General features: G+C 35.9%; 1 protein-coding gene across 1 annotated transcript; it reads right to left on the bottom strand.

The window, feature by feature from the left end:
* Window positions 1-37396: 37396 nt before the first annotated feature.
* On the bottom strand, window positions 37397-67159 carry LOC149821029 (26S proteasome non-ATPase regulatory subunit 14 homolog). Its single transcript, XM_089983766.1, has 6 exons — window positions 66990-67159; window positions 66678-66855; window positions 39704-39785; window positions 38850-39026; window positions 38591-38758; window positions 37397-37789 (listed from the first exon to the last, which is right to left on the bottom strand). Exons 1-6 carry the CDS (start codon window positions 67117-67119, stop codon window positions 37598-37600), a joined length of 927 nt encoding a protein of 308 aa, XP_089839892.1. The 5' UTR covers window positions 67120-67159; the 3' UTR covers window positions 37397-37597.
* Between the last annotated feature and the right edge of the window lie 4930 nt (window positions 67160-72089).

The following is a 72089-nucleotide window of genomic DNA, read 5'->3' as shown; positions in this document are numbered from 1 at the left end:
GAATTAGAATCTGGATCCTAATTTGGATATGTAATCTGAGATCCAAGATGGAATATGGATCTGAGGTCTGAGATCCGAAAGTGAAGATTAATACTTGGAAATCTGGATCCAAGTTGAGATTAGGATCTAATGTTGGATTTTTGGAATTTCAAAATTGATTTGAGGATGAATTTCAAAGTCAAATTGGACTTTGAATTTGAAAGTTGAATTCGGAGTTTAGAAAATGAATCAAGTTGAATTAATCTTTGATTTCAAAGTCAAAGTTTGGATTTTGAAAATGAGATAGAATTGATAAACTGAAATAGAAATTGAAGAAGAGATATTTACAATCACTTGGAGTTTTGAAAAAAGGAATTTTTTTGAAAATATGATGCAATTCTACCCTAAATGATGAAATGAATTTAAAGATTTTGAATTTGAAATTTTGAAAAAGTTATTCCATTCTTTAAATGAATTAAGAATGAGGTTGAAGACATAATATATCCCTGACTATGGTCATTGAATATATTATATAATAACCACATTTAAATTCAAGTGAAGAATAAAATACATTTTTTTTGTGCTTTTATAGAATTTAAAATGAAATTAACTCTCAATATACCCTGACTATGGCCATTGGTATATATATTGAATTAATTTTAGATTAAATTCTAATAAAAGAGAAAAAAGTATTTAAAGAAAATATGATGATTTTGAAAAGAGGAATCCAGTGTGGATCCAGTGTTATTTCATAAAAAATAAAAATACTAAGTCTTGTTTACATCCCGACTATGGCCGTTGATGTAAATCATCAACTTAGGATTAATTTACCTTTTACGAAATGGTGCACGTGCCATTCGTGTTTCACCATTGTGAGAATTTGAGAAATAAGGGCCAAAAATGCATGAGAACAAGCAATTCATGATATTTGCAATGCTCATCCATTCTACCTAAAACTGGAAAGATAAAGTTTTCATTAGCCTCTAGTTATTACAATACTCGACTCCGAATTTTACAAGAGTTCCTAATTCTAGGAAAGGAAATAGCAATTCTCATGATTTTCCTGCAAAAAGCAAAAGTGAGTTAGTATGGAATGATGGAAATACAAAATGTAGTGAGACCTAAAAAAAAATGCTTATGATTGTGCCTATTTTAAATGCATAAATGGTCGTGCTTACCTTAACAGTAAAGTGCACATATACATACCTTGTGAGAACACATGAGCACGTATGTATATATATATATATATATGATATCTGAGTTTAGTGACAACTCACATATGAGAAGGCACTCAAAAATGCCTTGGTTCAGTGAAGGTATGCATAATGGATGATGAGATGCGCATTTACACAGCGATTGGCTATGTAATGAACACAGTGAAGATTGCTGCTATATGAATGGTCATGGTATGTCAGCAATGATGATGTAAGTGCATTGTGATTCTGTGTATAGGAGGTAAGTGAGAATGGAGATGTGGAAACAATTGATATAGCAGTGTGTGAGATAGTAGTGGACCTAATGCTATAGGTTACAATCAGGTAAGTGCAAAGTGCAGAGTATAGCCTAGATAGAACATAGAAATGGCTATATGCTGTGACAGAATTACAGAGATGTGACACCAAGGCAAGCATATGTGACACAGTGAAAACCGAAAAAATAGGAAGATAGACATATCAACGGTGCTTAGGTGGGTAGGTGCAGATGACAGGAGGAGTACAACGTTACATTGAGCTGCACTAAAAGAAAATGAACAGTGTCCTACACGGCTATGGATACAAGAGGGACACAACAATGTTGTGTGTTATAGAAGGCACAAAGAGTATATAATAGTATTTCCGAGCTGTTGCACTGGGGGAATAAGGTTACCAAAGGGATTTTGCAGAAGTTGTATAAGATACAGATGACACTAGACGATATATGCTGTCCTGAAACTAATGCCGCAGAGAATGTGGATGAAAATACATTCGTGAAGATAATGAACAAAATCCAATGTCATCCAACAATATGGTAACATGTAATAATGAGATATTGCAACAAGATGAATCACTATCTTGCAACCCACTAATTGCGAATTGGAATAATAAATAATAATAATAATAAAAAAAATTACACAGAAAGTTTTACGATGTAGCTATGATTGGAAAGGAGCTATAACACAGAAAATGAAACAGGGCGAAACAGAATACAGAACCCACAGAAGAGCCATCGGCATGATAACGAATCCCAAAGTGCAGAAATACCGAAGCCCAATAATAAAGGAACTTTCTCGAGCTCTTCAGTCAATGTCTTTGCCCAAGTTATCCTTGCATTTCAAACAGGTATATGCTTTAGGTACCAAAGCCACATCACCGGTGAACTTATAACGTCGTGTACACAGCAAGACCTTCAGATTCAGTCCTTAAGTAGTTCCCCAAAATGAAATATGATGTCAATTAACTACCAACAATGTAATGAATGATACCAAGCAGGAAATGGAGTTTGAACCAAGGACCTGGAATAAAACTCCAGACATTAATGGGACCGATGGGAATTTTATATGCCATGTATAACTAGGCTAATGTTGTCATGACATGCTGGGATGCAGATCAATGTTAATGAACACCATGGAATGCAGCTAAAAAAAAATCATGTGAATAAATTGAAAGAGGATATACACGAAAATGTATGAGGTCAATGATGGAACTACAGATGATGTAAAGTCTGCTCAAAGTTAGAAAATGCATCATAAACTTTGACAGAAAGCAGCTGGAGCTATATCTGTTTCATTATATCAGCAAAAAGAGAGAAAAAAAAAAGAGAATGTCATCCTGTATCACCTCTCTTCAACTTACCTCATTCATCCCTGAGATGGATGATAGCATCAGCCATGCGATTTATACGCCTTGATAAGCCCAACCTCCCTAAGGATCGTGACCACATTAGGTAAAAAAAATTATTACCTCTCTGATAACCCATCTCCATAGACTTTTAGCCTTGTTTTCTGAAACTACAATTGTAAACTAACGATATTGATCTTCTGGTTAATCAATATGGAGAACAGATACAAAAAAATGCATTGATCAGAATTTGTGTATATCAATACCATTAAAAGTCCTTTCATATGTCATTAATGGGGCTCATTCTCAGATAAACTCGGTTCCATGGTTTTAGAATGTGTTCCTTATCTATGTCCCAATGCCATCTGTAAACGAGGGATCCAATCCCCTATGCTCCAGAATATACCGGGCACACTGAACGAACCAGGCATCAGGAGCTCGTGCCATCGACGGAACATAATTTTTTTAAACAAGTGATCATTGATGAAACATTATAGATATTGTAATCCATTAAGAAGATGCACAAATATTAACGATGGGATGATGATCAAGACGCATAGCACTTTATATTTAAGTCTTTTCAAAACATGAAGTTAACGAGATGAATGAAGTCATAAAATGAGAAATCATGAAAGCAATTGGAACCCTCCGTGTAACGGATTCGATCGGACGCTGGATCAGATCGAATGTCGTTGTGGGAGTCATTTTCACACATAAAACATTAAATGAAACTCAAGGAGGATAGGCATATAAAACTTCATCAGATAAATAAAAGAAGCAGAGCGAAAATACCCACATACAGAAATCCAAAAAATGACACTATGAATCGTAAAGGATTTTAGATTTAATGGGGTGAACCAAGACTAGAATCAAAGAAGGTGGGCAAAAATAGACAGACCAAAATAATATCAGAATCATTCATTCTATTTGTTGTTCGCACGAGAGAAGGATCGATATTGCTATTAACAACCTGATTCCTTCAAGAGTGCACTAACGAGAACCCCAGAACGGAGGAGAAAGAAAGAAATTTTTGACAAAGAGCTTGAAGTGAATGAGAAGGGAAAGGGATACTTACCGAGATGCTGCAAGGGCTCCGAAGGAGTAAATTCTTCTTTCTCTGCTTCCTAGAACTCCTTTTTCTTGATCGAGAAGGAAAAAGACAGTGGCTTCTTATAGAGGAGAATGTTTTGGGGAAGATCGTTCTTGATGAAGACTCCTTGAGAGATGTGATGCAAAATGTGCGTCGGTCCTCAATGCTTCAGTCCGGATGGGGGGGGGGTGCTGTGTGAAGACGGATTACTGTGTGAAATGTTAGGAGAAGAAGATGATCGGCTAAAAAAAGATGGATGATCTGCAAAAGGGAATGGATTCTGCCTCTCGATGACCGACAATATGAAGAAGAAGAAGAATGGATTGTAAATGAGTTTTGCTGAGAAGACTCGGTGATTGATCGGTATTCACCAAAAAAAATGGATGCCAGAAGGGGGGAAGAGTGAAGATGGATCGTGAAGGAAAAGAAGGTGGAGAGGCAGAAGATGGATCAGATGTATGAAGAAGGGGATGTGGGGGTGATAACGGATGGAGGTGAAGGAGGCGATGTGTGCTCCTTTAAAGAGGGAGAAAGAAAGATTTGGAATAGGGTTTGTTAGAGATGAGTGGAGGAGAGTCGCCTGGGTGGTTGGCAATGGAGGAGAGAAAGAGGTTCGGAGATGGAGGGTTCAGCAGGCTGAGATGGAGAGAGGGAAAGGGTGAGGCTCGATGGCGATCGGGCGGCTGAGCAAGAGGGGAAGGTTCTGGAGGGTTCCAGCGAGAGAGGGTTCGAGAGAGGGGTGGAGAGAGGTGGCGAAGAGAGTCGGCCAGCCGACCCTTTACCAAAGTTTCTCGAAAAACCTAAAAAAAAATAAATATTCGTAACGGGGGGGGCTCTTTCAAAATTTTCATAAAAGGGTTCTTTAAAAATTGATTTTAAACTCATTTTTTTATCTCGTAATTTTTCCAATTTTTTTGGTTTTTGTGTTATTTTTCCATTTTTTGTATTTTTAAGTAAAAATCCTAAGATTTACGAGAAAACAAAGACTAAAACTAATTTTTTTTGTGTTTTTGCAAAAATATTTACAAAAAAGGAATTTTTCTAAGAACTAAAAGCTATTTTGAGAAAATTTCTTCAAAAATGGGTTTGGATCCGGATTTTGAGGAAATACGGATTTAAAACACTGAATTCGGATCTGGAATTAATTTTGAATATATTAATATGAAATTTAATTCAGAAAATCTGAAGAATGACTGAAATTTGTCTTTGAAATCGCTTTGATTTTCTTAGAAGATGGAGTTAGGGACAAAAGGGTCATTTTGCAAATCTTTGAAAAATTTGGGGTGTTCACACATCCCTGTTGGAGATTCACCATGTTTGCTGCATTTTTCAGGTGTAGCAGAGGTTGAAGACACTTTCTCTTGCGTGGAAGTGTGAGACACTCCAACAAGAGGGATCGGCTCTACCTCCATCCGATCTTCTAAGCCACCCGATCGAGAATCGGTTCCTTCTCCGCCCTCGATGGACTTTAAACGTGTTGCAGCTGCAAAGTAAAGTTTCATGGCGATATTCCAGCATCAACAAGGTCCCTCGTGGTGCGAAAACTTGGCAAAGTCCGCTCTTTCTATCCCCCCAGTCGTTGGATCGCCCTTGAGGTAAGATCTTCTTATCCCTTGCTTCTAGATACAACCCAAGTGTTGTGCATGTGTTGTGTGTTTTATTATTTTTGTAAGACTTAGTGTAGATGTTTCGTGCATAAACCAGCACGTAGATGTGTCTAGGTGTTTTCTTTTAGTTAATCGTTATTTTCAATCCAACGTTGGCTTTTTGAGTGTATGCGTGTGAATCTAAATTTTGTTGGTGTGTTGCCTGCGGTTTTTCCATTGTTTCTCAGTCATAGTTAGGTCTGGATTTGTTAGTGTCAGCACAATAGATTAATTATATGTTTTAAGCTTTGAATATTGTATTAGGTTTTAGTTTCTTGTTGGTATGATGGCTCATTGTGAACAGCGTTTTCTACATTTTCTGTCTAATACTAGTCGACTGTAGCATGTGATGTTAGAACGTTAGTTAGATAATTTAGTTAAGTTATTTGAGTGGTTGTGTAAGATTTAGATAGTTTAACATTATAGTTGATTTAGGGTTGATAAATTTCTGTTGTGTGTTAAGTTATCCGAGTGTAGTGAATGTGTTTTCTATTTTTTATTTATGTTCAGCATAGTAGTAAGATTTACAATTGTGTGACATAGGTTAAAAGTCTAGATTTTCGTACAGTAGTGTAGTGTAATTCAGATTTTCGATTAGAGTTATGGTGATAGTTAAATTTAGTTTAATTAGGTGCTGCCTTGTAAAAATCATGTTTTGTTTGGTTTAATTCTTGTTTTGTTCAAAAATCTGTATAGATAGCTTGTTAGTTTAATGTTTGATATATGTTAGAATAGGTTTAATAATAGGTTAATATTAGTAATGATGTAGTGTTTAGATTCCTTATAATTAGATTAGTTATTTTCATGTTAATTTAGTATTGTCGATTTTTGTGTGATATCTTAATTAGTTGTTCATTCAATTCGTGATTTAGGTATTTCATATTCTTTGCATTAGTTGTATATACATTAATTTAGTTAAGGATAAGATAGTTTAGTCAAGTAATTAGAATTGCTTTGTAGATAAAGGGCAATGTGGTCATTCTTATTGGAAAAACGATTTTGGCAAATTGAAGATCTTACCCAAATTCATGGAATTCAAGTAGCGAATTTGTAACTCCTTTGTATCCAACATTTATAGAAATCTAGCTCATTTTAATTTTGGAAACAAAGGTCAGTTTCAAATCCATTACAAAATTCGAGTTGTGAAAGTATTTCAAAAAGGATTTAGGGTCTTTAATGAGAAATCCAAATTCGTGGAATCCCTTTCAGAAAAGATTTGACTTTTGGTACTCCAGCACAATAGAAGGTTTTTTATCTTGTATACGTTTGGAAACATATTTGAATTTTAAAGCCTTTGCTAAAATCGTGTACAATGCTTTGGGAAAGAATTTCTAAATTAGTTCCATTGCTTTTAATGAAAATCCAAAGTCGTGTGGGACCCCTAGCTGGACGTTTTCCATTCTCAAGCTTTCCTATTTGGAGTTTTAATGAAAATTATGGAGGATCCTTCTTTTCCAATTTCGTTGTCTTTCATTGAGAAGCCCTTTATTGACTTTCCTATATTGACATAGTTTAGGTAGGGGGTGCTTAATTTAGCATTTATTGATTTTGATTAGGTTTGTAGAAATCGTGTATTAGCATTTAATTAGTCTTTCATTTAATGTAATTTGAATTCTCTTAAGTTGTCTAATTTAGATAGAGTAAGTGTTAGCTTTATTTCCTCACTTGTCAATTTTAGTGAATGGTCTTCCTTTATTAGGTTGTTATTTTAAGTAATTTGTAATCTCATCCTTATTTCCTAGGTAGATATTAGTCCAACTTAGGGTGGCATGGACATCATTCAAAGCCCTATCCTAAACCGCCACTCTAGCCACCTTAACTAACCTTAGCTAACCCTAGTTAGTGTCTAACCTTAGTCGACTCAACCCTAGGTAGTTAATTGACCTTACATAACTCTAGTTAAACTCTAACCATATTCAACTAATCCTAGTTAGTTACTAACTATAATTGAATTAACCTTAGATTGTTGTTTATGTTTCAATTAGGTTTTAGAATTATTCATTGATTAACTAGTTAATTAGTGAGTTATATTAGATAGAATACATTAGGTTTAATTAGTTTCATTCGTGTAAATAGTCTAATTAGAATTAGAATTACAACTTATTTAGGATAAATTAGTAGTAGTGGTTTGTTTAGATTAGGTTTAGTTTTAGTTTGTTTAAGTCGTTTACATTTTTTTATAATTAGTTTAATTGTTGCCCTTTTATGTAGTTTAACAGTAGATTAGGTTCAGTTGGGACTGCTTTTCCATGTGATTTAATGATAAGATGTGATTAGTGGATCTGCAATCATGAATAGTGCATTGATTCTTAAATCTGATTTTAACCCTATCGTGCACTCGTCATTTTATGTAGATATTTTTAGAGTTTTCTAAAACTTCTTTTTTCATTCTTCGCATCCATGTGTTCACTGTCTGCAGACCAAAAATCAGCTCATTTTGAGTTGATTTGGTCTGATTTTTAAGCGTTTTTCAAAAACAGCTTTTTCAGAATTTTCAATTTCGGGTCCTGCAATTTCCAGAATTATCCTGATTTTGAAACGCTTATATCTGGAGTTTCAGAACGTATTTTTCAAATCTGTAAAAACTATCAGATTTTTGGATCTGTCAGAAACAGAATAGAAGTGACTTCGTGAAATTTGGAATTTGTTTGACTATTCAAATCAACTGTTTGTAAAAAACTGTCAGAATCCACTTTTGCACTATTTCGGGACAAACAGTCATTTGGTTATTTGTTTGATTTAACGTAGGTTTGAGTATTTTCGAGCTTGTAGTTAGTGAATTAACTGTAGTTAGATGAATTAGGATTGAGTTATTTAGTTAGTTTAGTTAGATAATGTATTTTTAATTTTCTGTGTTAGTTTAGTGTAGTTTAATTTCAGAAGTAGCTTAGAACTAATTGTAGTTTGTAATTTAGATTTAATTATTGCATTGTTACTAACTTTTTCTTTTCATTGTGTAGGTTGATAAGTTAAGCAAAGATTTACATGTGTATTTCAAATATGAAGTGCAACTGCACATGTGGTGAAAAGACAGATTTACCCCTAGCGATCTGGAGAAGACTTAGATACCTGTTCTAGTTTATTTTCATGTTTTTAGATTGTTATTTGATTCAAATTGTAATATTAACATAGTTGTAAAACTTTGTGATATTAATAAAGTGTTATTTTAGATTTAATTCAGAATGTATCTCGTTCCCTGTGGATTCGACTCGTACTCGCCACTTCTGTGGAAAGTCGGTTTTTATTATCTTTGGTTGACGATTTTTCAAGTATTTTTTATTGAAAATTATCTTTTAAAAATTACCACTCCAAAAGTCAAACCAATATGAATGCTTTGAACCTCACTGAGGACATGGCATTGGATAGAAATGATTAGAGGAGAAGGATTCATGTGGAAGACCTAGAATGATTTTCTTTTTTGGTTCATATCACCGACCCCAATTGTTTTGGGATGAAGGCGTAGTTGTTGTTGTTGCACTGAAATTAATTGAATATTCAGTAAACGAACTGTAGCATTGTATTCAGTAAACGAACTGTAAACGACATAAAAAATATGAAGCGGGTTAAAGGAATCGAAGGTACCCTTTTTTATGGATGTTCGACTGAATCACAACAATCTTCTTCAACATCGATACAGCTTTTGCGACGAAGGAGGTTAAAGGAAACGTCAATTTTTTTGTTCGTTCCTTATGAAGTGAAGTAGGTTATAGGAAAGGCTCTGGTTCTTCTTTAAATGAAACATCGCATGTTTCATGCTCTTAAAGGAAACATCTTGTGTTCCTTGCGGAACACACTACTAAAGTTATGTGACGCTTCATTCATTTATATGTCTTCACGTCGTTTCACATCCCGCCTGTTTTCAAAAATTATGCCCAAAAAATATAATAAATAAATAAATTACATTGCACATTAATTAAAAGATGTCGTTTCATTTGTTAGTATCATCGAAACGACGTTAGTACGTGTAAATGAATAACACGTCACATAACATCAGTAGTGTGTCAGATGACGTTTCCCTAAACTCTAGACCCTAAACCCTAAACTAATGTTATGCAATGTTCCTTGCTCTTAAAGAAAATGCTATAAATAATAAAACCTAAACTAGTAATCACTTAACGATTGAGCAAACCTAAGTACAAATCATGGTAACTTCATAACCGTTATACCTAGCAATTGCTATACTGAGTAATCGCTATACATAATAAACTCAAAACTAGTAATCGCTATAGGATTTAGCAAACGTAAGTATAAATCGTGGTAACTTCATAATCGCTATATCTATTAATCACTATACTAAGTATTCTCTATCACAGAAATCGCTATAATCAATAAACCCTAAGCTAGTAATCGTTATACGATTTAACAAACGTAAGTACAAATCATGGTAACTTCATAATCACTATACATAGTAATCGCTATACAGAGTAATCACTATCACAGGAATCACGATACATAATAAACCCTCCAGTAATTGCTATACGATTTAGCAAATGTAAGTACAAATCATGGTAACTTCATAAATCATTGTTGTTTCAAACGAACAAATTGCTGCTTTGAACGTTCAAATCATTGTAGAAATTGTACCCTACATAATACATATTGTTGTAATGTTTGGAATACATAAGGAAACTTGTACGATTTTTCAAAATTAAGTTTATGTAATCTTGTCAATTTTTTAGTGGCACTTTTATGTTACACTTATTAATGAAAGAATTATATAATTATAACAAAGAATGATAGAATTACAACCTAGAATTATCAGGATACACAAATCACATAATATGTTTATTCACTCGCACTTGACGACTCAGATGGACCTACAAATCGTCTCTTTCTTTGCCTTGGTAGAGTCTCTTTATTCGGTGACCTCTTTGTTCCCTTGATCTCATTAAACCCACTGGTAATCATCTCTTCTAGTGTATCATATTGTGACCGCATTTGTCTTCTCAAATTCTTGGTCAGCTTCTGTAACTCCTTATTCTCCCTCTCCAGCATCGCAAACATTTTGCTGGACACTACCTTCTCTTTTGTGAGCTGTGTTTGCTCCTTATCGGGTATTGCAACAGAGAGAATCGTAGTATCCGCCAAAGGGACACGATGGACGTTACGTCTATGTTAGAAGACGACGTGCTTGGGGACAAGAGTGACCTTACTTTCATGTTGCTTCTCCTCAATCTATTGATTTCAACGCATGGGTTGCCAATATTGTTTTAAATAGTTGGGGTCATATTGTTGTTCTTTATAATCATATGGTATGGCACGAACATCTCATTTGTTCCAACTATCCAATTTTTTCTTGAAGCGTTCGTGCCAGTTCACATTCCTGGCCCCATCACTATTCATCTTCCTTCTCAATACCATAAACACTTTTGGTATCAACTGTCCCAAGCCAACTTGTAGGAGTACTCGACTACCATGTTGCAACTCAGCTTCACATTTGCTAAAGAGCCAAATATTGCAGACAGACAGTCTCACAACCACATCAACAACCTCTTCATTCTCATCTTTCCCATCTCCATACAGTCTCCACACAACCTGTAAAATCGAGATTGTGGTTTAGATATAGACATAATTATCCATGCAAAATGTTGAATGCGATAATGATTTATACTAAGGAAGGCAAAATTCTAAAGCGATGATTACTTAAGAATGCTAAACATTACAATGATTTACGCTAATGAAAGTTTGATGCAAATGCGATAACGATTTATACTAAGGAAGACAAAGTCTAAAGCGATAATTACTTAAGAATGTTAAACATTATAACGATTTACCCTAATGAAAGTTAGATGCAAATGTGATAACGATTTGTACTAAGGAAGACAAAATCCTAAAGCGATGATTACTTAAGAATGTTAAACATTACAGTGATTTACGATAATGAAAGTTAGATGCTAAGCAGATAACGATTTGTACTAAGGAAGACAAAATCCTAAAGCGATGATTACTTAAGAATGCTAAATATTACAACGATTTACGCTAATGAAAGTTAGTTGCTATGGAGATAACGATTTGTACTAAGGAAGACAAAATCCTAAAGTGATGATTACTTAAGAATACTAAATATTACAATGATTTATGCTAATGAAAGTTAGATGCTAAGGAGATAATGATTTGTACTAAGAAAGACAAAATCCTAAAGTGATGATTACTTAAGAATGCTAAACATTAAAACGATTTTAAATAATTTACCTCATTTAATTGCAGACCATCTAAAATGAACTGAGCATTTTCCTCCTTGACATTTATTGTAGCCCACTGGCCAATCTTAAAAAAACCACAAACTGCAGGGCCATACTGAGGACGCAAGGCGACAATGAGTTGATGTCCAGGCCTACAAAAATAATATATTAGTAAGACTACAACCTTCAACGAGCTTAGTCTATAAGTACTAAATATATAATAAACAAATACCTGAACAAATGGCCAAAACCCCCCGATGGTTTTTGTACCCTTACTCGCACGATAAAGTTGACTATATAAGTGTACAAGTATAGCAGCACCCCATGCCCAGTTGTTGACTTAATCTAAGTCTTCCAGGAACTGCAGTCATAAGTAACTTATTCTCGAACCAGAACAATAAAAAAATAAAGTAAGTTCAAAAAAATAAAGAAGGAAGCCGCGTAACTCTTTGTCAGCTGCTTCAGATGCACATGCAACAGACCGGCCTTCTCATTTATTACAGAAAAAATAAACTTTCATCGATGAGGAATTGCTTCCACCAGAAATACACTCACGTCATTCCTCCATCGACATTTCTAGAAGGGTTGTGCACTTGTCCCTTGGGTTATAGTTTGAATCCCGTGTTAGGACAACACTTTCATGGCACTTAAGACCCGTAATTTGTGCCATATCTTCTAGAGTCATGGTGATCTCAAAATCCCCAAATTTGAACGTGTTTGCCTTAGGGTTCCACTTATTGACCAGGTGGGTCATGGTGTTCCAGCAATTTTCAAAATAATGCTGGTCCAGAAGGCCACTGAAATACATCTTTCGTAATCGGTCCTTCTGATAATCACTCAGCTTTTTGTACCACGACAAAACTACAAGCCACTGACACCGCTGTGAACACCTCAAATTTTTCAAAAAAATATAAAATTTCTCTTTTTGCCCTTGGCCCACATTTTCTCAATAATTAAGTCAGTTTTAATCAAAATTCCATTTATTTCTTGGATTCACTGGAATCCAAATCTATTTTCTATATCTGACCCAATTTCAGATCTGGATCTGATATCAAAATCCAATTTTGAGCCTCGTTATCCAATTTTCAAATCAAAATTATAAAAATACAAAAATAGTTTCTGAATGGCTCAAGCAGTTCATCCAATATCCACTTGGATTCATTATTCTGTATTCCTCGATTCGAGATCCAAAACTCAAATATTTTCTCAAAACTCTGGATCCAGACCCATTTTCTGAAGAAATTCTCGAAGATTAACCCGGTATTCTCAGAAAACCTCTCTTTTGTAAAAATTTCAAGTTTTAAAAAATATTCCAAAAACACTTATTTCTCCCATAGTTTTATAAAGTTTTATTTCAAAAACATAAAAAAATATAAAACACAAAGAAAAGAACAAAAAGAAAAGAAAAAGAAAAGGAAATTCAGAAAAATATAGCTTATCCGCTTACCCCCCCCCCCCCCCCTTTGAAAAGAACTTGTAAAGGAGCCCCCCTTTTTGAAAATTTCAAAAATATAGAGAGCAACTCTTTTGAAAATTTTCAAAAAAACTTTTGGACCCAATTTGTAAAATTCCCAACGGTTTTCTCTTATAAAAGAAAAGTGCAGGGAGGCTTATGATCATCCCTTTTTCACCTATCCCTTTCACGCTTCCTCAGGATCGCCTTCACCCCTCCATCTTCTCGCAAGTCTTCTTCCTCACAGCCTTTTCTTCCCTTCTTTTTACCCATTTCTCTCCCTCTGCATCTTCCCTGATCCTTCTTCCCCAGTCGTCTGAAGAAGATTAATCCTACACCTGAGGCCACGTTGTCTTCAACCTCCAGAGCTCCAGCACCAACGTGCAGAGGAGTCGCCTCTTCTACCTTCATCTTTGTCGATTCTAGGTAAGAATTATTCCCCTCTGACTTCTTTTTTTTGTAAAATTGCTTTTAAGTCTTCTTCTTCTCAAGTTTTGTATAAATCATCAATCGATATCTCCTCATAATCCCTTAGAAGCAACATTATACAGTCTCGATAAGCCTATAGCAATACCAATCTGTAAATTTGCAAAAGCATGTAGATGATTCCTTCTAACCCTTTCTTTTTCTTTTTAGATTATTTACATTTCAGTATCTTTCCTGATAAATGTTTACGTGTGTTGGGTATATGCTTCAGACTACTGCATTTTATACAGTATCGATATGATTATGACATTACCGATCTGTAATGTTGCAACATTTTCTCTCATCATGGTTTTATTTTAATTCCTTTGATTTTTGTACATTCAGATTGAATTAAAGCTCTCGCCATTGACATCCGTTCGTTGGGTATTAAATCTTCATTTGCCTCTCGACTTACAGCTTGTCTCATTATAATTTCCCTTTTCTAGTTTAACTCCCTTGTTGATCCTCGATTTACTGTCTGTATTTTAATTCCTCTTCTAAGTTTCGATTTTCTGTTGGCAATTTGATCTTTCTTTCAGTGATAGATCCTCTGTTTTTGTTTCATTGCCTTTGATTTTTCTTTATCTCCAATTTGCATTATTATTTCCTGTTTTGCGTCATTCTCTGCATCTTCAATCATGTTCCTCAATCCTGATATGTGTTCACGCTACAACATCTATTAGCACCAATGTCCAATAATGATGGCAGAAAAGATAATAAAGTTTTTGCTGGGTACTACCTTGATGAGTACCTCTGATGATAATATATTGATTTTTGGCATTTCTTATGAATCAGCTGCTTTTGTGTTCAGTTTTTTTTTGCAACAAGTGCCTCTGTGTATGCTATTACCTGCAATTTGAAGATTCAAGCCTGCTGGGCCATGCTGAAATTCCAGATCTTCTCAAGGTCAAGTTGTCAACGGCTTCAAGTGATAATGTTGTTGTGTTGCTGCGGTTCATCCTGTTCTGGCTCTATCAGATGGATTCATGTTATAGGGTTTCACCATCTAGTTATTTAGAGAAATATATTAGTTTATGTTTTCTTCTCATTGAACGTGTACTCATTCATACACAGTAGCAAACCCTTGCTACCCACCTGATGCACATTCTCCATTGTTGCATTTACTTCATTTTATATATAGCATTTATGCATTATACAACATATCATCATCCCTTGAAACTCCACTCACGTTCTCCCTTTCACAGCAACATTGCATTACCTACATGCATGCTATCATTTTAATTCATTGGTTATCAAATAGCATACCATTTTCATGTTGCATTCAATGGAAACATTCAATTTCTGTTGAATCCTCTGCAGATGCTCATTTCTCTGTTGTTATAAGTTTTCTTTGGGTTCACATGAGTCATTCGGGTCATTAGTCTCTTCTGCACTGCATTATTTCCCTGTATCATCAAATTTTATTTCTCCATGACTATTTTGATTCACCTTGAATCTTTGTTCACATAGCTTCCACTCCCAGCCATTTCCCTACACCTTCACTCACATCCGCATCGTTTACAGTAGCAATACTGTGTCTACTTGCTGGTTGCACAACATCCTACTTACCCTGTTGGCAAGGCCACCATAATGTCCCTCCCATCTGTTTGACTGTCGATACCTTGTCCTTGGGTGTACATCAATTTCGAGTTCATAGGTGGGAATTCAGCTGTCAAACGATACCCTGGGGCTCAACAAGCAAAGGGTTTGTATAGTCGCATGTTGAAATTGGATTATGGAAGCTGACCTGCATGCTTGCTTGCCAACCAGTCACTAGCCAATCGTGAATCGCCACCAATCTACAAATCATTTTGGGTATACAGGTGAGTGTTCTTAGTACATGCGGATCCACCTCCCTACCATAGCATATTCTCATTGCCTCTGTGGCTTCTAGCACCAGCATGTTCACCATCACCTCCAGTTTCGTAGATCCATTGATGGTACCATGGCCAATACTTTTGCTAATTGACTTTATTATCCATTAATATTTGTATGTTGTTAAGATTTTTATATTGATGTGGTAGATGTTTAACATTCAGTGATTGTTTATCAAGTGATAACTACAATGGTTGAAAAAATGCAATGAATGTTACTTAAATAGCGTCACGAATGTTGAGAATAATTCATTCCTCAAGTTCTCTTTGGTATTGGAATGGATTGACATGGGATTCAGAGGGTCTCTTAGTTATATTTTTATTTAAATAGTGTTGAATGGATCAATATTTTTTAATATCTGATTTGAACTTCACTGGCATCTCTTGAAAAAATCTCAATCTTTTTATAAATGCTCAGGACTAAATGTTTATCAACTTGGATTGTTCTCAGTTGATCACTTACCTCATCCTACACTTCACTTACACTGTAGCACACCATGTTCTCTACTCTACTACATTTGCATATACCACCACTACTAACATCACTTCCTTCCCCGCATCCACTGTGCACCACATGATGCACACCTCCACCTAGACCTGCACCCATCTGCTGCACTTGCAGCAGACACTGCATAACAGCCGCATTTCCTCTTACCCAATCCCCTTTTGTCATAGGCTAATTCCCCAACAACATAAGCACCATCTGTGTAATGTTCTACTCCACTCTGCTGCAACCCTGCACACACTGCAGCAGCTACACCTTAGCACCTTCATGACACCTCTGTGGCGTTTCCCCTTTTATTCACTACTTGTAACACAGTATTCACAGCAACGGTGTCTGCTTATGCCCTTGTACCATCACCTGTAGCATCATTTGCATCACCAGCTACACCATACCATCATCCTCACAACACCGCATGGCATCTTTTCTGAGCTCTCCACAGCACCCATCATGTCATTTCACTGCAATTGCCATGATATATTTCCCACTTCACTACACTTCTTCACAGCCATGCCCTCTTTCATTGTCATCACTGTGAACTCATTTGGGCACAGTTCACTTCATCATATAACACTCACCTTACAGTATCACCTGCCGCATCTCTTTCCACCTACATTTACCTTGTCAAACCTTGCATTATACCTGTATGCACACAGCACCATCACATTACTGTCATGACTTGTTGTATCCCAACACTTACCTACAGCAATACCTACCCTTTCCATGCTTACATTTCATTTGTTGTTTTCATAGCAATACACCTATCACCCTTCGCATGCATTTCTATTGATGCATATCATGCACAGTTTTTTCATTTGGTCTAGATATAGGTCCTACACACGTATTCTTCACCTAGCCTAGGGATCATCTCTAGTTAAATGTATATACACTTCTCAATGTACATCTTCTCAGTAGGTATAAACCTTTCCTATCATGATTTACATATGCATTGTAATATGCATCTTCCCATTAGAATAGTGCATTCCACATAAGTTCTAACATCCATTTCCTCATCTCATGCATTCCAATATATATCTTTTCTCATCAATATGATACATTGAATTTTGTTTTCATTTTAATACAAAACATGTGTATGAACCTTTTATCATTTGCATTTTAGATTCCAACAGAACATTTTATAAATTTCCTTCTATATGCATCTTTTACCTTGTGATGACTTGATTTTTGCAGGAATTATGTAGAAAAGGCTATTTTCCTTCTTAGTTTAGGAATTGTAATTTTAATTTCAATTTCAGAGTTGTAATATTTAGATATTAATGAGAGTTTCTATCTTTCCAGCATTAGAATAGAATATATGAGCATGCATTTTTCATAGATTTACATGCTTCATCTCATTTTCTCTTTTATTTCAAAAATTCATGAATGGTGAAACACGAATGGCACGTGCACCTTTCTAATAAGAGGTAATTAATCCTAAGTAAATGATTCGCATTTATGGCCATAGTGAAAATGTGACCAATACTTAGGATTCTTATCTTTTATGGAATAACGTTTGATCCATACTTGGGTCTCTTTTAAAAATCATCATATTTTCTGAAATTTTCTTCCTTTATCAGAATTTGACTTGTAAATTAACTTAAAATATATTCATGGTCATAGTCAGGATATATGGAGGGTTGATTTCATTTCAAATCCTATAAAGACACCAAAAATATATTTTATTATTTATCAGAATTACAATACAGATTATATTATAATACATTTGTGACCATAGTCATGAATGTATTATAATATTAATCTTATTTCAATTCTCCTAAAGGATGAAATATGCTTTTCAAATCCAATTTTCAAATTCTTTTCAAATCATGCATCATTTAGGATAGAATTGCATTTTCTTTTTCAAGTTATTTCAAGTTATTTCAAGTTATCTTCAAAACCAAGTGATTTTGAGATAAATTTCTAAATGTTTTCCTCATTTCTCAAATCATTTTTCAATTCTTATTTATAAATTCAAATTCATCTTTTCATTTTCAATTCTATCTTATTTCAAAATTCAAACTTTAATATTCCAATTTCAAAGTTCAATTCAACTTTGGAATTTTAAGTTCATCTCCATGTTCAAGATTCAATTTCCAAAACCAAATCAAATTTTAAAGTTCAATTCAACTTTGGAAATTCCAAATTCATTTCAATATTCAAGATTCAATTTCCAAAACCAAATCAAATTTCAAAGTTTAATTCAACTTTGAAATTCCAAATTCTATTTCCAATGAAAATTCCAATTTCTAAATTCTTTTTCTATTTCAAGTTTAATTTAAATTTTAGATCATAAATTCAATATTGAATTCAAAATTTATTTCAAATTCAATTCCAAATTCCAGATTCTGAATTCAATCTCAAAAAACTAAAATCCATTTCCAAATCCAATTCCATCTTTAAATTTCATCTTGATTTCTCAAAATCAATTCTATTTTCAAAATCCATCATGATTCTTCAAATCCAATTCCCATTTCAAATTCTAGTTCCAATTCCAGAATTCAATTCCATTTTTTATATCTCATTTTGATTTTCAACTCCAAATCAAATTCCCAAATCCATTTCCCATTTCTAAATAAAAATTCAATTTTGAAACCAATCGTAAGTTTCAAAATGAATTTCCAATTCAATTTCTAAAAATCCAAAGTCTCAGTTCAAACATCAAATTCAAAGATCTAATCTCTATTTTAAAATCAAAAGTCAATTTTTTTTCAAATTTCATTCAGACTCCAAGTCTGAAATTTTGAAATCAATATTCTCTCTCAATTTATCAATTCCAAGACTCTAAACCTAGTCTTTCTCCTTCAATTCAAATCCTAACCCATTTTCCAATCTCTGATTATTCCAAAACTTAGAACTTTAAAGTCTCTTCCCTCTATTTCAAGTCTTAAGCTTAGATTTAAAGTTTGACTTTTCCAAATCGATTTCAACTTTGTAAAAACCATTTCTTCGAAATGTTTTTAAACTCATTTCAAAATCACTTGGAAAATCCCAAAAATTCTGAATTATTCTTCTCAAAAGCATACATCTTTGCATTTTCATTGCACAAGCATGATTCTTTGTGCATTTTCAGATTTAGAATAATTTCTTAGACATTATTTAGGCAAAACAAAAGGCATAAGTTCGATCCTTGGTTCAATTACCCCTGGTAAAGGTGCCTGGAACGGTTGAACCTCGTATCGATGAGTGAATCTCGTCTCTCCATTTTTCCCACAAATTTTCAAAAATGAATGTGAGTAATTTCAAAATATTTTTAAAGGTCAAGTGAAACCTTACAAAAGAGTTCCTCTCTTCTTTTTTTCTTTCTCTTCTCTCTTCTTTCTATCTTTTATCCCCTTCAAAAAGGGAAAGAGGTTAGAAAGGAAAGAGAAGGAAGAGGAAAAAAAAAAGGGAAAAGAGGGAAAATTTTGCAATGATCACAGTTTTGGCGACCGAGATGGGACCCGTCTTCGTCTGATCGAATTGAATGCCTTTGATTTGCTTTGATATTGTCTAAATATTTATTCTTCAAATGTTAACTTCATTTCCATACAAATCTTAGGAGCCTAGACAATGTCCCAGCTGACATAATGCATATAGGATTTAAGTATGGTTTGGTAGGACCATTTTGAGGAGATCTATTCATGCTCACTTAGACTTAGGTTTGAAATACAACTCTCATCAATTTTAGGGATTGAATGCAAACAATGTATGCAAGTGTATGCTTCTTCTGATCTTCAAAATTCTATCTCTTTAGGATTTTGCATTAGAAACATCTGATTTATTGCATGTTGAGCATATTTTTTAAAACATCCCTACTTATATTATCTTGGTCTTCACATTGTTGGGTTGTCTCATTGAACCATAGTTTGGGAGAGAGCCTCACAACTAGACCACTTATTTGGGTTAACACCCCCTTACCACGTACTAAGGGTCATAGTCCGAAGTATATCAGTAGGCACTCAAGGATGTTGGGAAACCATTACCTTAGAACCAGAGAAATTTCTATGCCATGTACTTCGAGCTTCGACTTGAGTATATCAGTGTATCTTGATTGGAATCAGATGATCTAAACCCTAGAGTTAGGATTAAGGTCCTACAAGCCTCTTCAAAGATTGCATTTAGAGTCAGCTCTTAAGGAATGTTGTTCTGTGCATCACTGTTTGTATAGTTTTGCTTCTTTTGTGGATACTATCTTGTAAATCCTCATTTACTTCACATTTTTAAAACCCTAGATATTTATTTCAAAATTTCCTCTATTTCTCAAATCCAGGTTGTATATTTTACTTTCTTTATTTCTCCAGAATAAATTTTTTTTAAACCCTGGATATCTTTTCAAGATTTCTATATATTTCTCAAAATCTAGGTATATGCTTCCCTTCTTTATTTCTTTAGAATAACTTTTTAAAAAACCCTAGATATTCTTTTTAAAGTTTTCCCTGTCTAGGTATATATTTCCATATTTCTTCAGAATTATTTTCTAAAAGCCCTAGATATCTGTTTTGAAGTCTTCTTCTATTTCTCAAAAAGTTCAAGTGTATTTTTCTTTTCTTCTTCTGATTTCTTCAATTCTTTTGATCCTGCCTGCAATTTTTCAAATTTCAAATCTTGCCATCTATTTTCAAACTTTTTCTTCCTATCTTTCAGTATATCTTCTCATTCTATTCTTTGCCTTTTCGCAGTAAAATCTCTTTTGTCAAGAGATGTCCTTTTTAAAATAACATTTGTTCATATTCTAATTGTTCATTCTTTCTCACAGAGAAACAATGCGATTGTCGCAATTTTCTGTGATGACCCAATCCATGGTAATCGGATATCATTTTCAAACTATCAACCTAATTTCTTCTTTTGTCAATTTTTTTTTCTTTCAAAAGTCTTTTTTCTAAACATCCCATTTTTGAGTCATCATGTTTTCCTCAAATAACCTTCTTCAAATTTTATTCTTCCTTCTTAGTTATATTGGGTCATTCTTTTTATTATTATTATTATTATTATTTTACAAAAAATCAATTTTCAAAAAACTTGTTTGCAGCAGGATCAAACAAACTCCCTTTTTCCTCACTTTTTATCAATTTTCATTAATCTTTTGTCAATCTTTTTCATTTTTATCAATTTTTATCAACTTTATCAATTTTTTTAATCTTTATTCATTTCCCTTTCAGGTTAAGGGATAAACCTGAACCTCGGCCTTCGAGGTATCTCCCTCCTTCTTCCCTCTCAAGTTAAGGGATAAACCTGAACCTCGTTCGTCGAGGTATTTCTTATTTTTTATTCAGGATAAGGGATAATCCTAAAATCTTTCATCATCTTTCGAGCGTCATCAATTTTTTGCCAATTTTACCAATTTTCACCAAACTTTCATCAATCTTTTATCATTTTTTATTCTTTGTTAATTTTTATCAATTTTATTGATTCTTTATCAATTTTTTATCAAATTCTTTATCAATTTTTTGTCAATTTTTATCAATTTTATTGATTCTTTATAAATTTCTTATCAATTTTTATTTTTTGTCAATTTTTATCAATTTTATTGACTCTTCATCAACTTTTTATCAATTTTGGTCAATTTTTATTAATTCCCCTTTCAGGTTACGGGATAAACCTGAACCTCGTTCTCTGGGGTATTTTCCTTTCAGGTTAAGGAGTAAACCTAAATCATTTTCCATAATTTCCTCAATTCTCAGCAATTGTATTCAATTCCCTTTCAGGATAAGGGATAATCCTGAAACCATCATAAACAATTCAAATCTTAGACCATCTTGGGTCAAGAATTTTGAATGAAACTCTCATCTTCTTCGTGATTGTCGGAGTCAATTCATAACTTTTTGTCGATCCCTCCAAAATCTGATTTCCAGATTGGAACTATTTTTTCTTCCCATCTGAGTTTCAACTCAGGTTTTTGTTTTTCAATTTTTTTTCTTTTAAAAGATTCGGGTTTCGACTTGGGTTTGCCTTTAATTTATTTTAGAAATCCGAGTTCCGACTCGGGTTGTCCTTTTTTTTATCTTCTATTTTTTAAGCTCCGAGTTCTGACTCAGACTTCCTTTTGAATCCAATGTCTGTATTGGACCAATCGTTGCTTTGGAAATTTGAGTTCCAAAACTCGGGTTTTTCTTATATCTTTTCTTTTAAAGATCTGACTTTCGACTCGGGTCTCCTTTTATCTTCTATTTTTGAAGCTTCGAGTTTCGACTCAGACTTCCTTTTGGATCCAATGTCCGTATTGGACCAATTGTTGCTTTAGAAATTCGAGTTCCAAAACTCGGGTTTTCCTTGTATCTTTTCGTTTAAAGATCTGAGTTCTGACTCGGGTCTCCCTTTTATCTTCTATTTTTGAAGCTTCGAGTTTCGACTCGGACTTCCTTTTGGATCCAATGCCCGTATTGGACCAATCATTGCTTTGGAAATTCGAGTTTCAAAACTCGGGTTTTCCTTGTATCTTTTCTTTTAAAGATCCGACTTTCGACTCGGGTCGCCTTTTTATCTTCCATTTTTGAAGCTCTTAGTTTCAAATCGGACTTTCTTTTGGATCCAAAGCCCGTATTGGACCAATCGTTGCTTTGGAAATTCGAGTTCCAAAACTCAGGTTTTCCTTGTATCTTTTCTTTTAAAGATCCAAGTTCCGACTGTGGTCTCCTTTTTATCTTCTATTTTTGAAGCTCCGAGTTCCGACTCGGAATTCCTTTTGGATTTAATAATCGTATTGGATCAATCGTTGCTTTGGAAATTCGAGTTTCAAAACTCGGGTTTTCCTTGTATCTTTTCTTTTAAAGATCTGAGTTCTGACTCGCGTCTCTTTTTTATCTTCTATTTTTGAAGCTTCAAGTTCCGACTCGGACTTCCTTTTGGATCCAATGCCCGTATTGAACCAATCGTTGCTTTGAAAATTTGAGTTCCAAAACTTGGGTTTTCCTTTTATCTTTTCTTTTAAAGATCCGAGTTCTGACTCGGGTTTCCTTTTTATCTTTGATTTTTTTTAAGCTTTCGAGTTTCGACTCGGACTTCCTTTTAGATTCAATGCTCGTGTTGGACCAATTGTTTCTTTGAGAATTCGAGTTCTAAACTCGGGTTTTGCTTTTCATCTTTTCGTTTGAAGTTTCAGGTTCCGACTCAGACTTCCTTTTGGATCCAATGCTTGTGTTGGACCAATCGTTTCTTCAAAAATTCGAGTTCTAAACGCAAGTTTTCCCTTTTATCTTTTTGTTTGAAGTTCTGGGTTCCTACTTGGACTTGCTTTTGGATCCAATGCTCGTATTGGACCAATCGTTTCTTTGAAAATTTGAGTTATTAACTCGAGTTTTCCTCTTTTATCTTTTCTTTTAAAGATCCGAGTTCCAACTCGGGTCTCCTTTTTATCTTCTATTTTTGTGAAGCTTCTGAGTTTTGACTCGGACTTCCTTTTGGATCCAATGCTCGTATTTGGACCAATCGTTTCTTTGAAAATTTGAGTTCTAAACTCGAGTTTTCCTCTTTTATCTTTTCATTTGAAGTTTCGGGTTCTGACTCGGACTTCTTGTTGGATCTAATGCTCGTGTTGGACCAATCGTTTCTTTGAGAATTCGAGTTCTAAACTTGAGTTTTTCTTTTCATCTTTTCGTTTGAAGTTTCGGATTCTGACTCGAACTTCCTTTTGGATCCAATGATTGTGTTGGACCAATTGTTTCTTTGAGAATTCGAGTTCTAAACTCGGGTTTTCCTTTTTATCTTTTCATTTGAAGTTTCAGGTTTTGACTAGGACTTCCTTTTGGATCCAATGCTCATATTCAGGAAAGGATCGTACTTGAGCCTTGTCTCACGAGGCATTTTTCAAAAATGTCCCATCAGGGTCTTCATGTATTCCTTCCCCATTCAGGTAAGGGTAGAACCTGAAATTTGTCTTGAGATATTTTCGTCTCATCCAGGTTAAGGGCTAAACCTGAAATCATTCCAAAAAGCTTATTTTGTCTCAACCATGAGACTTGTTCAAAATTCCTACTTCTCAACATTCCAAGATCTTCATCCCAAAGTCCCATCACGATTTTCTCATTTTCGAGGATTTCGCCATTCCCTAAAGCCATTCAGGATAAGGTGTTAATCCTGAGAATAATGTTTTCAAAATAATTCTTTCACACACAGTTCAGATTTGCTAACTGAGGCATTTTCAAAATTTGGAGTGTTTTCTTTGCCACTAAGCCCAGCTTTCAACCGGCTTAGAAGCAAAGAGGGGCATCTATGAACAGCCCAAATTTTATAAAAAATTATAAAATTTCTCTTTTTACCCCTAGCCCTCATTTTTTGAATAATTGAGTTAGTTTTAATCAAAATTCCATTTATTTCTTGGATTCACTGGAATCCAAATCTATTTTCTATATCTGACCCAATTTCAGATCTGGATCTGATATCAAAATCCAATTATGAGCCTCATTATCTAGTTTTCAAATCAAAATTATAAAAATACAAAAATAGTTTTCTGAATGGCTCAGGCAGTTCATCCGATATCCATTTGGATCAATTATTCTGTATTCTTCGATTCGAGATCCAAAACTCGAATATTTTCTTAAAACTTTGGATCTAGACCCATTTTCTGAAGAAATTCCTAAAGATTAACCCGGTATTCTCAGAAAACCCCTCTTTTGTAAAAATTTCAAGTTTTACAAAATATTCCAAAAACCCTTATTTCTCTCATAGTTTTATAAAGTTTTATTTCAAAAACATAAAAAAATATAAAACACAAAGAAAAGAACAAAAAAATAGAAAAAGAAAAGGAAATTCAAAAAAATATAGCTTAACACCCCCCCCCCCCCCTTTGAAAAGAACCTGTAAAGGAGCCCCTTTTGAAAATTTCAAAAATATAGAGAGCCACTCTTTTGAAAATTTTCAAAAAAACTTTTGGACCCGATTTGTAAAATTCCCAACAGTTTTCTCTTATAAAAGAAAACCGCAGGGAGGCTTATGATCATCCGTTTTTCACCTCTCCCTTTCACGCTTCCTCACGATCGCCTTCACCCCTCCATCTTCTCGCAAGTCTTCTTCTTCTCAGCCTTCTTTTCCCTTCTCCTTTCCCATTTCTCTCCCTTTGCATCTTCCCTGATCTTTCTTCCCCAGCCGCCTGAAGAAGATTAATCCTACACCTGAGGCCACATTGTCTTCAACCTCCAGAGCTCAGCACCAACATGTAGAGGAGTCTCCTCTTCTACCTTCATCTCTGTCGATTCTAGGTAAGGATTATTCCCCTCTGACTTCTTCTTTTTTATAAAATTGCTTTTAAGTCTTCTTCTTCTCTAGTTTTGTATAAATCATCAATCCATATCTCCTCACTATCCCTTAGAAGTAACATTAAACAATCTCAGTATGCCTATAGCAATACCGATCTGTATATTTGCAAAAGCATGTAGATGATTCCTTCTAACCTTTTCTTTTTCTTTTTAGATTATTTATATTTCAGTATCATTCCTGATAAATGTTTATGCGTGTTGGGTATATGCTTCAGACTATAGCATTTTATACAGTATCGATATGCTTATGGCATTACCGATCTGTAATGTTGCAACATTTCCTCTCCTCTTGGTTTTATTTGAATTCCTTTGATTTTTGTACATTCAGATTGAATTAATGCTCTCGCATTGACATCCGTTCGTTGGGCATTAAATCTTTATTTGCCTCTAGACTTACAACTTGTCTCATTTTAATTTTAATTTTCCAGTTTAACTCCCTTGTTGATCCTCGATTTACTGTATGTATCTTAATTCTTTTTCTAAGTTTCAATTTTCTGTTGGCATTTTGATCTTTCTTTTAGTGATAGATCCCCTATTTTTGTTTGATTGCCTTTGATTTTCTTTATCTCCAATTTGCATTATTATTTCTTGTTTTGCGTCATTCTCTACATCTTTATTCATGTTCCTCAATCCTGATATGTGTTCACGCTACAACATCTATTAGCACCAATGTCCAATAATGATGGCAGAAAAGATAATAAATTTTTCGTTGGGTACTACCTTGATGAGTACCTCTAATGATAATGTACTGATTTTTGGCATTTCCGATGAATCAGTTGCTTTTGCGTTCTGTTTGTTTTTGCAACAAGTGCCTTTGTGTATGATATTACCTGCAATTCGATGATTCAAGCATGTTGGGCCGTGCTGAAATTCCAGATCCGCTCAAGGTCAAGTTGTCAACGGGTTCAAGTGATAATGTTGTTGTGTTGTTGCGGTTCATCCTGTTCTGGCTCCATCAGATGGAGTCATGTTATAGGGTTTCACCATCTAGTTATTTGGAGAAATAGATTAGTTTGTGTTTTCTTCTCATTGAACGTGTACTCATTCATACATAATAGCAACCCCTTGCTTTCACCCACCTGATGCACATTCTCCATTGTTGCATTTACTTCATTTTATATATAACATTTGTGCATTATATTGCATATCATCATCCCTTCAAACTCCACTCATGTTCTCCCTTTCACAGCAACACTGCATTACCTACATGCAAGTTATCATTTTAATTCATTGGTTATCAAATAGCATACCATTTGCATGTCGCATTCAATGGCAACGTTCAATTTTTGTTGAATCCTCTGCAGATGCTCATTTCTCTATTGTTATAAGTTTTCTTTGGGTTCATATGAGTCATCCGGGTCATTAGTCTCTTCTGCACTGCGATATTTCCTTGTATCATCAAATTTTATTTCTCTATGACTATTTTGATTCACCTTGAATCTTTGATCACATAGCTTCCACTCCCAGCCATTTCCCTACACCTTCACTCACAGCAGCATCGTTTACAGTAGCAATACTATGTCTACTCGCTGGTTGCACAACATCCTACTTACCCTGTTGGCAAGGCCACCATAATGTCCCTCCCATCTGTTTGATTGTCGATACCTTGTCCTTGGGTGTACATCAATTTCGAGTTCATAGGTGGGAATTCAGCTGTCAAACGATACCCTGTGGCTGAACAAGCAAAGGGTTTGTATAGTCGCATGTTGAAATTGGATTGTGGAAGCTGACCTGCGTGCTTGCTTGCCAACCAGTCACTAGCCAATCGTGAATCGCCACCAATCTAGATATCATTTTGGGTATACAGGTGAGTGCTCTTAGTACATGGGGATCCACCTCCCTGCCATAGCATATTCTCACTGCCTCTTTGGCTTCCAACACCAGCATGTTCACCATCACCTCCAGTTTCGTAGATCCATTGATGGTACCATGGCCAATACTTTTGCTAATTGACTTTATTATCCATTAATATTTGGATGTTGTTAAGATTTCTATATTGATGTGGTAGATGTTTAACATTCAGTGATTGTCTATACAGTTGCTGAGAAAATGCAATGAATGTTACTTAAATAGCATCACAAATGTTGAGAATAATTCATTCCCCAAGTTCTTTTTGGTATTGGAATGGATTGACATGGGATTAAAAGGGTCTTTTAGTTATATTTTTATTTAAATAGTGTTGAATGGATCAATATCTTTGAAAATCTGATTTGAACTCCACTGGCATCTCTTGGAAATTTCTCAATCTTTTTATAAATCCTGAGGACTGGATGTTTATCAACTTGGATTGTTCCCAGTTGATCACTTACCTCATCCTACACTTCACTTACATAGTAGCACACCATGTTCTCTACTCCACAACATCTGCATATACCACCACTACTAACATCACTTCCTTCCCCGCATCCACTGTGCACCACATGCTGCACACCTCCACCTAGATCTGCACCCATCTGTTGTACTTGCAGCAGACACTGCATAACAGCCGCATTTCCTCTTACCCAATCACCTTTTGCCATAGGCTAATTCCCCAACAACATAAGCACCACCTGTGTAGTGTTCTACTCCACTCTACTGCAACCCTGCACACACTGCAACATCTACACCCGACCACCTTCATGACACCTTTGTGGCTTTTCCCCTTTCATTCACTACTTGTAACACAGTATTCACAGCTACGGTGCCTGTTTATGCCCTTGTACCATCACCTGTAGCATCATTTGCATCACCAGCTACACCATACCATCATCCTCACAACACCTCACGGCATCTTTTCTGAGCTCTCCACAGCACCCATCATGTCATTTCACTGCAATTGCCATGGTATATTGCCCACTTCACTACACTTCTTCACAGCCACGCCCTCTTTTATTGTCATCACTGTGAACTCATTTGGGCACAATTCACTTCATCATATAACACTCACCTTACCGTATCACCTGCCGCATCTCTTGCCACCTACATTTACCATGTCAAACCTTGCATTATATAACACTTCCTGCACCTGTATGCACACAGCACCATCACATTACTGTCATGACTTGTTGTATCCCAACACTTACCTACAGCAATACCTGCCCTTACCATGCTTACATTTCATTTGTTGATTTCACAGCAATACACCTATCACCCTTCGCATGCATTTCTAATGATGCATATCATGCACAGTTTTCTCATTTGGTCTAGATATAGGTCCCACACACGTATTCTTCACCTAGCCTCGGGATCATCTCTAGTTAAATGTATATACACTTCTCAATGTAGATCTTCTCACTAGGTATAAACATTTCCTATCATGCTTTACATATGCAATGTAATATGCATCTTCCCATTAGAATAGTGCATTCCACATAAGTTCTAACATCCATTTCCTCATCTCATGCATTCCAATATATATCTTTTCTCATCAATATGATACATTGAATTTTTTTTTCATTTTAATACAAAACATGTGTATGAACCTTTTATCATTTGCATTTTAGATTCAACAGAACATTTTGTAAATTTCCTTCTATATGCATCTTTTACCTTGTGCTGACTTTATTTTTGCAGGAATTATGTAGAAAATGTCATTTTCCTTCTTAGTTTAGGAATTGTAATTTCAATTTCAATTTCAGAGTTGTAATATTTAGATATTAATGAGAATTTTTATCTTTCCAGCATTAGAATAGAATGTATGAGCATGCATTTTTCATAGAATTACATGTTTCATCTCATTTTCTCTTTTATTTCAAAAATTCATGAATGATGAAACACGAATGGCATGTGCACCTTTCTAATAAGAGGTAATTAATCCTAAGTAAACGATTCGCATTTATGGCCATAGTCAAAATGTGAACAATACTTAAGATTTTTATCTTTTATGGAATAACATTTGATTCATACTTGGGTTGCTTTTAAAAATCATCGTATTTTCTGAAATTTTCTGAAATTTTCAGAATTTGACTTGTAAATTAACTTAAAATGTATTCATGGCCATAGTCAGGATATATGGAGGGTTAATTTCATTTCAAATCCTATAAAGGCACCAAAAATATTTTTTATTTTTTATCAGAATTATGATACAGATTATATTATAATACATCTGTGACCATAGTCATGAATGTATTATAATGTTAATCTTATTTCAATTCTTCTAAAGGATGAAATATGCTTTTCAAATTCTTTTCAAATCATACATCATTTAGGATAGAATTGCATTTTCTTTTTCTAGTTATTTCAAGTTATCTTCAAAACCAATTGAGTTTGAGATAAATTTCCAAATATTTTCCTCATTTCTCAAATCATTTTTCAATTCTTATTTATAAATTCAAATTCATCTTTTCATTCTCAATTCTATCTCAATTCAAAATTCAAACTTTAATATTTCAATTTCAAAGTTCAATTCAACTTTGAAATTTCAAGTTCATCTCCAAGTTCAAGATTCAATTTCCAAAACCAAATCAAAATTCAAAGTTCAATTCAACTTTGGAAATTCCAAATTCATTTCTAAATTCAAGATTCAATTTCCAAAACCAAATCAAATTTCAAAGTTCAATTCAACTTTGAAATTCCAAATTCAAATCCAAATTCTATTTTCAATGAAAAATTCAATTTCTAAATCCTTTTTCTATTCCAAGTTCAATTTCAATTTCAGATCATAAATTCAATATCAAATTCAAAATTCATTTCAAATTCAATTTCAAATTCTGAATTCAATCTCAAAAAACCAAAATCCATTTCCAAATTCAATTCCTTCTTTAAATTCCATCTTGATTTCTCAAAATCAATTCTATTTTCAAAATTCATCGTGATTCTTCAAATCCAATTCCCATTTCAAATTCTAGTTCCAATTCCAGAATTCAATTTTATTTTTTACATCCCATCTTGATTTTTAACTCCAAATCCAATTCCCATTTCTAAATCAGAATTCAATTTTGAAACCTATCCAAAGTTTCAAATTGAATTTCTGATTCAATTTCCAAAAATCCAAAGTCTCAGTTCAAACATCAAATTCAAATATCTAATCTCTATTTCAAAATCAAAAGTCGATTTTTTTCCAGATTTCATTCAGACTCCAAGTCTGAAATTTTGAAATCAATATTCTCTCTCAATTTATCAATTCCAAGAGTCTAAACCGAGTCTTTCTCATTCAATTCAAATCCTAACCCATTTTCCAATCTCTGATTATTCCAAAACATAGAACTTCAAAGTCTCTTCCCTCAAAACTATTTCAAGTCTTAAGCTTAGATTCAAAGTTTAACTTTTCCAAATCGATTTCAACTTTGTAAAAACCATTTTCTCGAAATGTTTTTAAACTCATTTCAAAATCACTTGGAAAATCCCAAAATTTCTGAATTATTCTTCTCAAAAGCATACATCTTTGCATTTTCATTGCACAGCATGATTCTTTGTGCATTTTCAGATTTAGAATAATTTCTTAGACATTATTTAGGCAAAGCAAAAGGCATAAGTTTCATCATTTGTTCAATTACCCCTGGTAAAGGTGCCAGGAACGGTTGAACCTCGTACCGATGAGCGAATCCCGTCTCTCTATTTTTTCCGCGGATTTTCAAAAACGAAGGCAAGTAATTTCAAAATATTTTTAAAGGTCAAGTGAGACCTTGCAAAAGAGTTCCTCTCTTCTTTCTTTCTTTCTCTTCTCTTTTCTTTCTATCTTTTATCCCCTTCAAAAAGGGAAAGAGGCTAGAAAGAAAAGAGAAGGAAGAGAAAAAGGGAAAAGAGGGAAAGTTTTGCAATGATCACAACCGCCCTTTCATCTTTTCACCTGCTACTCTGCTTCTCTTCTAACCTAGCTGTAACACAAAATATCAAATCACAATTATTCTCATTATATATAGTAATTGCTATAAATAGTAATCACTATACATAATAATACCTATCACAGTAAATCGTGGCCGACTGGAGTGATTTATGTATCAAATCACTTTTAACAAATGTCATTTCATTTGCTCATATTATCACTATATGATTTAGCAAACTTAAGTACAAATCGTGGTAACCTCATAATCGCTATACAGAGTAATCGCTACATATAATAATCACTATACATAGTAATCGCTATACAAAGTAATCACTATTGCAGTAATCACTATACAGAGTAATCGCTATACATAGTAATCACTATCACAGTAATCGCTATACATAGTAATCGTTATACATAATAATACCTACAATAATACATCGTGACATACAGTAGCGATTAACGTACCTTGGTCACACTTTTCTCCTCTTTATCCCCTCCCTTCCTCTACTTTTGTACGTCTTCCTTCCTTCGCATCCATCATCTGTTTTTTCCTTTTTCTTTTCTTCTCTTTCTCCTCTTGCTTCTTTCTTTTCCTTTCCTTCTTTTCCTTATCCTCCTTCTCTTTCCTTCGTCTTTCCTTCTCTTCCTCATCCTCCTCCTCTTTCCTTTGTCTTTCCTTCTCTTCCTCATCCCCCTTTTTCTTCCTTTGCCTTTCCTTCTTTTTCTCGTCCTCCTTCTCCTTCATATGTCTTTCATTCTCTTTCTTGTCCTCCTTCTCTTTCCTTTGTCTTTCCTTCTCTTTTTCGTCCTCCTTCTCCTTCCTTTGCCTTTGCCTTTTCTTCTCTTCTGCGTCCTCATTCTCCTTCCTATGTCTTTTTTTCTCTTCCTCGTCCTCCTTCTCCTTCTTTTGTTTTTCTTTCTCTTCCTCGTCCTCCTTCTCCTTCTTTTGTTTTTCTTTCTCTTCCTCGTCCTCCTTCTCCTTCCTTTGCCTTTCCTTCTCTTCCTTATCCTAAATCTGCTTCATTTGCCTTTCTTCTTCCGTCTTCTTCTTCAATTGTCTTTGATTCTCTTCCTCCTCCTTATTTTTCAATTGTTTTTGCTTCTCTTCCTCCTTCTTCAATTGCCTTCGCTTCTCTTCCTCCTTCTCCTTATTCTTCCTTTGCTTTTCTCTTTCCTCTTCCTCCTCCTCCTTTTGTCTTCGCTTCTCTTCCTCCTCCTTATTCTTTCTTTGCTTTTCCCTCTTCTCATCCTCCTTCTTTTGCCTTCGCTTCTCTTCCTCCTTCTTATTCTTCCTTTGTTTTTCCCTCTCCTCCTCCTCCTCCTCATTTTGCCTTCACTTCTCTTCCTCCTCCTTATTCTTCCTTTGCTTTTCCCTATCCTCCTCCTCCTCCTTATTTTGTCTTGATTTTCTTTGCTTTTTTTCATTATCTTCCTCCTTTGCTTTTGCTTCTCTTCGTCATCCTTCTTCTTCTTTTTCTTTACTTCTTTCTCATCATTTTTTATTGGATTATCATCTTCAATATCTGACGGATTAGGCTCCGCTCTATACTTTACCAGCAATTGCTCCTTTTCTTTATCATTCTCAATCATCATTATTCTATAGTACACTTTTAATTGCTCATACAAAGCATATTGTTCGACAATTTCGTCAAGAGTCATCCTCTCTAACGACGAAGTGTTTCTTCTCTTACGATGTAAGTCATTAGTAACCTGCACAACACAAAAACATCGTTGTAAGATTTAGCAAACCTAAGTACAAATCATGGTAACTTCATAAATCATTAAAACACATGGTTACACGAAACTCACTGAGACAGCAAAGGGTGCTTCGGCGAAAGCAGATGACGACAAAGATTTTTTTGTGGAACGTTTAGGGGAAAATATTGAGAGGAGCTCCTTTTATAGCAGAGGAGTTTAATGCTTATGGGATCCGCCAAAGATTTTATATTAAAATAATATATACCTTTAAGCGGTTTGTGTTTTAGGCGGTTTACGCAATGACGTCTTTGTCGGCCACAATGATCTGCCTTTGTTACGAAAATATTGTCATAGTATAACGCAAATCGATGATCAAATATTATACAAAACGATGTGAAATTTTTTGTTGATAGCTGATAAATCGATATACATAATCAGCATACAAATCGAGGGTTTAGGGTTTATGCTTAGGGTTTACAATTGAGGTTTACGGTTTAGGGTTTTAGGGTTTAGGGCTTAGGGTTAGTGTTTTAGGGTTTGGGGTTTAGGGTTAGGGTTAGGGTTTAGGGTTTAGAGTTTAGGGTTTAGGTTCAGGGTTTAGAGTTTAGGGTTTAGTAATATATTAAGGGTTTAGTAATATATTAAGGGTTTAGGGTTTAGCGTTAGAGTTTAGTAAGAAATTAAGGGTTTAGGGTTTAGATTTAGGGTTTAGGCTTAGGGTTAGGGTTAGGATTTAGGTTTAGGGTGTAGGGTTTAAGGTTTAGGGTTTAGGGTTAGGGTTTAAGCATTAGGGTTTACGATTTAGGGTTTAGTAATATATTATGGGTTTAGGGTTAGGGTTTAGTATGATATTAAGGGTTTAAGGTTTAGGGTATAGGGTTAGGTATAGTAATATATTATATGATATTTGTACCGATTTGTAAAATATTAAGTGCTTTCTAGTGTCGATTTGTTAGATATTTGTAATATATAATTAAAACCTGTGCATGAGGAATTTACATTGTAGCGACATGAGGTGGCCATTTGTGTGTTCAAATCGTTGCTCATTTAGCGATTTCTATGAAAATCACTTCAAAGCATCGTACCTGTAATTAAATAGTTGTCATGTGAATCACTATCTTCATATAAATCTTTCATGCTTTAAACGTACAAATCGTTGTTTCAAACATACAAATCGATGTAGAAATCGCACCCTTCATAAATACATATTGTTGTAACGTTTGAGCTTCAACAATAAACATCGTTATACGATTTAGCAAACTTGAGTACAAATCTTGGTAACTTTATAAATCATAAATTGCTACTACATTAAATGTATAAATCGTTGTTGCTTTAAATGTATAAATCATAAGTCGCCTCAATGATTTGCCATTGTTACGAAAATATGTGTCATTCATTTATAAAAGAAACGTCATTTCACATTCTGCTCGTTGTCAAAAATCGATATGCCTTGTGAGACCTAGATTTCGGTTGACGATTTATGTGATTTACGCAATGATGTCTATGTCGGCCACAATGAATTGCCTTTGTATAGAAAATATTGGAATAGTATAACACAAATCGCAGTTGTAGTAATATACTATCGATTTGCGAGATATTGTTTTGTTTGTTAATATCGATTTGTAAGCTATTATGCTGAATTTTCTTATTGATTTGTAATATATTATGTGATATGTATATCGATTTATAACATATTATGTGTTTGCTAGTGTCGATTTGTAAGATATTTGTATTATGATATTGAAACGTGTGTGTGTGACATTTACATTATTATGTGATTGTTGTCATTAAATTGTTGTCATGTGAATCGCTATCGTCAACACACATATATGATAAGTCATTTTTTTTATTGGCACGGTAAATAACAACTGGATGCATAGTATAGTGTGATGAAACTAACGATCATGACAGATAACATGAAGAATGATGTTCATGTAGATTTAATTTTGCATGGTCGGCAGGAAGAAATTCTTTTGCCTCATAAGTGCGTGTAGTTTTCATTCTCGTCCTTCTTTTCTTTTCCTTCTATTCATCATCCTTCTTCTTCTTCTTCTTCTTCTTCTTCTTCTTCTTCTTCTTCTTCTTCTTTTTCTTTAGTTCTTCCTCATCTTTCTTTGTTTACTTTTCATCTTCAATATCTAATGGATCAGGGTCCGCCTAATAAATATCCAACAATTTGTTCCTATCTTTTTCATTCTCAATGTTCATTATATTTTGGTACTTTATATAACCCTCATATATATCGGATTGGCGGATGATTTCTTCAAGAGTCATCCTCTCCAACGGCGAAGGCTTTCTTGTCTTACAAATTGTAGTCATTGTCAACCTGCACAACACATAAATTTAACCGCATCATTATATGTTACAACTGTCTCTCCAAGTATATATTATTACAAATTATCACATTTGTTACACAATCACCAACATTACAAGTCGTTGCAATATTTGGCTTCATAAGTAAACATCGTAGTACGATTTAGCAAAATTAAGTACAAATCGATGTAACTTTATAATTACACATCGCTACTGCATCAAACATATAAATTGTTGCTGCTTAAAACGTACAAATCGTTGTACAAATCTCACCCTTCATAAGTACATATCGTTGTAACATTTTGGCTTCATAGGTAAACATCGTAGTACGATTTAGCAAACTTAAGTACAAATCGTGGTAACTTCATAAATCATAAATACACATGACTACTGCTTCAAACGTATAAATCGTTACTGCATCGAACGTACAAATTGCTTCTTCAAACGTACAAATCGTTGTAGAAATCGAACCCTTCATAAGTACATATCGTTGTAAATCATAAATCGCTACTACATTAAATGTATAAATCATGGTTGCTTTAAATGTATAAATCATAAATCATAAATCGTAAATCGCTATTGCTTTAAATGTATAAATCATTGTTGCATCGAACAAATCACTATTGCATTAAATATATAAATGATTGTTAAATTCAAACTTACAAATCGTTGTAGAAATTTAGCCTTCATAAGTACATATCGTTGTAATGTTTTAGCCTTCGTAAGAACAAATCGTGCTAACTATTTTTCGATGCTCAGAAGGTGGATAGGTACAAATCGATTTATTTTAGTATTAAAATTAGTGTTATTTAGCATGAATAGTACAACAAGTTATATGATTTAGCATTCAGTTTTACAAATCAATTTGTTTACATAACGAAACCTTATACAAAACTCACCGAAAGGACACAAGTTTTGTTAATCCGACAGTGGAGGAGAAACACCTAGAAGGTAGATGCAGCCGATGGTAGCAACGGTGCTTCGACTACGCTCCGACGGCATTAGACGACAAAAAAGGGTGCTCCGACGACAGCAGACGACAGCAAAAGATTGCTCCGACGACAGTAGACGATGGCAAAGAGTGCTCCCACGGTAGCAAACGACGTCAAAGGCTGCGTCGTCAAAGAAAACTTCTGTTACAACAGATGGTGCATCGTCAATGGGTGATCTAAAACGTTTAGGGCAACATATTGCGAGGAGCTCCTGTTAAAGCAAAGGAGTTTACTCCTTAGGGCGAAAATGATGATTTTAACCCTTTCTAGCAGGAGGACATTTTTGTCCTTTACTCAAAACCTCGTCTTATGGTGCTAATGGCGGGAAAGAGTAATTAAGTCTTTGCAAATGCACCAGACTCCAATGCTAAGTGATGCGGACACACACAAAGAAACAAGCCCCACATGCTTACATATGTGGTACTCATTCAGACCCAAGAACACGCACCTACGTGTTCGGGGGGAACATATCGCCTATATATTTATTGAACAACAATGGAAGCACAAATGGTGATGAGACTTAAAAGTGTGCAAGTCCAGTTTGGGCACCTGGCCAGCCAAGCCTTAAATTCCAAGTATGGATATAACAAAGACAACCCAATAAAAACAGAGAGCAGATCAAGTGATCTGCCACTGTCCACAATGTAAACAAGGACCATGAGGTCCACTTTAGAAAAGTGATTTGGCATCCTTACCGTCCACAATGTCATGATCAGGACGGTGAAGATGTCAAATCACTTAAAATGATTTGACAGTTAACCAGATAGGCTCTCATTAAAACAGGTTGGAAATTGGATTGATCCATATGTTGTCTAGATCAGTTTTGGTCTATGATTTTATATGGGATATCAATTTTATCATATAGAAGTTACGGCCAATGTTACTCGAACTGAAGTCTCTAATTGACAGATTCTTGAAAAGTCCTGAAATGCCTCTTCAGAAAATATGGGATGCCTTTTAAAATATCAGGAAAAAACGAGGCTCTAAATGGAATTTTCTCAAAACAACATACACTTTTTCTTTAAAATAAAGTGTTCAAAAAAGCGGATCAGGTCAGGGACACCCCTACGGCTGGCAAACGAGCTGAACCAGACACAACTTGAAGTGTCTCTTGTGGCGTGCGAAGCCGAGAGTTGGCTTATTTATATAAAAAATACATTGTTTTAGAGCTGAAAGAAATACAATTACAAAAAATACACGTAAAAAAAATATAAAACATGTTTCTTACTACCAAACCAGCTTATGAGAGTTCAGCCCAGCCACAGCTAATTTGATATTTATAGCAAAATAGCAATAAACGAATTCAAATAGGATGCGTGAGAAGTAAACATCCAGGAAACAATCTACAACCCAGCATGATAGAGAATTCAATCAACGAGTTCCCAACAAATTCCAACCATTATAAAAGGGTTGAAGTGATTAAAAAAGATTCAAGCATTGTTTCTAATAAAATAATCATCTTGTCTATCAGAAGCACAAGTGGCTGCTCGAGAGAGTACATGTAAGCAAAGAGCCACCAAAAAGCCCACAGGGATACCCTTTGATGTTATCTTCTGGAAGTAACCCGTAGAAATGCAAAAGATTCTTGCCCACGTCAACAACCTTATGCAACTAGAATACAACTGTGTCCAGCATTGTCCCCAGCGTTTGCACTATGTTTGAAGACATCAAGTTGGAAACATGTTCTTCTAAATGCTTCTTGGCATCCTGCCTGCCAACATTAGCTATTGCAAGTTTCTCTGGTGGCAATTCATCTTCCTCCTGCACTGCTTTGTTATATTTCATCGCCAAGCTTAGCATTTCCTGTTTTTTCATAATATAGTTGAGCCAAAGTTCAGAAGCCCATATTGATGGTGATATTAAAAAACAGGATGCCACATTGAGTAAAAAAGTTCCATCTATTGTCAATGAGAAAACATAACCACCACTAGACAGAAAGAACAGAAATTTTAAGAGCAAAGCAAGGATAGAATGCTCTGCACAGATGGGACAGTCCCAAATACTCCCAAGAAACAAACAATTTATTTGAGCAACAGATACAATTGAACGTGCCATTAGACATGGTTGGATCATGCCTTTAGACTACCACTTCAAGTTTCGTGTGGCTTATCCCTCCATAATGCTACTAAACCTATCATCCGTGTAGCTCTCAAAGGTTTGTGTGGTTCATGCCATGAACCATATTCCACCAAAGCTAGGGTCTAGTTGCTCATGAATCAAACCTAAACAAGTTCTATGGGTGAACAATCAGGTCCATGAAAATAACTCATACACAACAAGATCTATGCATGCTGTTGATATGATACTACAGACTCCTCGAATCAAAGTTAGATTTTGAAAGCAGGTATTTCTCAAAGACATCAGTCATTTGGACCCCAATATTTCTCATTTATTTCATACATCTTCTCTCGAAAGCAGGTCTCTGAAGTTCTCACCTTTTCTCCTGAAGAGGTGCAAATTTCAGGACCATCACAACTTATGCATGCACAAAAAAATCAATAAAAAGATAAAATGTGTTTTTAAGGACCTCAAGCATCTACGAATAAGTCCAATGAGGTGAAATAAGAAACCAAAAATTGAAAAGGACTTGAGCAAAAGGGTTACCTGGACAGTCTGCTCATTAGTTTTTGAATGGGAGTCAAATCTTTGTAACGTCAACCCATCAGTCCATTTCTTCTTATGCAAATTAAGCAACATCTTTTCCTCAAGTTCATTCTTTCTATAATTAATGGCTATGGAATAATAGTGCCGATTCAAGCCATGAATCAATGCCTGCATCAGAAGCAAAAGGCTTATAAAATGAATGAACACAAGAGGCATATGCTGAAGAGAAACTTTGGCAGTCATGTGGTAATAGAATTACCTGAATGGACGGCTTGTTAAGATGGCCAAGGTTGGAAGTAGTTTGGCGTGGTTCTTGACCTAGCATCATAGTCTGAGGATTGATCAGGCGGAAGGCATCAATGACAACCTTCCCCTTCACACTTTGGATCGGATCTACCACTACTGCAACAGCCCTTTGGTTCAAGGCTTCAAAACTCTGCAAGGATACATTGAATCTTTCTAGATGAGGAAACTAGAAATGATCTTAACCTATTACTGTAGAATTAGGATGCAAATCATGGTCGATGTGAAACCATAAAGAGAAGACAGAAAATCCAGTATGCATTATCAGTTTATCTGGTTAACAACTAATTTGAAGCCTTCAAAATATAAGGCCCAAATACCACGTGTCCTTTTTCCACATTTAAACCCTTGGATAAGAATGCCAAATTGATCTTCCTTTTCTACCTTCAAATACAGCTATCTACTCAATTATCACCTTCAAATAATAATCACTCATTTGGAAAAACAGGCACTGCTCCACATCTTAAAAGATGTGGAGAAATCATCACAAGCATCTCTCCCTCACCATGGATTCTAGAAATAACATGATGCATGCCAATTGTCATGAAAGCATGTTGCATGATATTATATCAAATACCAACATAAGCCTCATACGGTTTAACATAGAGAATGGGCATTATACAGGACAGAACAGCATTGAGTTTAGAATGGTAAACAGTATAAAACATAAGCTGAAAAGTATAAAGTCCACTTTAAATTTCTACAATCTTATCATTACAAATTTAAGAATTAATTTGAGAACATGTCCAAATTGAAGATAATGGCAGATACAACAAAAACCAAGGTTGCCAAAGGTAGAGAGACACCTACCTGTTGAGTGTTTATGTCCACCCCTGAAAGCCAACAACCAAAGCCAGGATGTGAATGATACCAACCAACAACCATTTCTGGCCTGCCCAAGCAAAAAAAGATGCAAAGAGATAATTTTTCATCCAAAGGGAATTGAAATCAGAAAGTAATTTAGTTAAAATTACAATCATGCATAAAAGATACTGATCTACACACATGCACACACAATGTGCATGAAATATATGAGAACAAACACTGGCTGATGCATACAGACAAATACATGTAAATCCATCAAGACAAGAGAAGAAAATAAACCACGAAAACCATCAGTACCATTCATGGAAATTGGAGCAAAGAACATCATTGCTTTAAATATGTCTCAATTTCTTACAGACCAATTCAAAATACTAAAGTGATAAGCCATACTCTCAAGTCATTGCCTTCGACATATTCTAGCCTGATCCAAAAATCAATAATAAAAGAAACAACTCACAGCATCTTTTCAAACAGAAAATTGCAGAAAAACTAAGCAAACAAGGTTGTAAGCATACCAAATGCTTACTCAGACCAAGCGCTTGGACATCCAAATATTGACTGAGATTGCTATGGTAGCAGGGTCATATGTTTGGTAACCGCATTAATAGGTTCAGTTCAGATGCACAACCTTGTAGTCATGATAATCAAATGGGGTTTTACAATCTCAATATATGAAGTGGGTTTAAGCAATAGAACCAAAAGATTGGTGGGTCTTTGGAAATTTCCTTAAATCTCTAATGCCACGGAAGATATCGTAGAATAGAACACTCAGGCTAGAATAGGCATTAAAAGTCCCAAAAACATTAAAATCACGCACTAAAAATGCCTCAACTTCATCGTATAACACCAAAAATATGGATAGTTATAACACACTAAAAGTCCCAACACGTGTCGACACCTGGACACCATTTTACCCTCCGTACATACAAGTTTGTATTCAATTTATAATTTATAATTATATTTTCAGTTTATAACTTTATATTTTCAGTATATAATATATATTTTAGATATAGCATATATATTTAGATTATATTCAGTTTATTTTGAATTTTTTTTAAATTTATTTTGTATTTATATGATATTTAATATATACATAACTGTGTCCCCGTACCCACATTTTTGGAATTTCCTTGTCGTACCCCCGCACCCGTACCCAGGTGACATAGTGTCCACCATGTCTAGTCGGACTTGACTAAGCATGCCTTTATTTAGCACATAATGAAAATCTAATTGCGGGTTGATACCAGGCTGAAAGGTTGTCTATATGCAAGTAGACTTAATTTAGTTAGTATATGTATTGGGTGGCCATTTGGGTATTATTTCTGATTCAATTTGGGTGCAGAACTTGAAGCCATCAAACTTTGGATTGGGAACCTTCGTGGTGGATTTGATCCTTAGTGCGTCACACTAAGGTTAAGACTTGCCCTTTGAAGATTTTTTCTTGTTCAGATTTAAATCTTTGAAGTATGAAAACATTTTACATGAATTCTTTCCTACTACATAGGATTTGAGAGGTAGAATAATTGGAGGTTGCTAGTTTATAGTTCATTCTTTCCCTTCAACTCATACAATTGGCTAGTGGACCACCTGTTTATTGGCTGGTATTACACCAAATAGCTACAACGTGTAGCCCACCTGAGCCATCTCTATGGCCAGAGTGCCTTTTCCATTCCACGACGTTTGCTTAGTCATGAAAACCTTTTGTTGACCCATAGCTCACTGGAACAACCTGATTCCTAGTAGGATTCATTTACGGTGAGTTTAAATTCATAGTCACAGATATAGGCGATATTTTGAAAATATAGTGAAAATATAGCGGTAAATTCATAAAACAATACTAAAAGAAAAATATCATGATATTTTGAAAATATCAGAACTTTATATATGTCCCAATGTTATGAGTTACCTTTTACTTTTTTCTATATCCTAATTACTTTTTGCTTCTTTCTTTTATATTTTTTACTTATCCTTTTATTATCGGTGTATTTTATTATCTGAACATATTATTTTTCTTGCTTATTTCTACTATTTTATATTTTTAATTTTTTTTTAAGCATCAATATTTTCCCGAAATTTATCAACCAAACCTATATTATTGCCTTGTCGAGATATAGCCAAGACCGATATTCGTGACTATGGTTTTATTGTTGTTCTTTTGTCATACTTGGATCACAAGGGTTGGATTCTTCAAGGCATTTGTCCTTCTTGGATAGGATGTTTGGAGGACTTTCACCTCGCCCATGAGCAGATTTGATGTAGACACGAGGGTTTCACATGAGTTCAAGAGGAAGAATGAGACAATAACTGATAAATATTAAGTTCAAAAGTCTATTAAATTACATGATACCAATCTAATGAACTATTCTAACTCCCAAAGTTAAGGAAGGTGAAAACTCAAAAGGAGATGACAAGTCCAAGTTTGGTAGACTTTTTTCCTACATAACAAAACAAACCTTCAAAAAGAAAATTTTCACTTCGCCATAACTCATTATGGACTGAATTCATTAAAACTTCAAATCCAAGATCCAATGACTTATTAAAATGGACCCTAATGTTAGACCCAGATCCAGCTAGAATATACTCAAAAGACTATCTGAATTACCTCATACATACATAAACAAATCGGATATGCAACTCAACAAGTCTACCTGCAGTCTCAATCAGTCACCAACAGCAGATACAATATGAATAGTCAAATCAATGCACAATAGAGTGAAAAAAACATTTGAGTTCGGCCATTTAACTCTAACGCAGGCTCCTATGTCAAAATGAACATGCACATGAAGCATTTTTTAAGTCCCCATCCAGCTCTTAAATGTACCATTACTGCATTCCATCCATACAAACCACCAGGCAGTGTGCAACCACCATATCCAAATGGGTGCATCACATTACAGTTAGGCAGCAACAAATGTATGGCAATATTAATAAAGAAGAAACAACTGATAAATTTTATGCTTATGCTATGTAGTTGCTCTCCCTTTAGTGAAAGCATGTTCAGACACACATCAGTCCATGTCGGACCTCCTCAAATTATATCAGGCCCAATTTAGCTTGTCCAGAGGGTTACTCACTTTTGTCATAACTTAGAAAGTCAACCTTCCTTATTCTTTGTGGAAAGGCCGCATGGGACAACTCACTCTCACCGAAGAGAAAGGTCTTTCAACCCCCAACCGAAGCCATTTGCTAGTTAGACACAGTGAAGTTTCCTAACCAAGAGCATTCACCATCACATGGCATGCACTACTCATGCCCTCTAGGACTCCTTGAATGGTTGGGCCCACATGAGTGGCGAGTAGTCGAGGCTATCGAAGAGGAACCGAGGTGTTGATGCATGTGTTAGCGACCTGTGGAGATTTGTCATACTCTTGAGCACCCCATGCAATAATGCAAACCAACAGGTATAGGGAGTGACCATGCACAAGATCAATGTCTATGAGATGTTGCAAGCCAAGCAAAAGGACCACTATATAAGCAGTTTAGGTGTTCAACTTCCATGGACAAGAGAAACTTGAAAAACACTTAAGGAACCACAAATTTTTACTTGGCCATATTCTCCAAAAAGTGTGACCACAAAGTATTTCTGTTTAGCAAACAGATTGCATCGACACATTCCATAATGATTGAGTAGTGAATCTTAAATTTTGGGCCCAAACGATCCCAAGCAGCCACGAAAAATTGAAACTGAAAGCATCGGGCCTGAAATGGCACCCATCAGAGAGGTGCCAAATGAAGTTGCTCTGATTGCCAACCGGCTGCACCATCACGTTCTCCATAGGTCATTTGGTGGACGAAAACTTAGGTTTGGACTTAAAATCCTCCAAGTGCACAGACGAAAGCAAAGTCGAAGGTCGTCGGGCCTGAAACAGCCCTGGAGCCACCATGCACTAGGCATCATTTCTCCCCTAAATTAAAAGGTTGCCTACACATTCATGTATAAGAAATGCAATGATGCAAACGGTTTGTGAAATGGAGATACTTCATTGGATACGTTTTTTAGGAAATCCACTAAGTAAAATTTATGGTTCCAAAAATGTTTTTCAGGTTCTTCCTGTCCATCGGGGTCAATGCCTAAAATACCTACATAGTAAACCAGTGTTATCAAAAACGCGCCTTGAGGCGCAAAAGGTGCGGCTCGCCTTGAGGCGCGGCCCACTGTGCCTCAAGGCGCAAGCCTGAGGTGCAAAAAAATGTTTCTTTTTTACAACAAGATTTCTGAGACATAATCAACAAGATTTTTGTAGGTTAATCTCATATATTTTCCAATTATTTCAGTAATGTAATCAATTTCTTAGTATATTACTATATTTTAACTTTTGTTGGTTAATCTCGTATATTTTTCAGTTATTTCAGTTATGTAATTAGTTTCTTAATATATTTTAACTTTTGTTGGTTAATCTCATACATTTTCCAGTTATATAATCAGTTTTTTAGTTACTTTTATATGTTAATCGCATATTTTTTAGAATAATCTCATGTATTTTAACTTTTGTAGGTTAATCTCATATATTTTCCAGTTATTTCAGTTATGTAATCAGTTTCTTAGTATATTTTAACTTTTGTTGGTTAATCTCATATATTTTCCAGTTATATAATCAGTTTTTTAGTTACTTTTATATGTTAATCTCATATTTTTTAGAATAATCTCATATATTTTAACTTTTGTAGGTTAATCTCATGTATTTTCCAATTATTTCAGTTATGTAATCAGTTTCTTAGTATATTTTAATTTTTGTTGGTTAATCTCATATATTTTTCAGTTATGTAATCAGTTTTTAGTTACTTTTATATGTTAATCGCATATTTTTTAGAATAATCTCATATATTTTAACTTTTGTAGGTTAATCTCATATATTTTTCAGTTATTTCAGTTATGTAATCAGTTTCTTAGTATGTTTTAACCTATGTCACAGGGATTCGACTAGCAAGGTGCCGCACCCGCGTCGACGGGACTCGACGCAGGTGCGGTCAACCCGACCCTGGGTGCGTTGACCGCACCCAGGGTCATTTCGGTCCATTTTTTGGATTTTGTTTTTTAAAATTACCCTATGAAATGGGCTGCGGAATTAAAAAAAAAATAATAATCACTCTTGAAAGCATTAACGATAAAATCGTAATTAGGGGTGGCAATCGTGTCGGGTTGGCGGGTCAGCATACCTCAACCTAAACCCGACCCGTTTATTAAACGGGTCGGGTGTGGCAAACATGAACCCAGACCATTTAATAAACGGGTAACCCGACACGACCCGCCAACCCATTTAATAAATGGGTTGGGTCGGGTAAACGGGTTCGCGGGTCAGGTTGGCGGGTCGGGTTGATGCGTCGGGTTGGCGGGTTGGCAGACGGGTTGGCGGGTTGGCATACCCCTAACACGAACCCGACCCATTTAATAAACGGGTTAGGCGGGTTGACCCGTTTATTAAACGGGTTCGTTTTTTCCAAACCCGAACCCGCCTAAGAGGCGGGTTGGCGGGTCGTGTCAGGTTTTGCCACCCCTAATCGTGATATGCTGAAAATATCGCTCTCTACTTGTTATGTAGCAGAAAATTGTTGTGTCCAATATGGAATTAAACTTTTTAGAAATCAGAGTTAATTAATATGCATTAAGTAATGTGCATCATTTTAGGCTAATTATGTAATACCCACGATTTTTATCAGATAAATAAATTTAGATTTTAAGTCATTAAGGTGATACACGAATATTTTATTGTTTAATTATTTATTCGTAATTGGATCTTGGATAACCTATTTGGATCATTGAAGTAAATCGGATTTTTAATGGGAAAATTTCTACAACACTTTAGTGGGAATTGGTATAGCTTAAGGCGATGTTCGGATCCATAATATTGCATTTGGATCTTCGATATCAGAATTTCAATATTAATCTGGATCCTTGTATTGAAACCATAAAGATCAATGTACATTTAGCTGAATCCATAATAATTCATTTGGATCCATAGTTCTAAATCAAGTAGGATCAAAACTTTGGATTTCTGGATCCGAATTTTATTAAAAGGATTGGCGAAGCACAATGGATCTTGGATCCATATTAATTTATGTTAATTTTGGATAACGTAAATGGATCTATATTAACCTATGAAAGACCCACAAGATTGTATCGAAGAATAAACCAAATGTATTAAGAAAATAATATTTTAAAGCTTGTAATATTTTGAATCCTTAGACAGATCCAAATTGCCCAACTGAGTGGTTTCATTAAAGATTTGGGTTGCGGGTCTCAGTGGTGGCCAAACCGAAACTGTACCCAATTGGGGTGTAATATATATATATATATATATATATATATATATATATATATATATATATATATATATATATATATATATATATATATATATATATATAATATATAAATAAAAATAAGATAATAATAATACTAAGTATAAATAAAAATACATGGATCCGTAGTTGGATCCGTATGGGTTCAAATATCGGACCCAAACCATCGATGGGTCGTAGATCCAAACCGTGGCGAGATCGCGGGTCATGGATCCAGTTGATCCATGCCCTGCACCACACCGTGCGTTAAGTAAAATGAAAAAAAAACGAAGTTAAGTATGGGGGCACTATGCAGGCCCGATAAAATGAGTGTTAGGGTTCAGAACCCTAACACAAGCCAAATCACAAGAGGAGGAGGGGGCAATGCGCAGCCGCCGTGTGAAGGGGAGGGTAGCGGATCCCCTTCCGATTTTCGTGGCACCCTTCCATATCTCGCCTCCTTCCTCTCCCATTTAGCCGAACCCTCTCTCTCTCGGTCTTCCTCAACTCTCTTCCGTTTCTCTCTTCCTCTCCCTTTCATTTTCCTTTCTTTCTTACACCAGCCGGTGGAAGACACACGACTCACACGAGCACGGCAGCGAGGTTACTTCGGTTTTTCCATCTCTCTCGTTCATGTTCGTGGAGTCGGCGTGAGGAGGGCTTGGCTTCACAGCGGCTAGGGAGAAACAATTGAACAAAGTTGGGGATTTCGCATTGCCGAGGTAGGTTTTGCTGTGAATTCACATATCTACTGAGTTTTCAAGCGTGCTTTGGATTTGTCGTAACTCCTAACTCGAAAAATTGGGGTTTTGGGTTGCTGTGAATCCCCAAATCAAAAATTTGGGATTTAGGGTAGGGTTTTACTGTGTTTTTGCATGGGTACTACGTTTCAAGCATGCAATGTGAGTTTCACTGTGATTTTAGTGGATGCCCTAAATTCCGGGTATGTAGTGAGCTTGCCGTGAGCCCCAAATCAAGAAAAAAAAATGGGGTTAGGTTTGCCGAAAATTCCAGATCTTCGATTTGTGGATTTCGGATTTCTGAAAGTAGGTTTTCTTATGATCTTCATAGGAGTATCCTGTTTTCAAGCATGACATGTGTTACTGTTAAAGCTATCAACGTTTATTTTGAGGATTTTCGATTAGGAGGCAAATGTTTTGCATGATTATCGGCCATCTACGGGCTGTTTTTATTTCTTTTAATGATCATTTGAATTGCATTTCTATATTGTAATAGCCCAGCAACATGGATTGAGCTTGCGTAGATGTTATAGTGTTTTAAAATGTTGAGGCTGCTATAAAATATATATAAATATAGGGGACGGGTTGTATATGTATGACTCCTGTGTAACTGTTGCATTCGTGCACTCAATAAAAAAAGAAAAAAGAGAAGAAAATTCCCTTAGGTTAACATCGACGAACCTCTATCGTTATTGTGAATTCTTTTTTTTGTTGTTTTGTGTTAACTGACAACAAGAACAGATGGTTACATTGTTGTATTTGTTGATTTTCAGTATTGAGATTTATGGCAATAAAACCGACTGTTGTGTATGCTCCTAAAACAGGGTCTGTGTGCATACATTGTTAAAAGTTTTTGTGAAGTATTGATAACAACAATGCATGTTTGTGTTCTTTTACAAATACTTCCTGTTTTCGGTGTTAAATCCCCTGACAAAGAAAAACAGTTGTTGCAGTCAGTGTCTTCTATATTACATTCAAGGAAAACATATATATATATATAACAGAATTTTCATGTTACAAGTAGCCAGTATCTTCTGTGTAAATTCAAAAGAAAAGAAAAGAAAAAAAAAATATCACTCACCGGAAGGTTCACATAACACGTTGTTTTAATGGTTTTCGGTGTGATAATCTAATGGCAAAAATCAGTGAATTGTATATCCTCCGAAAACATGATTTGTGAACTTTTCTGAACCTGACCTTTCATAACAGAGGGCCAATTAGTGTGTTTAGTCATTTCACGTTCTATGTTGGTCCTATACTAAATGGAAATAGATGTGAAATCCTATGATAAGATGAAATTTATCTTTTCCTTCATTCCAAATTTTTCTTTGTTTGACTTAGATTCAAAACTCTGAATTTATGCTTAGAGGTTCTGACCCTATGTTAGGTTTTTGAGATTTACCTGCGGTGGTTCTTTTTTTTTAACAGTTGATGAGTATTAAGTTTTGTTTGAGTTAAGTCACAGCTATTAGTACATTGAGGATACCTATGCATACTGCATAATAAGCATGGAGGATTCATGATACACTGCATTTGAACTGTATACTGCCACATAAACTGTTGCATAAAAATATATTCCTGTATCGGTTTATTATTGCATTCATGAAACTCATATGTTGATTTTTATGAGATGCTATATCTTTAAAGTTGTAGGATGTTTATCAATATTATGTAAATTGCTGAATTCCTAGTCCTGAAAAGTGGGAATACCCAACAGAAACTAGAGCTATGAGTATGGATTTCTTACAGGTTTTCTTTTGCATAATACATGCTTTTATATTGTACCAAAATCATGTTGTAACAAATGGTACTTATACATGCATGGAAATGTTTCTAGTTACAAATTACATTATGTCCTGCATATACAGGGGTTCTGATTATGCCATAGTTCATGCTCATTATGTTTAACCTTGATTAGTGATCAACATGTAAATAAATATCTCTGAATATATTTCTATTTCAGGGTTGGTATAAGTATATGTCTTGAGTTGTTTGGGAAACCCTGCCTAATGGGCAATATGGGTTGGATACCCGATACGAGTATTTGGGCTATTAGCCTGTGTGTTATGGCAAGAAAAATGATGAAAACTTAATCATAAGGGTTTTGCGACCGACTGGTTTAAAGGTACCGGGGTCTTGGTACTTTACAGTTTAAAGGTACCAAAGCATTTAGAATAATGATCATACTGATAAGAAACTTAAATTTAATTGTTTGGGGAAACCTTGCCCAAGGGGCGATACGGGTTAAGTACCTAATGTAGGTACGTGGTCTGGTTCAAGTATATTGGTAAGAAAATTAAATAATAACTTTTGTGCTTGACTGGTTTAAAGGCACCGGAGCACTTTGGGTGGGTTATGAAATTAATATGACCAAGGATTGGGACTGTTCTATGCACCTTGGTAAAATGACTAAGGTTGAGAATTCTACTACTATGATAGTAAAAAGAAGTTGGGGAAATGCCCCATACTTCGGAAAATGATTAAATGAAAAGATTAACCCACTCAGATTCGGGCTTACCTTGGAGAGGGTAGGTGGTACAAAACTCTGGGGACATGTGTTTAGTTTCGAGCATAAAGCGACTCGTTGGTCCCAGTCCTCAGAGTTGGGGGACCCGGACTACCAAATGTGTCCTAGGTGGTAGTTTCATGTTCTTCTGCAGAAGTTAGGGATGCATCCTGTGTTGGTTTTGGCCTTTGGGAGTTTCTCTCGGTCACTGGCCGCTCCCTTAGGATTTCAGTCACAGTTAGAATGTTCGGGTTAATAAAACAATTTTGAATAATATACCCCCGAACGTTCTCTTCTGTGGTGGTTGCCTTGTCCCGTGTGTACCTGCGGGATAAGAAAAGATAAACATCAATTAGAATATTTTAAGTATCACAGTGATTGGGATTACTAGGGAGACATGTTTATATTCTTCCAGCATGTTCTGAGCTTGTGATGAAATGAAATACTGAAAAGTGTAGATATAAGATAATTGAATTCATATTGTGGTTGTTACATGACTGTTATGCATGTTGCTGCTGTTGTACAATCCGCTTTACTTGCTTATGTATATGTCTGTTCGTTGTTGCATAGTCTGCTTCACTTACTTTTAAGCATTCAATGGAATCGGTGGTCATGTTTTATTTAAATGTTGCAAATGATGTTACTATAACATAAAATGAATTATGTACTCATGTAATGGTTGATTTGATCTTGGTAGTGTTCATATATTCTAGCTAGAAACTTAAATTAACAATGTGCAGTGGTTTAGTAATGTTCATATTCTCATGCTATGTTTTATTGTCTGTAATTAAACAAATCCCTTGCATACTTGTTACTTAGTATATTTGCCAAATTTACAGTAATTCCTACTTAAACGTGGTAGTCTAATTCCAATCAATTTACTATTTTTCAGGTAAAGAATAGGGTTTATGAGCGGCTGCGGGATGAGGCATCGGATCGAGATTTTTGGATTTATTGTTCCAGGGATCGCTTGGGTTTAATGTAATTTTTAATTGTTCATATCATTTAAAACTCTGATGATTTTCATTTATATTGAAATGAAATAAAGGTGTTGGGTTTTCTCTCCACCGTAATGTCTCGAAATTGTTAACCCTATTTTATTTCTTATTTCCGCTGGTAAAAAAAATTCCTCTTAAATTTGGGTTAAAAATTTGGAGCGTTACAAATGGTATCAGAGCTTGGGAACAATAAATCAAAGATCACGATCGTGCCACACCCTGCAAGCGCTCTGTGAGTATAATTTATTTTGTTTTGTTATTGGTCATGTTACTTGTTCTTTTGTTATGCTCATATTAGCATATAAGTAAATTCACGTTTACAATTGATCAATTTTGACCTATTAGGTGAATGACACATCACTTCTACAAATGATTAGCGTTTATGTTGTCGACTTATCACGCCAACAAATCATTAGTGTCAACCTATTAGGTGGATCATGTACTACGCCTGCATGGTTTCATTGTAGATGACCGTATTATGATTGACTGAATGGATCTATCATACTCGTATAGCATGATTGATGTGTGTATTAGGGACACTTGACTAAATTTCTTAGTAGATATGTGCGTGTGTTTCATGTCGAAAGAATTGAATGTGATTTGATGTAAGAATTATCAATGCACATGAAATGAAGAATTGATCTGAATGTCTCATATACATAGATGATTGGAATCCTATCTGCATAACTCGAACTAAGTAGAAGTTACGTATCTTAAGGTTTAGTTGATTTTCGATATATAAATGAGCACGTGGTATAGAACTCATGCTTCGAGGTTATGGAAAATGTCATGTTCCTGGTGGCAATGATATGATACATAGGATAATAGGCTTTTGCATGATATGATTGAAATGCCACGTGATCTGAAATTTTGAAAGCATGCGATATATGCTTAAGTTCAATAGTGAATTATGATTCATGGAACCTTATTGGTGAAAGATGTGATTTTATGATTTATGTACCAGATAAAGTAATGATGCATATTGATGATATATATGTTTGTGCCCATATTGGTGGCTACCGACCTTGAGAGCGGTCATTTGTAGTATCACTACTTTGGCACCTATTGAGGACCTTTTCAGTAAAGGATTATCTGTGAGGGTGTGTATGACCAAGATCAGGTAATCCGGCTAGAGCTGTAGATCTCCGTGAGGTAATACATTGTCCAAGAACGGGTAGCCGCAAAGACGGTAAACTCCTGTGAGGAAGTGTATTGTCCAAGACCGGGTATACCATCTAGGGCGGTAATTCCGTGTGAGGTTATAGCAGAATTAGATCATTATTGATTTTAGGTCTTGATACAATGTTATGTTTATGTCTTTCGTGGATAGATGAGTCATTCTGTGAGAGAATTATGCCTTGGGCGAGATCTCGATTGGAGACAACTAACCGTGCAAAGCCTTGAGAAGTAGGAATAAGTGGAGGTTATTCGGGATATAAAGTCCATTAGAAATAACAAAGACAAAAACAACGACATGGTCGATAATTAGGGGAAAGAGTCATAAGAAACAAATCTATTTGGAATCTTAGGAATGCGATTTGATCTTCTTTGAGAGGTTTCTTCTATCGTCTCACTTTGAGAAAATCTTTCAAGGGCACAAGGAGGATTTCTTTCATTCCTTCTAGAGTAGACTTGTATTTGTCTTGAAGCATTTTCTTCTAAGTTTTGATCATTATTTGGATGTTCAACAAGATCTTCATTAAGAGGTTCATTAAGATCAATATTATCATCCATGATGTTTTCTTGAGGTAACAAGTCAAATAAAAAGGAATAGTCAATATTTTCATTTGGTTGATGCGAAAAACCATTTTCTTCTTCGAGGAATGTGACATCTTTTGAGATATAAAGTTTATTCTTAAGTATGTCAAAACATCGATATCCTTTTTTTTTCGCCATATCCCAAAAAAATACATTCAATAGCCCTAGGAGAAAGTTTATCATTTTTGCGAGTTAAAACAAAGCATTTACATCCAAAAATTCTTAATCTTTTATAATCGGGAGACATATTGTAAAGTTTTTCAAATGGAGAAAGATTTTTCAAAGAGGATTAAGGGATTCTATTGATGAGATATGTTGAAGTTAGAACCGCCCCAAAAGGATTTTGGGATATTTTTTGAAATCAACAATGTTCTTGTAGTTTCTATTATGTGCCTATGCTTTCTTTCCGCAAGACCATTTTGTTGCGGAGTGTTGGACAAGAACGTTGATGACAAATTCCATTTTCTTTTAAGTAATTTTGAAAATCATTAGACATATATTCACCTCCCGAATCAGACCTAAGAATAGATAGATTTCCCAAAAAATGATTTTTAACCATTGCATGAAATTCTTTAAAGAAAGAGAAGACTTCAGATTTGCGACTTAGGAAGTATATCCACGTAAATCTAGTGAAGTCATCAATAAAGACCACATAATACGAAAAACCTCCTTTAAATAAAATTGGGGAAGGTCCCCACACATCGGAATAAACAAGTTCAAATGGCCGAATGGTAAAATAACTTCTTTGAGGAAACGGAGTAACTTTAGATTTCTCAAAAATGCAATCTTTACATGTCATGTGATTGTCTTTACAAGTATTGTTCAAAAAAGGGAAAAGAGACATTTTTACAAAATTTGGATAACCAAGTCTCTCATGCCAAATTCCAATACTTTTGTCTTTAACAAGATTGCAAGATGACTTAGATGGAAGCGTCAAAAAGTCCATAAAATAGAGATCACCCTTTCTATGGCCTTGCCCAATCAGCTTCCCTGACTGGAGATCCTGCACGATGCAATCTTTAGGTGAGAAAGAGACTTGGCATCCATGGTCGGTGATTTGGGAAACGGAAAAGAGATTTAAATTAATTTTTGGAACAACTCTTAATTTAAGAACAAAAAAGTTTTGAGAATTTTTGAAGTCAAGTGTTCCAATACTTTCAATTTTTAATGACGTTCCATCGGCCGTTGAAACATAGGAGGACATGGGTTCGGAAAAAACATTTGAAAGGGAGTTTTTATGAGATGTCATATGAAAAGAAGCACCAGAGTCTAGTATCCAGATACCTGGAGGTGATGAAGAGTAGGCGATGGCGGCTCCGGATGTTGAAGGAGAAGACTTGAGAAGGTGTTGGAGAACTTCGGAGATATGATTAAGAGTTTCTTTGATATCTCCTTCTTTGGTACTTTCTTCCTTCTTTGGAGAATTTTCTCCAACCGCAGCAACCTTTCCTTTAAGCTTTGGACAAACCTGTCTAATGTGCCCCGGTTCATTACAATAGTGGCATATGATTCCCTTTCTAGGCCCATTGATATTTTTGTTAAAGTGGGGAGGTCTATATGCTTTAACATTTGATCCAGGCCTATTAACGGCCAAAACCTCATCATTCCTAATGCTCAAGCCAAGTCGAGTTTCTTCTTGACATACCTCGGCAAGAGCATCTTCAATAGGTAGGGCTTTGCTTCTATGGAGAAGAGATGCCCTCACTTGTTCAAATTCCGGGCGAAGTCCATGAAGGAATTGAAAAAAGTGCTCATTTTCAATTTGTTCCCTTCTTAGTTCAATATCTTGTGGAGCAACCCATTTGGGCTCAAGAAGGGCAAGCTCATCCCAAAGAGGGGTTAGAGAGCTAAAATAGTCCCGGACACTCATATCCATTTGTTTGGTGGAACGAATTTTTTCTTGACAAAAGAATTGCCGAGCAAGATCCTTTTGGGTATACATACCCTTAAGGAAAAACCAAGCCTCATTGGCCCTTCTAAACTTGGCAATATTAGCACAATTTTTAAGATCTACATTGTTCATAAACCATGCCAAAATTTTGGCATGGTTATTTTCCCAATCCTCGATTTTGGATTGATGTTCATTAATGGCTTTGATGCGCTCATCGCCGCCATCTAAAGCCTTTTCAACTTCATTTTCAATTTTGGTAAGAACAAGAGAGGGTTCGAGAGTAGTTCCCATAACAAAGCCCCAAAGTTTCTTACCTCCTAGATGATTTTCCATAGCGGAGGCCCACGTGAGATAGTTGGACCCATTTAGCTTGAAAGAGAGCTCCACTTTAGAGTCACGTTCCATCGGCACCAAATATACTTCCTTTCTTCAAAACTTTGAGAGGCACGCTTTCCAAGATGACAAAAGAAAAGCCCAATCACCAACCGAGCTCTGATACCATGTAATGAAAAAAGGCGGAAGCACCAATAGGGCAAAAGTCACTCTTTAAGAGTGACTACAAGAGCCAAGAACACAAACACCAAATGTGCACACACAAAAACTCAAAAATATAGAAAATGACTTAAAGTCATAAGTTGGATTTATTGAAGAAAGGAAGAGAAGGGTGTAAAAACCCATGCTTACAAGAGGAGAATACCTCCTCTATTTATAGAGGAGGGAGGCTCTAAAAAGGAACCACAAGGGGGCTCCCTTGTAGACGTTGGGAGCTCCAACGGTCAGAAATCTGACCGTTGGAGCCCCAACGACTACAAGTGTGGGGCCCCTTGTGGTCATTACAAAAGGAAAAAAAATAAAAGAAAAAAGGTAAAAGAAAAAAGGAAAAAAGTAAAAAAAGAAAATAGAAAAATACATTGGTGGTTTTACAATAATACCCCTATCGGGTATTTCACTAAAAAGAAGAAATAGTATATATACATATATGTATATATATACTTATATATATACGGATGTATATATATATAAGTATATGTATATATATATACATATTTTAACAGAGTATTGGTGTAATTATGTATTAGGAATAAGGGTTAATGCAGTATTTTTTTATCATTCTTGTAGGTTTTAACTTTTAAGTCATTTTGACGAGTGCTTGAATCCTGATCAGATTGGCTGGATCACTGTTATTATTCTTTTACTGTTGGATATATATGGATTATTGATTTATTGTTTTCAATTTCAAAGTCAATGAAAAACATGTTCTGCCTCTACAAGTTGTCTTATGGTTTCATTATGATGTTTAATCTTGCAGACTTTCATTCTCTCCTTGATCTCTTGAAGTGACTTTGCTTTATGTGAATTCTGAACTTACATGTTGATCAAGTGTACCAAGCATGATAAAAGAAACAAAAGAGATACTTATAAGTATAAATTAATATATAAAAAATATATTATAGGAAAATTCTTGAATTCATATTATAAAAATATATAAGTTATAATATAAAAACATATTATACAAAGTGTATACCAAGCATGATTGAGCTTATCATCCCTATTAAGTATGAATTCTTTGATATACCAAGCGTGGGCACACTCAGGCTCGGCTTATTTACTCTATCAGAAGAGTGGGGCAACTAGTATGCTGCTGCTAGTTGTTTAAAATTTTAAATAAATATCATTATTACTAGAAATAGTCGGCCAATATGAATTTTGTTTTTCTTCGTTGTTATGTTATCTTTCTTTAACATTTTTTCATAAATGCAAACTTTTGAAAGAACTTCCTTTTTTTTTTAATTTTGTCTGCTTTATCATAGTATATTATAGAATCATAGATCTTTCACCTCCTTAAATGATGTTTATTTATTTGTTTTAGTAATTGGTAAATTATGAGTAATGATTTGTGTTCTTCACTCTCCATCCTTTGGAGTTAATAATAGCCTTTTTAAAGTGTTTTAGGCTGATTCTTATACTTTTATGATGCTGATATATTTGCATGTTCTTTGCTTCATTAATGACCATCCCAAGCTATGATCACGATAATTATGATGGCGATGATGATTCTTTGTACAATTTGGAGCATGAATCATCTAGTGGTGTTGGGAAGGGCAAGAGGTCTTCTTGCTGAGGACAGAAACGAAAATTGTTTTGATGAGGAAGATAAAGAAGAATATGACTTGGATGACTACTATTCTGAAGATGACCAAGATGATGAACCACCTAGCATGCACAAAACAACAGTGCTATGGCGCCATGTATTGAAACAAAAGAAGAGTGGGCAAGAAAAGCAAGGTGGAACCTATGTTTTTATGTGCAGGCACTGCAAAAATATTTATCATGGGTCATATACTCGAGTTTTTGCACATCTTATGGGATCTCCAAAGGGACAAAGTGTTGTTTGTCCTGTAGTTGCAAAAAATGCAGAATTGGCAAAAAAAATTAAGAGGCAAGTTCGACGTGTGGAGGTTTCATCAAGTGCATTTGAGTTGAGGAAATCAAGAATTGATAATCCGAAGAAGCCTATTAGTATGACTACATCATCTAGTGGAAGCCGAAAAATAATTGATATTCGTGATACCTTTAAAAAGGTAGAAAGAGATGATGTAGATCACAAAATTATGAGATTTTTGTGTGCAAATGGCATACCTTTCAATGTGCTTCGATCACCATATTGGGAAGAGATGATATTTGCAGTTAGTAAAGTGCCTGGATATAAACCCCCATCATATGAAAAAGCGCGAACGTTGCTTGACAGTGAGAAAGAGTGTGTTCACAAAGAGTTAAATGAATTTCGAGAAAAGTTTGAGGAGTTTGGAGTTTCCATTGTCTCAGACGGTTAGACAAATATCAAGAACAAACACTTGATAAATATACTTGCATCAAATGTTTTGGCTCGATGTTCTTATATGCAAGTGATTTTTCTAATGTGCAACAATCCATTGCAAACATTGCCGAGTTTTTTAAGACAGGATTTAAACTTGTGGGGCCTTTCAATGCAGTGCAAGTGATTACAGACAATGCAGCAAATTGCAAGTTAGCAGGTGAAGAATTAAAACAAACGTATAAGTATATGTTTTGGTCACCTTGTGTTGTGCATACACTTAATTTGATTTTCAAGGATTTGGCACATGAGTTTCATTGGTTAGGAGAAACATATTTGCAGAGTAAAGAAATTGTGAAGTATATTACAAATCATTCAAAAGCACTAACAATCTTTAGAAGCAATGAAAAATTAGAGTTAATAAAGATTGCAAAAACAAGGTTTGCTTCACATTATAATACTTTGAAGTGCTTGCTTGATGTGAGGGAGAGCTTGAGGCTCACAGTAATTTCAGATAGATGGAGCGAATGGAAGCAATCATGCACGGATGAAACTATGAAAAAAAGGATTGTTACAACAGAAACAACTGTTCTTGATGAAGAATATTGAGATTTTGTTCGTTTAGCATTATTGATTACAAAACTCATCCATAAGATGATTAAATTTTGTGATCAGGAAGGCCCTATAATTGGTGAAGTGTATGAAGGCATGGACAACATGTTGGGGGAAATCAAAGACAATCTAAAAGGATAACCAGATTTGTATGAAAGGATTCATAAGATTGTCTCAAATAGATGGGATAGAATGAATGTGTCTCTCCACAGTCTAGCCCATATGCTTACTCCAAAATATTACGAGTCAGAGTATCTCAAGATCCCAACAGCAGGAGGAGTCAAACGAGTTTCTCTTGGTAAACATTTTATTCTATCTATTTAATAAAGTTTAAAGTTTAATTATTTAATTATTTTTTTATTTCATTTGCATTTTCTTGTTATAGTTACTAAACTTTTTTTTTGCAGAAAAGGATAATGATATCTTAGATGGTGCAATGCTCGCGCTTGAAGGGATATCTACTGGAAATAAAGAGCTCTCTACACTTTATAGGTCATAACTTGTGGCTTTTGCATCAATAAATGAAAGATTTAGCCGAAACGCAGCAAGAATAGATGCATTGAATCCTACAATGTCGGTGCTTAATTGTTGGTGTTTTTATGGTGGTGATGCACTTGAGTTGAGAGCATTAGCCATTAAGGTTTTATCTCAACCTATTAGCACATCTTCTGCAGAAAGAGTGTGGAGCACCTATAGTTACATTCACAATGTTAAAAGAAATAGGCTCAATGAAGATCGTGTTGATACCTTGGTGTATATTCATTCCAATCTTCGATTGATTGACAGGTATGATTAAATCATGTTATACTTTTGTTTTGGTATTTTTTTTCTCTTTTTCTATCATTGATTATTTATTACCATTCATATTTTATATTCTTGTTATAAAAAGGTGTAACAATCGCTACAAAGAACATATTCGAAAATGGGATATCAATCCAGAACTTCCTATTGTAGAAGAAAATACGTTGAGGAGATTTGGATGATATTGCACAACAATCAAGCACTAATGCACAACCAAGAGCTCCATTACCTCCAATAATTATACGTACAAATGAAGTTGAAGAGGATACAAATCAATCCAACAAAGCTAGTAGAACTGCAGATATACAAGAGCAACCATCAATTCCTCATGGTTGGATTGATCGTTTCTTTAGCCGGAGACCTAGGCAAGGTATGTTGATATTGTGTTTTTTATATTTTAAATTATGGTTTTTTAACATTTTAATTTTTTAACGTATTCATTGTAGGAAATGAAGGAAGGAGCAAAAGACATGGTCGTGGAGGACAAGATGCACGTGATGATGCAGAAAGTTCGCGATCTATTGCTGACTTGAAAGGGAAGAGAAAGATGACAGATTAATGAACTCTTGAATTATTGTTTTTTTTATGATGTAGTTGAAGTAGTCCAACTTAAAAACTTTTATGTTACTTTTTTGTCGTGTTATTGATTTCTCATTTTCTATGTTGCAGAAATGACAAGATTTACAACATCAAATAACAAGTCATTTGATTCTTTCATTGAAAAAGGTACGCTTTTTAATCAAATTTATTTGTTTTCTTAATGCATTATTTAGTGTTTGCATGCATTTGTTAAATTGTTGCAACAAGAATGTGATTTATGATCTTCTCTTGATATATGATTTTTTAAATGTTTGACAGTTGCAATATGATGCATTTGTTAGATAATTGCAACTTATATTATTTATTGTCTATATACATGTTTTATTTTGTCAATGATGACATAAATCTTATTTTTTGATAAAATAAAAATATATAATTACATTTTCGCTTCCCTTTCGATTCTTATTCGCTTTCCTTTCGCTTCTCACTCGAATCCTATGTCGCTTCCTTCTTCGCTTCTTAAGTCGCTTCCTGTTCGCTCCCAAAGTCGTTGTCGAGACGCTTCCTAGGTCGCTTCCGAGACGCTTCCTGGTTCGCTCCTAAGTCGTCCCGCGCTTCCCGCTCCCTCGACTGGCAACTCTGGTTGGTGTCTTGCTGCTACTAGAAAAAGATATGTTTCCTGAGAATATATGACGGGGTCAACTGAGACACCTATAGGCTTAAATTTTGCCTCGTCACTATGAAGCCTATCTGCCTATGATGATGCCTATGCCTCTAATGAACTCTTGTTGCCTGCTATTTATGCATCAATCATCTTTCTTCTTGCCACTATGAAGCCTATGATGATGTACGGACTCCTATCTCCTGCTATATATAGAGATATATGCATGGATTGATTGATCTTTTCATTGTTAGGTCATCAAGTTTCATCTACCATGCTTGACTAGGGGAAAAGCAGGTAGAAAAAGACAATCACAACATTAAACCTCCTAGACATGGTTAAAAGGAAGAAAAACAAACCAGGCAAAGCTACTTGGTTGCCTTTTGCCTCTAAAAATAAGATGTCCTTGCTCTCTGTCCGTCCAAACTAGGCAAAACTACTGAATCACCCCCTACTTAATCATACAATCAAAGCATTAAACTTACCCATTGCGGTTAAAAAGGGAAGGAAACAAACCTTGAACTTTGACAATGTTCATCCAGACATGGCTGAACCATGCCTTTAGTCTATAAAGAAGTCCTTGCTCTATGTTTGGAAAGGGACTTTAGTCTATAGAGACAAAGAACCAATCAAGTTGTTAAGGAATTAAAGACCCATTAGCATTAAGCATTAGTCATTGTTCTTCCAACCTTACATTTCACTTCTTCACCTACTAGCTTTAGGATAAGATGCTCCATACCAAATGAAGCACCAAATAAAAGTATATCTGACAATCTCGCTGAGTTTATTTAGTTGATAGAAAACAAATAGGTAAGTCCAACTTCCTTAAGCTACTTAACTTCAATTTTCCAGTAGACCAAAATCCACATTGTTGTTGTTTTTCTTGGCTAGGATTGTGAGTAAAATATGCATAAGCATGCTCAAAACTTTTCCACAAGGTTGGCATGAGCCCACATAGATAGACATGACCAACACGGTTCCATTATTTTCATCATCATATAAGCTCAGTCATTGCATGGCCACATGCTTTCCTCATCTCTATCAAATTGAAGGACTGAACAACCAAAAAACGTTTCTGCATCATTGGCTACTTATATAGTCAAATAATGCAGAAAAGCACAATAGCAGGGATTGTTCTTTAGGAACCAAAAATGAGTCATAGGTTATGCACAAAGTTTCCAGATCACTCATCACCGCCCAATTTGACAATGTGTTTTGTAACTTTGTTCCTTTGAGTATTGTTTTCAACAACACAAAGTGGCACACGCTTTTGGGGATCTAGGGTCTGGCTTTCCATCCCCAACGATGGGAAATCAGGCCCAGCAGGCTCGTCCTCCCGATGGGGATGTTGTGATTGACCCACCGGTCCATGGCAACCATGATGGGAATGGCATGTCCTCTGTTTTAGGCGGTGCTCTGGGGCCCATGCTGGGCAATCTAGTGGCACCGATAACAATCTTGGGGTGCAGACAGACATGCATGGGTCTATTGTTGGTAGCTTGTTCATGAACAAACAAGCCCATGAAGGAGATGATTCAACGTCTATTGTTGTTTCTCATGAGGATGTTCCTGCTGCGACTAGTGGTATTTCTAGTGGTGGTCATGCTGCTTCTCGCTCTTGGGCCCAGGTGATAGGCTGTTCATCGATTTCACCTAATCAAAACCTTCCCAGACCCTTAATGATTGATGGACACTATTCTTCTTCCTCAATTGTTTTGTGTTGAGAAACAAAAATATTTCAGCCATTGTCTGGTTTGTAAGTGCGACATTAGGGCAATAAAACAAGAATTTTATGTTTGTGAGCTTTGTAAGCGATGGATGCTTCCTATTAATTCGATATTTTATGCGCTTTCGGACAACGAGTTCCTGGTGCATTTTTCATCGCAAGATGATCAGATGTCGGTTCTAAGAAGAGGATCGTGAATGGTTGTTGGTTGCACCTTGCTTATGAAAACTTGGGACGAATGTGTCATGCCTAAATTTTAGGGTTCAAGGTCTATTTTGGTATAGATTAGAGTGCATAGTCTTTCACCCGCTTATTGGTGCAAGGATGTCTAATGTTTGATAGTGGATGCGTTGAAGGGAAGGATTGTTATTGTTGATGAAAGGACCTATTCTCAAGTTCGCTTGCACTTTGCAATGATTCTCGTAGAAGTTCAATCTAATTCGAGACCTCTGATTTGATCCCCATTGTCTTTAGCATGTTCTATAGGGGAGACCTTCATGTTGAAGCCGAATCGGGCACACATATTTGTGAGGTGTGTAAGGCAAGATCGCATGTCATTGTAAATTGCTCACACAAGAATCCAGCATCTAATGTGCTTGGTCTTAGCAAAGGGTGACAGCCGCAGAAATGCAAAGCCAAAAAGGTATGGGTCCTGAAAGTCTAATTTAAAAATCATAATTCTTTTAAGACTCTTGAGGAGAATAAGGAAGAGGAAGAGGTTGTTGTTCCCCCACAACAACCAATTGAGGATGTTGTAGCTCTTGACGACGCTTCCCATCCTAGGAAACATGTTTCTTTTGTTATTTTGTTTGATGGTTGTCCTGTTCCGGATAAAAAAGTTGATGCTGGCCAGATCTCTAAAAATAACAATAATCATAGTGCTCTCTTGATTGGTGGAAGTTATGGCAACCATTTATCTGCCCAAGACATCAATAGCCCAACTTCTCTTCTCTCTACGCTCGTGCATCACACCACAGAAGATACCATTGAAGAGACCTTTTTTAGCAACCTTTTTCATTCTAACACTGCTTCTCCTCTAGGCTTTTGTCATCTTAAGAAGCAAGAAGTTCAAATAGTGGCTAAGGTTTATAGCAGGGATCCTTTGCGTGATTCTGCTCCATTACCTTCAAACATGGTCTTCAGATCATTGATTAAAAAGACTCACTATACCTTTGCACAGAGGCTTTGTGATGCCCAAACTAGTTGTTCGGGCGTTTCTTCCATGCCCCTATCAAGTTAGTGCTCGAGAGAGCTAAAAAGGTGTACAGGCCAAAAAGGACTGAAATTGAGATGCTAAATGTGAACTTCCAAGTAATACATCGGAGGTGTTCAAGGAGTAGGACCTCAAGATGTACTTAGTCTACAATTGTTGTAACACTTGTAATTTTTTCCTTAATATAAAATAAATAAAGATGCATTTTTATGTCCATTATACGTGTGCAAATTGTTAAATTTAATTTGTATTTGGATCCTGGATATTTTTTTAGTGGATATTGAATATATTGGATTATGGATCCAAACCCTAGTGTTCGGATCTAATGTGGATTAGAATTTACCTTATGGATATGGACTCTTAAACTAATTAGTGATTTTCTTTGGTACTTTTGGATCCAATAACATTTGGATTGGGTTCATAGGGTGGGATGGCCCATGTGGGACCCACTTGGACTTAATTAATTAATTAATTAATTAAGAAAATGATCTAGATAGGGTGGGACGTCCCCACCTCACTAACAATTAATTAAGTTAATTAGTATTAATTAATTAGTTAATTAAGGAAGGAAAAGTCAAATGTGAGGAGCTTTAGCAATAACTATGAGTTTTAAATCAAAAGAGAAAGTTAGAGAGAGATAAACACCAATGTTTTTTAAATTATTGGACTCTCCCAAACCACACGGTTTTGGGGGAGAGCCCAATATTAGTTGGGAAGTGAATCAGGTGAAGGTTTATAAAATACCCCCCCTTTATCTCATGCTTATTATAACTCTTCCTTCTCTCTCTAAGTTCTCTCTCCTCTCAAAACTCCTTCCTATTCTTCTTCTTCTTTCCTAATTCGCATCAAAATCAGACATCTGACGACTTTTCATTCTACGCGATTTCAAGTAGAAAATCTTAACATGTGCGTGTGTACGTAGCACTAGGGGTGCATCAATATGCTGAAATATAGTTCCAAATATGTATTAGAGATGATACTAGTTCCAAACATGTGCTCAGATCAATATTTGGTGTTTTTGGAGGTCTGCAACACCCCGAAACGCGATTTTACCAAAAATGATTTTTGGAAAACCCTATTTCTTTATCATAGTTCTTAAAAATCATGATTTATATTTTCAAATAATATTGGATGTGTTTTGTGCATGTTGACATCATATTAAAATTTATATTTATGGTGTTTAATAAAATCAAATCCAAAAACAAAAATAAAGCCCTAAATATGGAAAATCGATTTTGGAGATTTCAAGTTTCTTGGTTGTTTCAGATTCAATTTTGTGTTGAATGATTTCATATGCAACATAAAAATTTGTTGAAGCATGTTTATACTGAAATTTAATGTATCATGATGAATTGAATAATAAAAATCACGTTTATATGGTTTATTTTATGAAAAATATAAAATATACATGATTTTTTTATGAAAAAGCATTGTCTTGTTTTTCATTGGCACAAACACTTTTCAAGAACTTTATCATACGCTCAAACGGCTTGGCCAAAAAATTCCAAATTTTAGAAGGGTGTTCTATACTCATTGAGAAAGTCATAGAAGAAATTTTGGCTCTGTTCGAGTTTCGAATGAGAAGTTACGATCTTCGAAAATTGAAACATGATTTTTGTCCTGACATACATCCTGTATTTCTGTTGTACTATATTATTGATTTTATTTCTATTAATATATTCCATGATTATGACTTAAAATTTTACGTATGATAGATTACATATTAAGAAAGTTCTAATAAAAATTGTGTAAAAATTATTGCGGTTTGTGAGTTAAAAATCACGAAAATTGGCCCAAAAACCTGAAAGTTTTTGCAGCCCTACCTATCTAAGAACCTAAATTAGCTGCAGTCCATGAATTTTAATTCATGGATCTGATGAAGTTTGAACATGATCTCTGTGGGATATTGTTCTAGACAAGTCCATCTATTTACAGTAATTCTACAAAAAAAATTTGGTACTATAAGGTTGCTTATTTGAGGTTTATTTGAAGAGACTGAACTGAACAGGTCAGCTCAGGGACAGAAAAACTAGTTTCAATAAAATAATTATTTTTCTCCGCTCCGAACCCCAAATACGACAAGGTTTGTAACTATGTTTAGTGAACACATATGCACATATACTATTAAAATTGCAGATTTATCCTCACTGTAATCTGACCAAAACAAAATTTATACTGAGTGATAAAATTAAGTCTCTACAGTTTCAAGTTGAAACTCTTGTGCTCATGTTGTCTGGGTTTCAAAAGTAAACCGGTTGAGACATGGTTTAGTTTCAGAACTAAATCAAATGAATACAATATCAATATATATTGTTATTGATGTTTATAATATGCACTTGGTGATTATGCATGCTTTTATGTTATAATGATTAACATAAATTGATGAATCTGAGACACTCAGTGTGAGTGGACAACCCAGCTTCATTGACCTATTGCCTTAATAAAGAGAACCTTGAGGCCGATTTTCGAGCAAAGTCAGTCACTGAAATCACAAGATGAAAGATTACAATAACGGTTCAGGGTAGAATTAGTCGCTTAACACACATGATCAGACTCCCCTGACCTGGAGAGGGCAGTGGTACAACTTGCGTAGACCCTGTTTTATTTTATGGGCGAAAGGTCTCACTAGTCCCCAGTCCACGGAGTTAGGGATGGCAGTGGACCGAGGGAAAGCGAGGCCCCGCCTCGCCCCGTTTGGACCGGGGATGAAGGGTATGAAACGGGGATGGAGGCCGGGACGAAGGTTAAAATCAATCCCCGTTCGGAGATGGAGGCGGGGACGAAGGTTAAAATTCATCCCCGTTCGGGGATGGACGTACCCTTTTCCCCGCCCCGCCACGATCCCCGCCCCGCCCTGTCCCGTCCCGTCCCGTCCCTGCCACTTTTCCCAGCCCCGCACCGCCCCGCCTCATCCCCGTTTGAACTGGGGATGGAGGACATGAAACGGGGATGAAGGCGGGGGTGGAGGTTAAAATCCATCCCCGACGGGGATGGAGGTGGGGATGGAGGTTCTAATCTTGAGGCGGGTAGGGGGTGGAGACCTTGTCCCCCGCCCCACTGCCATCCCTACACGGAGTTAAGGGTTAGTCGGACTACCTAAACATGTCCTATATGGCATGTTCATGTCTCTACAGAGTTATGATTGATCTTGTTTGTAGCCACTAATGAGTTTCTCTCGGCGTTGGATCACTCTCAGGTGGTTTTAGCTCAGCTGGTACTCGATTTTAATTAAAACGCATTGAATAATTTACCCTGAGTGATTTGGACTAAGTCATGTGACTCTTTGGCGTAGCCATTGAGCCGTTAAAAGTGAAATAATGCATTAATTGAATAGAGACACTTTACATATATTGCATGTATATTCATAGTTGTATTTGTGTTTAAAGCATGCTCTTGATTATGTGATGATTAACTATGATATAACTAGATATTATATTCCCTGAAATTGTTTGTTTAATTGAATGCTTAAGAATATTCATAACATGTGCATGCACGCTTTATGTTATGTATATATGCCTTGTTGAATTGATTCCTACTGAGACTCTAAAAGTCTGATGTCATAAATTTTAAAACAACAGATACAAATAGTTGAGTTGGAGCAGTTGTGGGATGTTGTGGGGATGCCATGTGAATCAACTATTGATCCTTGAGAGACATTTTGGACTTTTCTAATTATTTATTTTAGTTAATGAATACTTTTAAATATTTGATTTATTGAATGAATGGATTTGTTTGATAGAGATGTTTTGACATACCTGTAAATCGCTCAAATTATTTAACCGATTCCAAACGTTATTTCCGTTGTGATTTTGAACCAACAAGTTTTATTAATTGATCGTCTTATCTTGAATATTGTTCTAAGAAGCTAATAAACATCGGTGCTTGGGTAGGTTGACTCTTTAGAGCTTTATTCAATTAAGGCAATGTCATTGATGAGATACTTAAAGTAATGATTCTTTTATATAGTGTGTTCAATCGGTTTGATAATAGTATTCCATACTAGACAAAGGCTAAGATACATTCAGGCTTGCACCGTCACATTTTTTGGCTAAAAAAAATAGGGCATTAGAATTGTAATCCCCATCTTGTTGGCTCTTTACCAATGGGATGAGTGAGCATCATCTAATGTAATCAACATCTCATCTTGAGTGATATCTCATCACTAAAGATAAATTCATAATTAAAATTTTCTTTCAAAAAAAAATATAGTTTCTTTCTCGTATAAGGTAACAAATATCACACTGTAATCCCTAGTAGTTAGGTTGGTTATGAATAGCGTCATGGAACTGAATTAGTACACAACACCAAATGGTCCAAACCACAGATCAAACAAACCGGTACCCGTATAGGTATAAACAAAGAACATATCATCAAAACCTAAATTAAAAACGAAAAAGGAAAAATCTTTAAAGGTAAAACCTGCCAGTCTGCTTGAGCATATCGAGCATGTTAGTCTGGAAAACATGATCAACCGCTTCCACGCTGACTCCCGTCCCGCTCTGCGGCATCGCAAAAACGTCCACCACACGAACCGTGTACTCATCGACAAACTCCCCCAGCATCAAACCCATCACTTCCATAGGAACACCAGCCCTCCCTGGGGAGAAAGAGACACGTTAATCAACACAAGAATACATAGAACGCAGGAAATCAACGGCAAGAAATGCGAAAAAAAGCTGAAAATCCCAAAAAGAAAACCCTAATTTCGTTTTACAGGACAAGGATTGTTACCGTGTTTGAGCATCTTGAGGAGGGCGAGCGACGAGATGTAGACCTGCTCGGAGGAGTCGAGAAGGGGAGAATCGGCCGGCGGATGGCCCATCCCTCCCGCCCCCGAGAAGATCCTCTGCAACCTCTCCATCGCCTTAACAGACCCACCGATCAAAGAGAAACAAAAGCAAGCCACCGCGACCGCTCCTCGGGTATTTATAGTGGGAAGGAAAGACGAAGTGACTGTTTTGTACAAGATAAGATAACCAAATTACAGAAATACTGCCTTGAGGAGGAAGGCAAGAATTTCATTTGAAAATATCGACTAATTGGATCGGGTCCAAACGGGCTAACCAGTTGGATCGCTAGGGTTGGAATGGGTCAGCTATGGTCCAGCCGTCCAGGTACCTGATATGCCCATATCTCTTTTCGTGCAACCCTATCGGATAGGGTCGTAATTGGGTCAGACGTGGATTGGGTTTGGGTTGATCCAATATTGGATTTAACTTTCAATGGGTGAATCCATTTTGGATCCAAATCTGGCTGAGGACTAGGGCTGCAAAGGGATTGGATATGATCTGATATCCAATCTGAGTCAGAATATTATTTACAGAGTTGGACAATAAATTAAATCGAATGTGCATTCAGATCTTTTCAATCAAATTACTTTTGGATCCAGATTTGTTTAATTGGATTACTTTTGAATTTGGGTTGGATTCAGATCAGTATTTTAATTTTGCATCTGAATTAAACTGACTCAAAATTCAATCTGTTTGCATTTTTTTCATGTAAATAGCTGATTTTTCTTCTATTTTTTCTTGATCCAGTATTATCACTTGTATTTAGAATTCAACCTAACCTCATTGGAACTAATTCATATCCAAATTTGGATTTGGATCTACTATTTGTAATTTGGACTCAAGATCTAGCAGGATCTGAATCGAACATGTTTTAAGCCCTACTTGGGCCACAGTGGAATTCGGATTAAGATATGATATGACCCCCTTTGATATTGAATCGGAGAAAAATGGGTCAAGTAAATTTTCATGTGAAATAGATAAAACTATTTAGGTTTTGTTTATCTGATTCCAAGCTCGATATAATATGAGGGAACCTAACATTATTTGTCATGAATTTGACCGGATTATACAACAAATATTGTTTTTATGGACATTATCTGGCCGAAAAGCATTCAGTTATGTCAAAATCAAATAAAGTGTATTACCCACAAAAGTTTAGAAAAAAATATTTAAATAAAATACAGTGGACTTTACGCATCTTTGGTCTTTTTTCAATCATTTAGCGATTAATTGTTAATTTTAATTATTTTACAAATAATCGATAAACTTAATTAACACTAAACTATGTTTTGAAATAATTAAATAATAAATAAATATCCCCAATAAACTACCTATTCATGCATGGCTCACCGAAGCAGGTTATATGTTCCCCCTCCAAACAGGGGAGTTAGCTACATCTCATGTTCGGGGTCCCAAAGAGCACCACATATGTAAGCATGTGTGTCTCGTATCCCCATGTTTGTCAGCATTAATTAGCGTTGGAGTTTGATGCGATTGCAAAGACTTAAGTACCCTCTCCTCCATTGGTGCCAAAAAAAATGACGATTCTTGAAAATGAGTGGTTCTAAAGACTTAAGTGCTCCGAAGATGATTATTTAAGACCCAGTCTCTGCACTGCAGGATTATCCGAGAAAGAAATCTCTCCTGGAGGAAGCCATTAACATCAACTCTCTCACTCTCTCTCTCTCCCTTCTCTTTCTGCTTCTGTGCACATCCAGCAGAAGATCCTACATTGCTCCATCAAGCACCGACTGACCTGCACATTGACTGTTGTGGAGCTTGATTCAGAGTTTTTACCCTTACAGGAGGAGAGTTTGGGGGCTCCTCTCAGTGTGGGTAGCATCATTCAACTAAATGAGTTGTAGATCCTGATTCAGAGTTTTTACTCTTATAGGAGAGGGGTCTGAGGACTCCTCCCAGCGTGGGTAGCATCATTCAACTTGAAGAGTTGTGGAATCTGATTGAGAGTTTTTACCCTTACAGAAGGGGGGTCTGAGGGATCTTCCCAACGTGGGTAGCATCATTCAACTTGAAGAGTTGTGGAGTCTGATTCAGAGTTTTTACCCTTATAAAAGGGGGGTCTGAGGGCTCCTCCCAACGTGGGTAGCATCATTCAACTTGATGAGTTGTGGAGTCTAATTCAAAGTTTTTGCCCTTATAGGAGGAGGGTTTGTGGGCTCCTCTCAGCGTGGATAGCATCGTTCAACTTGATTCGTTGTGGAGTCTGATTCAAAGTTTTTGCCCTTATAGGTGAAGGGTTTGTGGGCTCCTCTCAGTGTGGATAGCATCGTTCAACTTGATTCGTTGTTGAGTCTGATTCAAAGTTTTTGCCCTTATAGGAGGAGGGTTTGGAGGCTCCTTCCAACGTGGATAGCATCGTTCAACTTGATTCGTTGTGAAGCTTGATTTAGAGTTTTTGCCCTTATAAGAGGAGGGTTTGGAGGCTCCTCCCAGCGCGGGTAGCATCGTTCAACTTGATTCGTTGTGGAGCCTGATTTAGAGTTTTTGCTCTTACAGGAGGGGGTTCGGGGGCTCCCCCCGGCACGGGTCCCAGGTGTCGTGGTCAAAAAAAGCACAGGGTATCGTGGTGAGAAAGACATATTTTTGTTCCAAGCAAGGTTGAAAGAAATCAATGGAAAATCCAACAAGGAGCATGCCAGAATCAAGATGTGGATGTCAAGCGAGAATGGTGTTGTGCAACTCAAATAACACAGAATAATAGGAGTCTGATTTAGTTAAAATGGGAAATGAAATGATAATAGAAATCGCTGAAAATTTACAGGAATAAACTAGACTCAATAACGAAGACACCACTTTTTACGGATTTGGAATATGATTGCCGGTTAAGGAGATATGACCCTGACAAGTTGGTCCTAATTCGGATAGCGATTTACAGCGATTTGTTTACTCAATAATACTACAAATCGCTATAATGATTTACAGAAGACACTACAAATTGCTATAGCGATTTGCGGAAGACACTACAAATCGTTATAGTGATTTACGGAAGACACTACAAATTGCTATAGTGATTTGTGGAAGACACTACAAATCGCTATAACGATTTGCAAAAGACCCGAAAATACTACAAATCGCTGTAGGAAAGCCTGATAATACTGTAAATCGTTGTTGGAAGGCCCATAAAAATTTTGGTCCGAAGGACGCTGCCCCCCGAGCCCCCGCCAGGGGCAGCCCCCCTGGACCTCTGCCCGCTGACCGCGCAGCGGTATCCGCGCCGGGGGGGAGCCCCCGGACCCCCCTTTTGTGAGGGCAAAAACTCTAAATCAGGCTCCACAATACATCAAGTTGAATAATGTTACCCACGCTGGGAGGAGCCCCCAAACCCCCTCCTGTAAGGGCAAAAACTATGAATCAGGCTCCATAACTCATCAAGTTGAACAATGCTACAGTCAATTTGTTTCGTCGGTGAAACAATTAAGGTTCGTTTCGCTGGGTAGACTTTGAAGAGTCAACATCATCCTTAACTTTCTGGATGGAGGACATGCTTGTCCTTTTTTTGAACTGTTTGTTTTTTCTTTTTTGAATGAAGGGCATTTTTGTCATTTTTTCAACTTTGAAGAGTCAACATCATCCTTGACTTTCTGGATGGAGGACATGTTTGTTCTTTTTTTGAACTGTTTGTTTTTTCTTTTTTGAATGAAGGGCATTTTTGTCATTTTTTCAACTTTGAAGAGTCAACATCATCCTTGACTTTCTAGATGGAGGACATGTTTGTCCTTTTTTTGAACTGTTTGTTTTTTCTTTTTTGAATGAAGGGCATTTTTGTCATTTTTTTAAACCATCGCTTTATGAGAAGAATAGCAAGAAAGGGTACTTAAGTCTTTGCAATCACACCAGACTCCAATGCTAAGTGATGTCAATATACACGGGAATATGAGCCCCATGTGCTTGTATACGTGGTGCTCATTCAGACCCCCGAACACAAATGTGGGATTCAGTGAATCATCGGGGGCGAACATACACCACCCTCTCATGGCTCACCCATGCGTGATTCTTTTCTCACCACACTTCTAGAAGTTTCCAAAACCTTAGAAGCAAGGAAGGGGGTACAAGGCTTTAAGAGGCTCGTTTATCAAGTTTGGTGTGGAGGTGGGTGTTGAGACCCCCTCCCCTTCTCTCTCTTTCTTTGCCACCAGTGGTGGTGGCACCACCAGCGTGTTCTACTTGAAATAGGGTAGTCGAGGACCACCTTGTCGCCATCTTGATTCTTCTTCTCCCCCTATTTCGCAGCTACTACTTCCAGAGAACCACCACTGTCACAGTTCTTCCTCGTTGTTTGGAAGCTTGCCGGCCACTGTTGCCAGTGCCATGACCAGAACACCGTCCCAACCGTTGTCTCCCTCTGTCACCAACTCCAGTGAAGCCAGCACCACGCCAGAGCCAACACTGTTCACCTGGTCTGAGTGAATCCTGCTTAGCGCCACAACTTGTTCAGCAGCCCAACTTAACCTAGTCATTGCCCCATTTCACCCTGACCACCTCCTGTTAGTCGAGCATGACAGCCCCTCTGCCACCATCATCGTCTTCACCAGAGTGCAGGGTGGTCGGAAGACCACCACTACTCATCCTTTTCTGGTCAAACCACTGAGGTGGGTGACACCATCGCCATCTCCTTCTCCTCCTTCTGTTTCGTCTAAACTGATCACCCCCAGCACCCCTTCCTTTTTGTTGTTGCGCAGCACTAGACGAGCCACCAGGTGGTATGGCTGTTTGCCACCCAGCTTCACACAATGCCACTCCTGCTCTCTAGTATGTTGCCTGCACTGCTACAACTGCTATACTGAACTGGTGCAAACCAAGTGGGCCACTGTTACGGATGCACACAAGCCCAATTCAAGCCAAGCTTGTGCTATTTGAACTAGGCTCGATTCAAAATCACTTTGTCCAAGCTCAACTCAAGCTTATAAGGCATTGACCGAACTTGGCTCAGTTCCGAACTCTAGCTGAGCCAACCTTAAACAAGATTTATTAAAAAAAAATCCAAAGCAAGTTATATGTTCCCCCCCGGAACACGTAGGTG

This window comes from Nuphar pumila, chromosome 12 (genome assembly GCF_984573655.1).
Source record: "Nuphar pumila chromosome 12, dmNupPumi1.hap1.1, whole genome shotgun sequence".
Lineage (NCBI taxonomy): Eukaryota > Viridiplantae > Streptophyta > Magnoliopsida > Nymphaeales > Nymphaeaceae > Nuphar > Nuphar pumila.
The sequence above is the reverse complement of the archived record's forward strand: the minus strand, read 5'-3'. Positions and strand labels throughout refer to the sequence as shown.

Bases quoted from the DNA above. Each gene is read 5' to 3' on its own strand.
- LOC149821029 (XM_089983766.1), bottom strand. From the start codon at position 67,119: ATGGAGAGGTTGCAGAGGATCTTCTCGGGGGCGGGAGGGATGGGCCAT. The intron at 66,856-66,989 runs GTAACAATCCTT...CTTTCTCCCCAG, and splicing joins CCTCAAGATGCTCAAACACG to GGAGGGCTGGTGTTCCTATG. The intron at 38,759-38,849 runs GTAATTCTATTA...CTTCTGATGCAG, and splicing joins TTAACAAGCCGTCCATTCAG to GCATTGATTCATGGCTTGAA.